At 39.1% G+C, this 72,089-nt stretch overlaps 1 protein-coding gene across 1 annotated transcript; it reads right to left on the bottom strand.

Annotated features, from left to right (window-relative positions):
* Positions 1–22,547: 22,547 nt before the first annotated feature.
* map7d1a (MAP7 domain containing 1a) lies at positions 22,548–70,677 on the bottom strand. The gene is made up of 19 exons (XM_047360837.1): positions 70,382–70,677; positions 52,343–52,540; positions 47,841–47,909; positions 47,234–47,254; positions 43,715–43,878; positions 43,356–43,467; positions 40,628–40,732; positions 39,768–39,890; positions 39,549–39,694; positions 37,866–37,996; positions 37,000–37,238; positions 35,259–35,547; positions 33,868–34,048; positions 32,187–32,291; positions 29,495–29,545; positions 29,358–29,409; positions 27,475–27,553; positions 26,890–27,116; positions 22,548–23,405 (listed from the first exon to the last, which is right to left on the bottom strand). The coding sequence occupies exons 1-19, from the start codon at positions 70,410–70,412 to the stop codon at positions 23,395–23,397; spliced, it is 2,334 nt and encodes a 777-aa protein (XP_047216793.1). The 5' UTR covers positions 70,413–70,677; the 3' UTR covers positions 22,548–23,394.
* Between the last annotated feature and the right edge of the window lie 1,412 nt (positions 70,678–72,089).

The following is a 72,089-nucleotide window of genomic DNA, read 5'->3' as shown; positions in this document are numbered from 1 at the left end:
AGCTTGAATTTTAATGCATCCATCTCAAATTTGAACTGAGCAGTTAAAACCTGACCAGCTTTCTTTTAACTGAAATAAAGTTGCCATCAATAAAACTTTACAGGCTGTAAATGCTCAGTGTGACTGAGGTTCGCCCCATTTTGGGGCAAACTTGCTCTACACAGGTACTCCTTTCAATTTGTGCCCTTTTGAAAATATTCAGTAATAAAATTAAAGTCAAGTTCTGTGCAACAACCCCAGCCTTTGACTGTTTCCTGTTTAACAGCTGTACCAGAGCAGGAGAGCTCCCTTCTTAAAGGCATGTCAGCACATGTCAACAGTAGCTGTTGCAGAAACGGAAAATCTTGCTCATTCCATTTCTTCCCAGACATCTACAGCCAGTTTGAAGAACCAGTACCCAGATGGTCATGAGCCCACATTCAGGGTCTAATGGGATGCAGGAAGATTTGCAGAAGTATGCAGGAGCACAAGTTGCAGCTGGAGTGAAAGTGACATTAGCTCTGGCTAACTCAATTAGTTAAATATGACACCGTCAAGCTACATATGTAAAATGTTCTATACACATCACATTAGTGCTGAAACTCCTTCATTACTATGTCATAGCCGTAACTTGCCAAACAGATTTCTTGGTTCATTGGAAGAATATAACCTATATAATATAATTGGTCATTAAAAGTAGCTATGTATGTTTGTAATTGTGTAGATAAAGATGTACTCTGAACACAGCATTTTACTTTGACTTACATTCCAGCAATAAGCAGAAGATGAAGACTGGCATGACGAAATAAATAAAATCATCAAATTTTTAGTCACCAAAGAAAACAAAATCTGTTCTAAATAAGCTCCTTGTTTGAGGTTTGCAAGAGTGGATCTTGTATGAAAAATAAACATTTAGTGTTGAATACTGATAAAAATCCTTTCCTAAATGGAGTAGTCTTCCAGTCCCATAAAAGAGTATTCAATAGTCTTTAGTGCCAGGAATTATTTACCTCCCTTCAGCTCACTCGTCCTGACCTCATATAACCCTGAGTTGGCTGCTGATGACTGAAATCACTGCAAGACTTCAGCTGCAGCTTGTAGGTGTACACGTACTTTAATTGTTGTCACATGGCTGCACGAAGCAAGCTTCACCCTCGGTAATGTAAGGTGCAATCTTGTCTGGACCATTATTTTGGTTAATTGCTTTACATTACACTGACTATGTAACTCTAAATTACATGGATACATATTTTTTTCCTCTGGTTTATATAAAGCCATCTGGAAATGATGATAATTCTTTAAATTTATCCCCGTCAGCTGTTTCTGTATAATGTTACTGGAAGGCTCTTTGCTTGTGGTCAACAAATGCCCCCACATAATGAAACACACAAAAAATTATTCTTGTTGTAACCAGCTTCTTGAAAATGTTACTTCCACAACAAACTAAAATCATCTCATTAAACACACAAATAATCCTGTTAATCCCCTATCACATGTGGTTTACTATATTGGTTCCTCTACTTTCTAGAATATAGAGAAGTCCATATGCTAATTTAGACCTTTGTATTTTGTTGTTACTTTGTGTTCTGCTAAACAAATACAAAGTTGGATGTTTGTTTCAAAACAGAATTTTCATAAAAAGAATTTCCATGATGAAAAGATGTCCCTTAGTGCTACTTTCAATTGCACTCCTTGAATATGACAATGGGGCCTTTATTTTGGCTATACCTTAAAAAGTGGAAACACTGCAAACAACCTAAATTTAATTTTAATCCATGAGAAGGAATTAGGTTTCAGAATCTCATAATGGCCCACGCCTATTAGAGATGATGCAGAAGATAAGATATTGGAGATACTGGTGTGGAACTAGATGCACGCTTCTCTGTACTATGTTAAATGTGATTAGGACCATATTGTGATAATATTCATTAAACCAAAACTACAAAAACAACTTGTCTTTAGGTCATATCACTCTTATTTTGAACGAGTGACAAAATTACGCTAGCTTTTAATACTTCCAGTTGTTCACAAACATCCGCTGTTTGGAAGTCATGATCATCAAATATACCGCTAGAACAAGAATAGGCTTGCAACACTGAGTAAAGTCCCTTGAGGAAAATGGCAGTGCTCACAGCTAACTTTTAATTAGTCTGCAGGGAAATCTTCTGTGAGTTTATCAAATTATTACTCACAAACACATTAAGTGCAAGTAACAGCAGGAAGGTTACATTAATTATTATGGACACTCAAAGTCTCAGTTGTTTTTGGAAAATTAATGTTTTGGTAAATAGGTTTTTTTCCAGTGTTGTTGTTCTGTCATAATGTGTCTGGCTTAATCAATCATGAGTATGAATGTCTTATCATTTTTGGACTTTTTATGATGCATTTAAATAACTTAGGTAATTTTATTTTTAGAGCAAGAGTTATTTGCACATTCTTTTTTGGTAGATATTCTCTAATACATCGTCAAAATTATACATACAGCATATGCTCAAATACATAAGTATACCAGCAATTATATTTTTCCTTCAACAAGCTGAGAAGAAAACAGCTTTTTGTAGTCATCAACAAGGTCTTGGCATAATTATTGTTGGATATTTGGATGGCTTTTCTGCCAGAGTCATTCCAGTAGATTAATATTACTTTGCTTTATCCATTCCAAAAACGCTTCTTGAGATCATTGTCCTGTTGGAACACTTAGTTTGATCCATGTTGTAACAGACTAGTTGTTCATTTAAAGTTGAAGAATTTGCAGGTAGTTCTCCTTTTTCATTACTCAAATTACTGTGTGGAATGCATTAGTACCATTGTCAGGAAAACAGCCCCACATCTTGATGCCACCACCATGCTTGACCATTGGTACAGTGTTTACATGTTTGGAAGCCTCATCTTGACTCCTACACACATTCTTCTTGTCGTCTAAGCTCAGTCTCTCTGATCTGACCAAAAAATATTTCAGCAGATGACATTTGAATTGTCTACGTGGGTAGTTGGGATTTAATGTGTTAGTTGTGGAGCAGCAGCTTCTTTCTTTTGTGCATTCTTTCTGTTGTACAGTTCGTTTCAATGGTTTTAGGATAGATACTGTTACTGCCATTGTCTTTTGGGGTTTTTGTTGTTGCTTTTTGAATAGAAAAGCAGAGACAGACTTATTTGACATTGCAAAATACTTTTCATTTGCAAGTTTCTCAAGTGCATTTATCAGTGTAGAATAATTTTGTCTAAAATAATCTGATAATGCCTTAAATACCCAAACATCAACATATGTTATATTTTGATTTAGAGTATTTAAAGATAACATGTTTTTTGGAGGCCTCTAGATTCTTTTTATGGTATGGTCAAATAAAGGCAGCTATTTGAATGTTAGAAAAGGAATAAAAAAGGAATGTTTTAAGAGCAGGGATGAAAAGTAAGAAGAGGTTATATGCCCTTGAGTCCAAACAGCCATAATAATAATCAGTCCTTCAACCTGGTAAACAGCATTAATGGAAGCTATTTCTAACTGGGAACAGGCTAAGTTTTTGAGAGTTGCAAACAAAGAAAAACTGTTTGGTGATCACTTTTTTTCCTGGATTTGCTCCCATCCACATTTAATGTGCCAGAAACCCATCTGGGTTTAATTCCCTCTGACACTGTGTTACTATGCTGAGAATAATAATTTCTGAGTCTGCCCTTCATGCAAAGTACATTCAAATAATGTTTTGCATACAATGAGATGGAATTCCAAAACCTGTTTTATGGAACATCTACGAAGGCAGCATTTGTGATCACTGGACAATTCAAGATTAATATTATTTTTAGACTTACTTGTACTCTGATTGAAAAATTGCAGCCGTTCTCTTTTGTTTATCCATTACTGTGAGACAGTATTTGAAATCTCACACTTATAAGTTTCTGTAACACGTTCCACCTCTACACCACACGCCGCGCCATCCTAAACCCCTAACTCATATTGACATGTGTAATCTGCATGTTTTAACCATGTAAAACGTATCTAGTCTATAGAAAGGTGATTTTTGTAGAACCACAATATAAAGCAGGAGGAGTCCAGATCTATGGTACCTGTAGGTCCACTTCTGTTCAAGACCTTCAGGCTTGTTTATTAGGGACCATTAGTGAGGGTTTCTTCTGAGCTTTCTTGGTCCGTGACTTTGAACATGAGGTTTTACTGAAGCAAAGATGACAAACAATTGTTTTATTGTAAAATGACTCACTGTAAGTCAGTCCATAGTTCTTTATCCAAACCACTGTGAGGAGGTTTTCTGTGTTTACCAAAATGAGACTCTTACTAGAACTATTATCAGACTCTGTAGTTCATCAAGTGTAGTTTCCCCTTCATCCACTCAGTTCGCTATTTACTGCAGGTATTTTGGGACTATTTGTTTGTTCTTCTGCTATGATTTCAAGAGCCATTCAAGCTCATTTTAATCAGTCAACTGTTTAAACTGTCAGTCCACAAGCAGGAAAGCAGAAGTGGCAGAAGAAAAATCGAGTTAAAAGGCTGCATTTATACTTTGACCCTCACTCAGGTGATGGAAAGTTTGCCAGTTTCCTCCAGGACCAAGACAAACCACTCTACTTGGAAAAACTGAGGCCCTGTCAGCTTTTATCCAAACAAACTTGTTTTTATTCATTATGGTAACACTATACTTTTTATAATATTGAAATATTAGACAAAAGAAGCCTCACTGTTTTTGTAAAAAAAGAAAAATATCTAAATATTCTCTTCTTTCACATTCCTGACAGCTTTTTGGTGCAATGAATATGGTCTCATTTTACACCCACTCAAGCCACTGCTAGTGAAAAAAGACTGGTGTGAAAGGAGCCACTGTTCTGGTCTGTCTTGTTTGGTCATCTATGCTGGTTTCAAAGCTCCTTTTGTGGCTTCTGGTGAAGCTCCAAGGTTTTGTTAAGCAGTATTTCCCCCTTCTCTCTTTCTGATCTGGGCTGCAGACACATGCACAGCCTGTCCCTACACATAATGCAATGAGCAGCCACGTTGTAAGACATTGTTCTGTCACTTTCTTACTTGAGTACTGACACACAAGCAGCATTCTCCAGTTCACAAAAACACAACAGAGCAATTCCTCTCAGCTACTGAGTGGAGTCCCTGTTGAGGGGCAGAGGAAGTGTGTAAGCGTCTTGTCAGCATTGCATCCAAGGCTGTGGGGTCCAGAAAGGTTCAGGAATAGCAATAACGACACACAACACCGTTGTAAACTTGTGAGGCACTCTGGGATTGTTCCTCTCATAAACATCTTCCAGCTCGGAATGATGAAATCAACAGGTTTGTTAGAAGGACACAAACTTAATTTCATGATCTCAGTCCTGCAACTACTTTGATATATAGTCAAATGTTGCTTGACTTCAAAATAAGCCATGTTTCCAAAAGTTTTTTAAGCTATTGCCAATAAGTTGTCATAGTTGGTGTAATTGCATTTGAGAAAGAGGAATCATAATGTGTAACATTCCCTCCTGTGAAACATTTAATGAATATGTTGCAATGAGACAGTGTAGACACTTCTGTTTTTCCATGGATGCAGATCAATATGATTCTGGTCCTCCTCCAGTTCTCAGGCTTGTGCATATCTCCCTTGGTCCTGATGAAACCTGAGACATTGCACAAGTTGGACATCCTGTCTGAGTCCAGTCAAGCAATATGCATCATTGTTCTCTGGGAAATCACTTTTTATGATCATTGTGTGCAAAAACGTTTGGAGACCTTGGTACTAAAGAAGCACCCTGGCACTAAACCTTCAGGTTTCCGTTTCCATCCTGCGGTTTACTCTTTTCATCCTCCCACTACTCCATTGCCTGTTGGGATCGTCTTTAGATGAAGACCACGTGTTAAGGGACTGTTGGTTCTTGATTTGATTTTTTTTTTTTTACTAAAAAAACTGAAATGAATGGGGGAGAATATAAATAAAAAACAAATATCAGAGGATTTTTTTCCAACTGCTTCCTATGTAGCAGTATACAATCAGGTATACAATGAAGTAGTTTTTGGCTCAGAATCATGTCCATGGAAAGTTTTTCAGTAGAAACATCCAAAAAATTCATGGCAAGGGATGATGAATCATTTGTCTGCTATTGTCCAGCCAGTCCACATGGTAAATCATGGTCTAAGCAAAGCCAGGCCAAAGAGAACAAAAACTTTTTGATTATAGTCCAGAACAGAACGTTATATTTTTAGCTCATAAATAAAAACTACTCCCTCGGTTTGTGTTAGGGTTTGTGAGATATAGGACCCCAGAATGCAGACGAGCAGGCATCGTGATGGTAAGTGCAAAAGATTTAATAACAAAAAACTCACTCACAGCAGGAGGCAGGAACAAAACAACAAACGGGCAGGCATGAGCAAAAAACAAGACATGAGCATGAGAACAAGACATGAGCATGAGAAATGTTTCCGCCACGACTAACTGAACAGGTGTGTATAAATGGAGCATGGTACAGGTGGAGCAAGGAGACAGATTAACTTGGACAGGTGAACCAAATAAACTTAATTGACAGAGAACACAACGTGACAGGAGCAAAACATGGCTTGAACAGAACGCAAATCCAAGGAAACAAACTAACAGAAATATAACTAGAAAAACATGAAACAAAAGCATAAGCAGGAAAATAATAACAAAAGAACAAGTCAAAACCTTAACTGTGAAAAACATAAGAAAAAAACCAGAAACCAAACAACCCCAAATCATAACAGTTTGCTGTTATGGTACATCAAGTTATGTTCAATAAAATTCTGCCTTGAACAGTGGTAACTTTTATTAATGACAACAAGATGGCTCGCTACCCAGGGCTACATATCCTAAGACGGCACCATGAATTGGAAGTGGGCACTCTTCCATGTTGTCCACAGTGTAAACACTGTGAGAACATAGTGCTGTATGTATAGGTGCCTGAACAATGGGCCAAGTGGAGCAATTGCTCACCTGTTTTCAAAAGTTAACAAAATCCTCAAAAATAGACATTGTAAATATCGTGCAGAAAATAAAAATAATGTGTAATTTAACTCCTATCCTCCTCACCCTGGAAGCAACTGTCTGATTTGATCCCCAGTTTCATCCACCGTTTCATAACATAAGTCATCCATAGCTGCCCATCATGGCTAATGATGCTGAAGGTGGTAAATGATTAGTTGATGAGTTAAAGCATTGCTCCTGACCATTTCTAATTTAAAATCTATATTGAATTAACTAAAAATCAGTATTTATTACTTAATTCTGACTGAACTGATGTTCTTTCAGCACCCCCAAAAAGACCAGATGCAATGATTCTCAATTTCAGCTCTTCATCATTCGATGGTGGTGCCAGAATTTGGTGGAAATGAAACATATACACATGGAGAATGCATGAATCAATGAATCCTGGTTATTATAATGTAACATTAGAGGATATGCCATTGTGTTAGGTACTTCGCAAAGTTTCTCTGACTCTCACATTGCAAGTATGGATGCAAATATGTCATAGTAGTGTCTTTTTGCAAATGCAAATAAGTTCTTCACACTCACTCTAAAGACTGGAGAAAAACTGCAACCTTACTTTCACTTTCCTTCACTGTCATTAATGATATATGGAGGCATATTGTACTTGTTCTTGTATTCTACTGTATTGTGCTCAATCAACATAAAAAGTGTTGACAGAGACTTTGTGCATCACATTGCTCCCATTTTTTTCTCTTTAACAAACCAATGAGAATTTACCTTGGATATGACTGTAGACTAGTTCCAAAAACCAAGACATGTGAATATGTTTGTTATATAAAGTGGGCAGAGGCAGCAGCAGCTCTCTGGCTCACAGCAGTCTGTCTTGGCTGCACGGTTGTTGTTTAGGATCCGAGTTATGCAAGTTTGCACAGTAATTCAAGACCAGCACCATTTTTCACTAACCAGGACCAGCTTACACTTCTCAATGCCAGCTCCACTGCCTTATTAAAGCCAACCATATTACCTTGTTTGGTAATATTGGGGCAAAGACAAATACATCTGGAGGACTCATAAAATTCAAGCAGGCTGGGAAACGTAAGTAGATTATGCAATATGCAACTTCACTTTACAGCATAAAAAGGGGGCTGAAGGCTTAAAGGGGATAGAGCAGGAAAGACTTGTCAAGACATCGGATCCGCTACGATACTGCTGAGTAAATGTCCTTAAAATGAGAATCTGCACAGGTCGAGGGGCTGACAGAGGCAGGGAGCAAATAGATGACCAGGTCAAAAGCCTGCTGTGAGGCTGAATGTGATGTGGATGTATCCATGAAGATATAATTATTTACCAAATTACACTGAAATGCAAAATGAGGTTGAAACCGATCTTGTGACCATATGGGTGTTCTATATGCAGCTGTAGTTTATTTTTAAAGTAGTGCTGGTCTGCAGCGACCAAGGGGAAAAGAAACTGTGAGTTTTGGTAAGAAGTGTATTTAACCCACCTGACATAATTTCTCACAGAGCCAGATGGTGAGCCTACATGACTGACTGTTTTAAGATCTGCCAAGTAATAACACGTTTACAATGACACTTTGTACACTTTATTATTTAATATAGTAACTACTGTCTTTCAAAAGTCAGTATTTAAGTAACAACCAAAAAGCACCTGGTCCCTAACAAGGCTAGCTAGCTTACTAACTAGCTAACTGAGAATGTTTCATTATCATATGCAATCCCATGTTTAGCAATGACTAAACACAACATACAAGCCCAAACATTTCATACCAACTGTAAGACATCACTATAATTATGATTTGGGCCTGTTTTGCAGCTACAGGTCCTATGAACTTTGAAGTCATTGAAAGGACCATGATGACCTCCTATTTTATAGTCAATTGTGAATCCACCAGTTGAACTTTGGCTAAAAGTAAGTAAAAAAAAAAAGGTAATTTAAAAGAAAAAGTACCTTAGGACCAGGATTTAATATAAAACAGAATAGCTGCAGTTCTCTTAATTTCTCAACCTCTTTTTGCATCTGTCTCGAATTCAGTTTCAACTTCAGTCTTCTATGCCTAATTTTTTCTGTTGCACTATTAAAATGAATGCTGTGAAAGCAAGGAAAAGAGTGCTTCAAAGGAAGAATAGCTATAATTCATTCAAACTAAGGAAGATTTGGCAGAACAAAATTAAGCCACATCACACCCAGCAGCAGCGCCAAACTCAAGACCAAGACAGCTGAGACTGCCTTCAAGCTACGTTTTCTCTGGGGAGGCAGAAACTAAAAAAAGATGAGCACAAAAAGGCTCAAAGAGTGAATTTCTATTTTCTCTGTGTGGGAACAAGCTTGACCCCATGCTTCCATCTACAACAGTGGGGATAAATAATATTATCTCAGATCAGTCAGGTAAAAAACAATCAAACACCAATTATTTTTTTATTAATGTTAGACAACTTTAACGCTGTATATTTTCAACAAGTCCTATGCATGAACCAAATTAATGTTCTTCTTTACAGAAATATGGATGTGTATTTTTCAGTTTAAGCTGAAGTTTACAAATTATCTTAATTAACACCACTAAAGGAATAAAACTGATGGTTTTGTACTGTGCACATGCTTCATTAATCTCTATTAATGTGATGTATGTCATCCTTGATCAGTATAACAATTCATCACATTTAACTTCCATCATTTTTAAGCAGAGCAGTACCTTAGTAACACTGTATTGTTCATTGGTGCTTTACCAGCTTTCATTACTGAAACACGGGTGTTTTCTATAAATATCTCAACATTTTCAGTCTCTGTTCCACTTAAAACCCCACGCTAGGTATGAGTGGGCTTGATCTTTTTACCCTGTGAAATGTATTAGACGTTTGTCTTTCCCGACACTACCTGGATGTTCTCTCTCTGACTGTGCTGACATCTCAGGGTCACTGTTGCATGGTGGGCCGTAGTTTCACACCCCCACTCCCTCACATACTTTTTTTTCTCAGTTTGCTCTCTGCCCCCCCGGTGTCCCAACAGCTTTTCTCGTGTATAACACAATAACACAAACACACCTGTCCTTTGCTTGCTTTTTTTTTCACGCTTAATAATGTTAAACGTCCCTAAAGTTCAACAAGTAGCTGTGCTGCCAGGAATGTAAATGTATTTTACTTGTGTCCTCTTCCTCCTTTTTCTGTTTTTGCAATCATCTCATATCAGGATAAAAACGGTTTGTATACTGTAAAAACGATCTTAAGCAGTATACAATAAACTTGATTGAACTTGTATAGCTGAGTTTTGATTTTTAAATCTGTTATGTTCTTTTTATGGTCATCATAAATTTGTAGACTGTGTGCTATAGGAAATCAGAGTTGCTGAGCTAATACTATACTGCATTAAACAGGAGAGGTTGAACATTCAGATGTACAGGGGTTGGACAATGAAACTGAAACACCTGTCATTTTAGTGTGGGAGGTTTCATGGCTAAATTGGACCAGCCTGGTAGCCAGTCTTCATTGATTGCACATTGCACCAGTAAGAGCAGAGTGTGAAGGTTCAATTAGCAGGGTAAAAGCACAGTTTGTTGATATCTGTGATTTGGTAGAACTGTTCCAGAAAAACAGCTTTTTTATTTCCTGGAATGTAGTCTTCTTCTCTGCATGATGCACAAGCATGTCCGTGACAATATGGAGACGTGTAAATAAACCACAGTCCACTCCTTTTAACATCAGTGGGTTATTCTGCATCAGCAGCCACATAAGACGTGGTTAATATGCCTAATTCTGTTAGGCATATTAAATAGCCTCTACTCTTACCTTTAACTGAAATGACTCTCCCCTTTTTTCTGTGCAGTGTGGTGGTCATTGTAGTGTTGTAACTGGAATTTAAGCTTGTGAATTGCCTTGCATTCCTTGGTTCTTTGAACGGGATGACCTCCAACCTTGATGACCAGCCTACCATGCAAGGCAGGAAGCAAAGTCCCTTCAATAACAACTCTGAAGTCACATTTGCCAGCAGGATGAATATCATCCGTGTTTGGCTAGCTCCTGGTGTTGATTTCCTACTCCAGCTGCTTGCCGCACATTCCTCAGTGCTCCAAAAGAGATGACCTCTAACCAAAGCTGGTCTTCCATGTCAGTTGCAATGAAGGAGATTAGGACTTCCTTCATGTATGCGGCCTCAGATATTGACAATCAGCACAGATTTAAGGGGTCTATAGCATACATGACTAACTTTGATTATTGTGCTTTGAACTTTCTCAGTGTGCGTAATGTTTGCCATGGTTATGGGATGCACAGTAGGGGAGGATTAAGACTGTTTTCTAGATGCATCATAAGTTACGTATCGCTTGCTGTGACCCTTTTGGTTTACCAGCATGACGTCACTTCACTACACTGTTTGCTGCTCGTAGTGAAAATGCTGGTTGTGCTGAAACAGTTGAGCTTCAACCATTTAATCTGCAGAGCAAGACCAAGGTTGGATCTGAATTTGTTGTATTAATCTATGAAAATCAGTTTTTATTTTTGTTCTAATAACATTTCAGCTTCACATGTGAATAATTTCTACTCATCAGGCCACATTTTATAAAAGGTTCCTTGGTTACCATAAGTGTCCCATAAGTGTACCATAATTTCTTTACTGAGCTACAATTTTGCTGTTTATACGCAATATTATTTTCAGCCATATTAATGTTCTAACGTGCAGGCTTTGTTGTGGAAATAACTTTTTTTTAGAAAATGGATGTTATAGTATTGTGCAGATGTCATGAGTTGCCCCTTAGTCATTAAATACTTCTTAGGGTTTCATAAAACATTTTTTCTATATCTTGGGAGATTTAGCCAGCTTTAGGGCCACCTTTGCAACCATGTTGTACAACATTTGGCAGATGACAGTGAACAAGTGTTGGTGGCTACCTATACTGTGTTTTATTAACCTTTGAAGTTGAAACGTGGATCTGGAAATTACATATAACCCAACTTAACCGTGTTCTAGTAGTAGGTTCCAAAACCAGTGACATTTGCTCATTTTTGTGTTCATTAACTATTAGCAAACCAAGCCAATAACTATGTATTTCTCAGCATTTTTCTTTTCCTGTCAAGCCCTGCAACTACAGGGGTTGGACAATGAAACTGAAACACCTGTCATTTTAGTGTGGGAGGTTTCATGGCTAAATTGGACCAGCCTGGTAGCCAGTCTTCATTGATTGCACATTGCACCAGTAAGAGCAGAGTGTGAAGGTTCAATTAGCAGGGTAAGAGCACAGTTTTGCTCAAAATATTGAAATACACACAACATTATGGGTGACATACCAGAGTTCAAAAGAGGACAAATTGTTGGTGCACGTCTTGCTGGCGCATCTGTGACCAAGACAGCAAGTCTTTGTGATGTATCAAGAGCCACGGTATCCAGGATAATGTCAGCATACCACCAAGAAGGACGAACCACATCCAACAGGATTAACTGTGGACACAAGAGGAAGCTGTCTGAAAGGGATGTTCGGGTGCTAACCCGGATTGTATCCAAAAAACATAAAACCACGGCTGCCGAAATCACAGCAGAATTAAATGTGCACCTTAACTCTCCTGTTTCCACCAGAACTGTCCGTCGGGAGCTCCACAGGGTCAATATACACGGCCGGGCTGCTATAGCCAAACCTTTGGTCACTCATGCCAATGCCAAAGGTCAGTTTCAATGGTGCAAGGAGCACAAATCTTGGGCTGTGGACAATGTGAAACATGTATTGTTCTCTGATGAGTCCACCTTTACTGTTTTCCCCACATCCGGGAGAGTTACGGTGTGGAGAAGCCCCAAAGAAGTGTACCACCCAGACTGTTGCATGCCCAAAGTGAAGCAGTTTCATTGTCCAACCCCTGTAAGTTCACTTGGTTTTTTTTTAACTAAAAACTAAAAGCCCCCATGTTTGGGTTTTCTTTGTAATGGAACAAGAAAAGTGTTAGTACTGTAGCAGCATGCATCCATTTGGGGGTTCATTTTCAGTTATCCCACCAACTAAAATAGCCAAGCTTGGAAGATGGAAAAAAAAATTAAGCTATGCATATCCTCCATTGATATTCATAGGTGTGTTGATGATGGCTGCATTCCTCTAGAAGGAAAGTATTTGTCTTGTGTGGCCTGCATCATTGTCGCAGTGTATGGTTGCACTAAAAGAACCGGCACTGATGTTGTTCAGCAGAAATCTGCTGTTCTGTGCCAAGTGAAACATTTCTTCAGTGAAAAGTGTCTTAGCTTCTTATAGCTTCATGTTATCTTTTACCAAAGGGCTTTAAAGGGGATATATCATGCAAAATCCCCTTGTTAGGCCATTAAATACATTTTGTTGTGTACTTGGGGTCTGTAGGAGTGCAGAAAAGTTGAATTTAGTCTCTCCAGGTCCTGCGTAGATATATTTATATTCCGTTTGGGTCTTATATTTCAATCTGTTCATTTTTTCTATTCTCTATTACGGTGTTTGAACTATTAGGTCAGATGTCATGGACTTCTGGTTGACCGGTTTCACGAATCCACCATTTTTATGTCTCACTGCAGTTTTGTAGCTCAAGTTCAAGTGCGCCAAAGCTGCATGAAAAATTCTAAATGTTTGGTTGTTGGGTGTATTAACCCACACAAATTATTACACCACTGCAGCATCAGAACCTCTTCAGAATGCCTGGTAAAAAATGTTTTTTTCATCAGTGGGGAAATTCCTTGTTGTTTGTGCAAATTCACTTCAAGGTCGGGTTCTTCAGCAAGTTCCCCTAGTATCAAGTATTTGCGGAAAGAGTTCATCTGATTAAGGGGTCAGTTCCTTCTGTCTAGGGAAACGACGGACGCAGCAAAACGGTAAGCTGCAAATAATGCTAAAATGACAACAAACTTTATTTTAGACATGAATTTATTGCGTGCTGATATGACGTCCTGGCTATTGAAACAATGGCCAGGACGTTACATTAACGCTCAGCTTGGACTCCTGCTTTACTTGCACTGCCATAATTGCACAATGATCACCTGCACTGTTGTACTGCTCTCACACCCAATACTGCTCTATATTTACTCTCACTCACTTAAAACTGTGCACATATATTTATATTATATTAGGGTGTAGTGGATCGCTCTTTGACCTGGATGGGGTCAGGGTGTGAAGGATGTGCCTCAACAGCATTTAAAAAGACCGCACTAAAACGAGTTGTTCTCAGACGCACCTCAGAACAAGGGTAAAAGAGCGGCCTGTGGAGCGACAATAACATGGAGTTTGGACCAAAGCATTGCAGTTCCACTTTATATGGACCACAACTGAATGATTTAAGTGTGAAAAGGAAGGCTGTAAAAGCATGATATGTCCCCTTTAATCACTTTTCTTTCATGTGGTCTAATGGAGTTTAAATGAAAATTCAGAATGAAAGACTCACCCTCGCCGTCTCCACCGTCCAATGACTTCCCCGTGCGTCTCCTGGCCTTCCAATCAGCATCCTGTCCGCCTGATTCATCATCCAATCACCTTCCGACACCTTGTTTTTAAAGGATCTTCAGCTGTGTTCCTCCTCGATTGTCAGCTGAGCTCATCCCTCCTCCACCATCTTCCTTCACATCTACTCCTGGCTTCCTCGCTCCCTGGCCGCCAATCCACAACCAGTGTCGGATCAGGGGGAAGACATCTCTAAATCTAAGCCTTACAAATGATCATCTTAGCTCATATCATTCACAGCATTCATGTCTTCCTCCCAGGTCCGAGCGCCAAAGATATAATAATGTAATTTCACATCATTAAAACTTTTCTAATTGCCAACCCTCTCTTTGTGAGTCTTTTCAGATTGATTTGGCATGCATGCACCAATTATGTATAAATTCTGCTTCTGTTCAGAAATGCAGTAACATGAAAAAGTGTTGAGTCATGCCCTTAATTCTATTTTTCCCTTAATTCCAGGGAAACAGGTTTTCTTTTAAAGTGGTTTTGAGTAATTTCTTTGGACTTTCTAAAAGATTTGCCAGAGGATCCTAAACACAGGGAATGTGCAAGTGCTATGCATACACATAACAGAAAACTTGGCAGAGAAAAAACTAAACCTATCGACTATAGCAGCCTGTCACAAATGCACAATTTGTTTCGAGATTCTTTAGTTGAATCTATGAAACATGCCACAGATAACACGATATAATGAACAAACAGTTGTATTATTGCTTGGTCAGATCTCAACTTGCTGCCTCTTCAGCAGCTGGCCAAGTAGCTTCCCTGCTATAAAAGAAGTTGTCTGTTATCTTCCATCAATCATCAGTTATACTAACCTCCACCGAAAATCTAAAAAAAGTATTGTACTGCAATACATGCTGCAAAAACATAAGAGTGACCACTGAAAACCTGCATGCCAACTTAATCAAACATTAAATGATCTGAAGGATGCATCTCACAGATCCTGTGTCTTTTCTTTAATATTTCCTAATAACTTGACTTTTACATAATGATCATGTGCTGTAGCTGGTTTCTTTTAGGACGACACTTCCTTTCTCCTACACTTGTCCACTTTTCTCATTTTTTGAGCGCCAACACAGACACTGTTCAAGATGATGTCATGGTCCAAAACAAGAAATGAACTCAAACTGAGTTACACCAAAAACAGAAAATGTCCAAAGGACAACTCAAAGACCTTTTAGAAAGCAAAACATAAGATTTCTCAAGACCTCTTTTATTTACATGTTACAACAAGTCTAGCTGGTTGTAGACAATATTTAAGATAAAGTTTTGCACAGGACTGCCCACTGATATTTGTACTTCTGTAAATCATTTACAACCACCTTGACCAAAGTTATACCCAGAATGTTGGAGTTTCCCCTTCAAAATAATGTTTGCTTCAACGTGAACGCTCCTTCCAGGCAGCTAACGCTGTACACATTTTCTTTGTACTTTGTATATGAACATACATTGCCCTTGAATTCTGAACTTCATCTTAATTCACGTTTTGCACCATTTTCCCCCAAATAGAAGATTGAACAAGGCACAGCTAGCTTGCAAGGTGTCACCATGGTTAGCAGCTAAAATGTCACATTTTTGTAGCAAAGCACAGGTCAAACTTTTAATGGATGATACCAGTTTCCAGTTTTAGGGTCTGACTTGAAGATTTTGGTTAAAATGATTTGTGTCAACTTTGTTCTAATTCAACAATTAAATGTAACAAATAATGAACATCAAATAAGTTTTCAAACCATGATGGAAGATAATTCCTAATGATTAATTAAAGAGAATACCCCCAACCTTTGACTGATTGTTACAAAACTCAACATAAAGTGCATCAACAAACATACCATGGCAGTTCTGTAACAAAAACATTTTTTGACCTACACATCATCAGCTGTAGCTGGTCAAAGAGAAACAAACTGATTTTAATCAATGGCTAATTGATTGGTGCATTGCTCATTTCTAACAAGCTTAACAGCATCAACGGTTGATTGTTAGCAGAGCAGATATTCAGACATGCACTTTATAAGCTGTTAACAAATGAGAGTCAAAAGCAAATGCGCTCATAAAATAGATTAACTGTCCAATAAATGTTTTTCCACTTTGTTCTTGCATTTATTTGCATTAAAGACATTCAGTTCGCAATGACATGAGTGCAGAAAGGGTCTGAGGTCACCAATTCCTTAAATACTTAAGGTTTAGTGAAACATAATACACACCAAGGAATAGCTTTATAGATGAGCAGCCGTATCCAGTAGATGGTATAAATAATCTAACCTGAGAGCTTCCTGGTCACTCTCTAATCAGGCCATCTCTTGTCACAATAGCTGAGAGGTTGCCTTGCTGGGATAGTGTACCAGGATTTGCAGTGAGTACAGTCTATTCTCTGGCCTTTCATTAACGTCCTGCCATCTGAGAGTATCTTTGACAAGAGCCTGTTGCTGAGCAGATAAAGCCAGGGGTGAGAATAAACACTGAGCAGAGGTCGGGCTTTGATGGCTGTGATAGAGGCTCGATTGTAGCAGTGGTGGTCTTATCTGGAGTGGGACACCATGGTTTGACCCCAATACGTTGGTCCCCTTCTTTATCTTGTTTTAAATGGTAGCTGAGTGGACACTGTCGCTGCTCTGAAACATTTGCCAGATTCCTCACAGTCCTTCTGTGTGGAGATTTATGACAGGAGCGGCACTGACTGTCCCAGAGGCTTGCTGGATTCTCTGCACAGAGAAACTATAACACAATGCAGTTTCTGATATGTAAAGAAGTAAAAGAGGTCTTTCATTTTTTTTGCGTCAGTTTATGTGAACCTCAACAGGAAGCTCCTCTCCTGGTGTGCAGTGAAGTAGAAAGAGTCAGAATGGTGACACCTTCTCGGCTCTCAGCATGCTTAGGAGATAATGCACACATCAATAAAAGCCGGGTGGACACAGCAGGCACTGTTAATGGGAGAGGGCCTGTATATCAGATCGGAAAATCTCACCATTCTTAACTAGCAGAAACCTCCTTTATTCAGGTAGCATTGGTCTGTTTTAGATCACCTTTCTGGTCTACATTTGATTTCATCTATTTTTTTGTGAGAACTTATTTTAAAATCTGGCACTACTTGACCTGTAATTGTGCACTGCCCTGAAACACTTCCCTAAAAATAGTGCCCACTAATCCCTAAACCCCCTCTGAGAAGTGCTACACATTACCAGGGATTGACGAGCAGTTCAGCTGCAGCAAAGAATCAGAGGGTTTGTTTGTGGGGGGGGTTTTCTTTTCGTTTTGAGGAATTATGAAATTCCGATGAAGGGCCAATTGAACAGTGTGCATTTATGGGATGCGAATAACTTTAAAGTTTTAAACGATAAAAACTCCTCACCTGCATCAGTGCAGAGCAGCACCCTCTTGTGGGGTGAATGTTTTCAGCTTTTAAGCGCAGGTACAGATGCAATATTGAATCTGAGAGATTACATAGTTGAGACTCTCCTGTCAGCATGAATTTATATCTTGCTCAAGGAAACCGCTTTCTATATTTAGACATCTTTTTATCTTTCAAACTGATGATCTACTATTTTAATCTATGGAAAAGACAAAATAAATCATATTTAAACAGAAACGTTTTATTTAATAAGATTTACCAGCACTTTTCTCAACCCATTTTCTTTAAATCTGTCCCTCCTTTGCAAAATATTTAAATATAAACTTATTTAGCTCTACAATAGGCTACTTGGCAAAGGTATTCCCATTCCTCAACTGTCTCCACATTTTGTTAATGTTATAACCACAAACTGCACTGTATTGTATTGAGACTTTGTGAAGGTCCAGCACAAAGTTATACTTTTATGAAGTGGAAGGAAAAAGATTTATGTTTTTCAAAGTTTTTTTACAAATAAAAATCTGAAAAGTGTGGGCAGGCATATTAATTCACCTCCTTTTAATCAAATACCCCTAACATCAGCACAACAAACTGCATTAATGAACATTACTGAATAAATAGCATTATGTAGACCAAAGAACATACTAGACAGTTTAGAGATAAAGTTAATGGAAAGTCTGAAGCAAGGTTAGATTCTAAAACATGCTAAACTTTAAACATCACACAGACCACTGTTCTAGCCAAAAATGGAAAACGAACAACTGCAAACCTACCAAGACATCGTGGTCCCTGTAAAGTAATGGGCTGGGTAGGGTAAGCATTAATGAAAGACCAACCCAGGATCTCCATGGTAACTCTGGAGGAGCTGTAGAGACTCACAGCTCAGGTAGGAGAATCTGTCAAGAAGACAGGGAAGAGCTGTGCACTCTGCGAATGTGGCCTTTATGGAGAAGTGGATGGAAAAAAGCTCATTTTGAAACACAAGAAGTTTAAAATCTGCCACATGCCATGAATGCAATACAGCAAACACAGAAAAACATTTGGATTATATTATGTTGGAACCAGAAAGGAAAATGAGCAAACCCCAGTGCAACCCGTCAATATATATATATTTTTGGTTTTGTTTCAACCCAAAATGGTTTCACATCACCACAAACACCCCATCTTTGTGGTTAAACATGACAGTGGCAGCAACATCCTTTGGGAATGTTTTTTTTTTTTATCCGTAGAGACAGGGAAGCATATAGAGTTGGATGGAGCTAAATACAAGGCCATTCTGGGAGAAAACCTGCTCCAAAAGATTCAGGGACTGGGGAGGAGTTTCACCTTCCAGGACGACAACAACCTATAACATTTAGCCACTGCTAAAGTTTGATGGGACCATTCGAACACAGGAATATTCTTAAACTGTTAAAATTCCAGCCTTAAATCCAACTGTGAATCTGTGGCATGACGAATATTGATGTTCACAGATGCTCTCCATCCAATCCAACTGAGCTTGAACTATTTTGCAAAGAAGAATGGGTACAAATTTTAGTTTGTAGATGTTCAAAGCTGGTAGAGACCTAAACAAAAGACTTGCAGCCAAAGCAGTGAAATGTGGACATACAAAGTATTCTCTTGGGGGTGCTAAATAAAAATTCAGGCCATACTTTTTATTTGAGAACAAAAAAAAAATTTAAACCATTATTTTCCTTACATTTTCATTTGTGCACTACTCCATGCATGTCTATCACATGAAATCCCGGTAACGTGAAATTTGGAGCTTGACAAAATGTGAAAATGCTGAAGGGGTGTGAATACTTTTACAGGCACTGAGCATGTCTTACTGCGAGTTAAGACCCCATCCTCACACAACAAACTGTGAACAAGCTATGGTCCACTGTTCAGCTGGCCTACACCATGGTGACATTTCACAGCCGCTTTGAGACATTTAAATCACGCCAGTTCTGCATGATTATCAGTGCAGTATGTCTTCGCGTTTGCATGAAGGGAATCATAAATTGTTTCTTCAGCTGCCTAGCGGGCCGAAAACATTGTGCCAGGCCTGCTAGTGACCACAAAAATAAAGCGCGATGGAAAGGGAGAGGCTGCAGCTGGAGTGGCATGTACCCCCTGTGGAGATTTTGTAAAAGGAGACCCAAACTGAAACGGACAGCTGAGCCAACTCACTTGTAATGTGCATGAAGTTTAACAGCATTGGTTTTGTGCGGTGAGTACGTTTCCTCAGTCATGAATCCAAGTGAAAACACTCAGCTTTTTTTTTTATTTTCTGAAGAGTCAGAAATAAATAAAACCAAAGTACAAAAATACTTATAAACTGTCAAACTGGTAAAAAAAAAAAATATATATATATATATATATATATAATTGATTTCAGCTTGCTTTTCAAATTCCTACAATTTAAGACTGAGAACATCAGTACCGTAAATTCCGGACTACAGAGCGCACCTGATTAAAAGCTGCATGCTCTAATTTTAGAAAGAAAACCAATTTTGTACTTCTACAAGCTGCACCGGATGTTAAGCCGAGGGTGTCCCACGTTGTAATATGATTTACACAGAAAGATATTACACGAACAACATTCCAGTTTCTCCTAACTGATATACACTGCAGCCTACCAGGTCAAAAGTCATTAATCGCCTTCTTCATCTTCTTCCTGCGCACTGAAACCATCAAAGTCCTGTTCTTCAGGGTCCGAATTGAACAGCCTCAGGATCTCGTCACTCACTTCAGCCTCTTCGTTGACGCTCTCACTTGACTAAACCCGGTCCCCTTAATCACGCAGCAGTCCCGGCTTTAGAAACCCGTTGGTGATTTTCCACGTTGATGAGGGTGAATATAAATGTCTGATTTACAATACCGGTAATTGAATGGTGAAAGTGCTTTTGATTTATCGCACACGTTCATTGGACCTCTTTGAACTACTCATCAATTTGATTGGTCTGCTGTTACCAGGCAAAATGTTTTTGGCGGCATAAAAAAAAAATCATGCATTAGCCGCACTGTTGTATAGGCCGCAGGGTTCAAAGTGTGTGAAAAAAGTAGCGGCTTATAATCCGGAGTTTACGGTAATTTAATTTCACACAATCCCTATAGCATTAAAAGCATTTATTTTGAGCAAAATGTTTTGGGCGCATCTCTCAAACATTCCAGACCACCAACCCAGGTGATGCGTTTCTTAGTTTACAGCTGTCAGCCTAAGGCTTAATCTTCCTTATTCATAACAAACTAGGTGGGGAAACTTCAACTTTTACTGCAAGAAAATCTCTACATGGGAAAAGACTTTATCATTAAATCTTGAGTGCTGCCTGAGATTTAGCTCGTAATTTTGGGTAGTCCATTAGGATTTTGTGCGCACCTTTCTTCCAATTTAAGGTCCTTCTGTCTAAACCCAGGTTAGCCAGGATCTCCCCTTATTTGGATCTTCAAAGTGATAGGTATGGCAGTGATGAGGCCAGTCCAATCCAATGTTTTGGGTCTCCATGCTAAGGCAAATGTTTGTAAGACCAATTGTATAAAAGCAGAAATGTTAGGTTATGCTCTGCCGAAGGGGAAGGTAAGCTGAAAAAGGCCATTGCTAAACATGGTGGCTGTTCAGAATACTGTATCCAAACATATCAATGGGAAGTTGAGTGGAGGGAAAAGTGGGATAGAAAAAGGTGTTTATTTATATTGCGCCTTTCAGCAACAAGGCATTTAAAGTGCTCTATATGAGGAAAAACAATACAATGATACAGAAAATCAAACACAGAAAAACAAATCAAATGACACTAATAATCCTTGGGAGTTTACTGGTAAGAGCTGGTTCTAATCCAATCTTTCTAATAGAGGTAACTAGCTCATTAAATCCTCTGTGGTAAGGAATTTATCCAGTGCTAGAAGAAAAATTATATTAGTCCTTGAGGTCACTGGTATGAGGCAGTTGTGGTCCCATCATTCAAATAAGCTGGGTCACTGGTATAAAAGTTTTAGTCCAAACTTTTTAAATACTAATAATGTTTGGCTGTCACTCATATGATATAATTGTAATACAATCCTTTTAAGAAATCTAAAATTCTCTGGTCATTGGTGTAAAAACAGCTTTAGACCAAATTTTCAAATATTAATATTTGGCTTTCGCTGGTAATCCTTCTGAGAAATCTGAAAATCTATGAAAAGTAATGAAATCACACATTTGGGTAGTACTGGATCATTTAATTTCATTGTGCGTGGTGTCAGTGACTGTCTGCTGAACAGCTGTCAACAGTCTTCCTCATGACAGCCATAAAATGGACAGAACATAATGATTCTATATAAGGATTCACTTAATGTATTGAATTATTGGCCATTTTTTCCATGATTTTACCTTTGTAAAATAACGAGTGTCCTCCTTTGGTTCTCTCCTGACCAGGCGTGCCATATTGTACAAATAGAACAATGTTGTCCTGCCTTACCTATATTTAATGGCCTTCAGACATCATGCCTTTTCAGTCTTGAAATTATTTACTCTTCTCAGCATCAGATTCTTCAAATCATCAGCTTTGTAACGTGATTTTTCATGTGGGGTTGGGTTATCCAGCTTCCTTCAGCCCAGGATTATGATGAAGAATCCTGCTTGGACACGATCAGTCGCCATCGAATGTTGTAACTTTGTGCATCAGTGTATCTTATTTTAATAACGTTCAAAATTATGAAAATACTATATTAAATTGCACCCAAAATTGCACCCAAAATATAACAAAAAAATGCTTATATATTATTTTCTCCAAAACGTAGATGGGGTGGGGTTCTGTGTATTTTTGTGATAAATAAAACATTTAAAATAATTCAGCCCAAAAATAGACGAAAAGCAACATGAAACTCCAGAGTAGACTGTCTTTATTAAGACTTAGGATACTCCCACTGACCTTACAACACAGCAAAATTTAATTTAGAGCATATACAGCTTTTCAAACACCTACAGGTTTGGTGGATCTCAATGCAAATGAGAGAAAACTGCCATGCCTAAACAAGTGTGGGAGGAGAAATAACTACAGCAGAAGTAAATCCTTTTGTAGAAGGTTGACTTTAACAGCAACAGAGATGAATATTTTATCAGTACATCCAGGTTTTGCATACCATCATTCAAAGATAGTAGACAGTGGCAAGCAGTTTCCCCTTCAGCTTGCATTTTTCTGTTTAACTTTACAAAAACTGTTACATGTAGATTTATACAAACCAGGCTGTAGAATAGCTGGGTTTTGATGAGATTCCCTTCTGTTGAGCTTTAAATCCACAGAGTGGTTTCCTTCTTCCTCCGACACAAAGTTCATTTACAGTATTCACAAAGACATGACCAGTCTCATATTCTTCTTTCAGTTAAATAACTAAAGAACAAATAAAACATTATTCATCTGTAATATTAGTCAGCTGGTAGGAAGAATGAAGCAGAGTGTTGTAGAGTCCTGAATCAGTGGCATGAAGATATATAAAAAGGTGAAACTGATGCACGTGTGCTACATATGCAACAGTATGTTCCATCCCGTGTCGTCTGGTTTTTCCCTAATGGGTTATCTTCAGTGGAAACTATCATCCTCAGAGAGGCATGTTTACTTTTCAGAGCATGGATGAAGATTTACAATTGGCACAGGTCACAGGGCACGCTGTGCGAGCGTTGGCAGGGCTCAGGACAATCTAAGGCGACAGGACCCCTCCAACAGCAGAAGCTCTCACAGAATCTCTGAAAGACGCACAGGAGGAAAGGTTAAAAGAGAAGGACAACAATTCTGTTAGCAAATTAGAATATTATAAAAGATCAACAAAACAATATTTTTAACTCAAATGTTGTATCATAGCCTTGCTAAGGCCTGCACACTTGTGGTGAGGACTGCTGACTTAAAAGTGGCTGTTCCAACTGCTGTTTGAAAGCACATTAAAAGAAAAGCTAAGTGGAAGGAAAATGAGGTAGAAACAAGATGTAGTAGTAACAGAGATAATCTCAGCCTCAAAAGGATTTTAAAAGCAAAGGTTATTTAAGTTTTTTGGGGAGATTCACAAGGTGTAGTCAGCAGCTGGAGTCTGTGCTTCACGTGCCAGCACAACTGTCTATTGAATATTTGTTTTATATATATTTGAATTAAATTAGTACAATGAATTAGCTTTTTAATAACATTTAAGTTAATTGGGATAAAACTGTATTATCACATTGACAGACTAAACAGTCCAGTTCATAGCCAAAATAAAGGGTTGTTATCACTGAACAGAGCAACGACAAAGTGTGTAAACCTCTGACCCGTTGACAATATTGAATGTCAAAGGATGTCAAACATGCTGCAGGGGCCAGGTTGCCAAGAAATCGTTACCGTCATGTTTACAGGGATCAAATAAAAAGGCAGAAAGAAACATTTCCAGTGAAAAGCAGCTAATATGTGAAACACAACACATTGTTTTACAGATGACCACGATGTGGGATCATCTGCTCATATTTAAGCATTCGAACAAACCTTGGATTCAGGCCTGTCCTCATGTAGAGTTACATTGTGTCAGTAAATCAGTGTGGTGTATTAGTACTGCCAGGTCAGGCATCTCATATATCCAGAATTATGAGTGAAGCAGAGAAGCCAACTATGTTTGTGTTTTATGACAGAGGTAACAGAAAGAAATATGTAGGACTGAGAATGAGACCACGTTCAGATAAAGGTATTAGGACTACAGGAAAAGAATTGAGGTGCAATCAAAGAAAGTCATGTTCCATTTTCCTGGCAAAGAAATTATTCTGGCTTCTCTTCAGCGTAACAGGTGAAAGTTAAAATCTAGCAGATATAAGGGGGGGTTGCTGCTGACGTTGCAGCATTGCCTGGTGCTTAATTGCTTCGGAGTCATGTTTCTAACTCCTGACAGTGAGGCACTTGTGGATAGGGGCTCCTCGGTGCCTCTGGAATTCCTCTCTGGGTCCAGGCCCGAGTCAGTCAAGCTGGTAAATAAAAGCTGTCAACAAGATAAAGATACCCCCACTTCTCATCGACTTCTCCTACAGCACTGCTTCCATATCCCATCTCCACCTTTTTTTAGTGTAAGTGAACTCTTCGTGCCGCACCTTCCTCTTCTCGAGGGGGTTCTCTCTTTCACTGGGGTGATGAATTGCACTTTTGATTGACAGAGGCTTAGATTCAAAGTTGCTTCACAGCAGGGACCAGTCACCTATATCTAAAGACAAAGCTTGCTTCGTCTCCTTACCAGTGCCTCCTAACACACATCAGCTAAGGAGCAATGGGTCTTCTGTAAATACTTAATTTTTTCCTAGTTTACATTATGGGAGGATCTTCCCATTTGTTGGCACCCCTGATGAGATGTGAAAAAAACCCTTAAAATTCATTTCTTATAGCAGTAGCAGAATCTGACTGAAAAGACACATGTAAAAGTATATTTAACTGGTGGAGGGGGAACTCGGGTAAAAAACAAATTCGTACAAAAACAATCAGCAGCCACATATTTCTATAAAATAAAAATGTAAACGTTTCAGTGAAACGTTCCTAGCTTCACTGGTAATATATGACTTTATGATTCCTTGTGGTATAAATATGATGGGACAGAGGCCCATTCCTTTAAACCACTCTTCAAAATTGGAAAGACAAGAGAACATGCAGTTTACATAAAGTTAAGTTTGTGCTGATCTTTATAAGGCTGGAAATGGCTACTCGCCTCAACTTGCCTCCTTAGCTACAGTCAGAGCAACAATAAAAACTGTTTAAACAAAGGAAACTGTGACAGACAAGGCTCCATGTGGACCCAAGTTTCTTTTAAACCCATGAACAGTGGGGAGGAGGGTAAGAGAACAAAAATAAAAGTAAATCTCCAAAGCTGACTATGAAAGCAAAAGATACTAATGGATGCTACAGTTCTTAAAGTAAAAAGTAAAATGTTTTAAGGCGTTAAGTCTTTACCATGGAGGTTGCTCCATATAGAGATGGATCAAGAAATCAACTAGTGACAAAAACTGGGCAGTTTGACCAACCTCAACCGGTGCTTGGACTATCATAACAACAAAATCCAATCTTTTGCCGAACAGTGAACACAACATACATACGTGCTACCAGGTCGCGCTGGCAACTCTTTTTGGTTTGGGAGCAGCTTCTGACTTCTGGCTATTTAAAAGAAAACCGTATTTAATACGACATGTTGAGACATGCCTGCGACCCATTTAGCAAAGTGGGAGAGACAGAATTGTTCAGTAGATAGCGGGAGTGCTGAACATAGCGCAGCAATGTTACTCTGTTTTTTTTGCTCCGTTTTGAGCTTTTAATCTGTTATGGGATGTGCTGCCATATAGAAATCTCAGTGTTAAGATAAGGGTGTGTTCTCTTTGTTATCGGAAGTCAGAGTTCTGATTTCCCGGTACCGACTACACTTAATAAAATAAGACAATGCTGTAATATTGCTCCTTGGTAATACATTTTTTTACAGATGAAAAGATTCTCTATTTCTCTTTAAATGGTCCCACATTTGCTTGAAAAATATATTTGGGTTCAGCATCAGAATTAGGTATGTAGGTTGTGCCCTTAAGGAATTTGCTTAATTCAGCCAATGTGCTTATGTTGGTCACTCTGGCATGAACAGCATGCATAACCTGATGCCACATGTTCCCAAGTGTAGAACTGGTTTAAGGTCAGAAATGCAGACAGGTCAATCTGCCCCCTCCGCCTCCAAAGCTAAAGCTAGTCGCTGCTACACCCTGCGCTGCGAGGGCGAGCATTTACATCTTGGAGATTGCGTCCACTGTTGACAAGCCTCCTTTTTCCAGTGAGGTAGATTATGTCGCACACCATCACACTGCCAAACCCACAAATACATTTTCCTTGCAGGTGTGGCACCAGTTAAAGCAAAATAAACCAACGGACCGCTATAAAACGTCATAGCTGCATAAGAATACCTGCAAAGAAGCATCGTTAGAACAAAGAAATAATCACCCAAACACTAATTTCTGTACTTCTTGTGACACATATATGATTCTGTTTTTATTAGGAACATAACATAATAATGTAAACCTTTATAAACACAGACATGCCAGCTGTTGAATGACTGTCAAAGTAAAGCCTTTTATAAGTCATTAACCTTTTATCCTGCCTCTAATTTTTTTTAATAAGATCACTGTTAATTTAAACCTACTTTCGGGTAAAGTTTTAATTCAGTTTGTGTTTGTTGTAAAATGTTTCCCAACTGTGTACCTGCAACATGCTGAGGCTTCATCGGGCCTGTTTTCTTCATGAAGGACTCCTCGCTTTCAAAAGCGAGGATGGGCTCAGATGTGCTGGTCTCAGAATTGTCCCGGGCACCGTTGGCGGTGTTGTCCTGGTTTGTGAGGTGGATGAAGTCTTCGAAGTGGGCAGCATCTCCTTTAGAAACGAGACCATTTTCATGCCTCAGGGGCTGGAGTCCATTAACCACAGAGAGGCTGCAGAGAGGGAAGCACAAGGCACAATACGGTTGGCCACCGTGACTCAGAACAACAGCAGTCATTTCAGTAGCTGCTGAATAGCAGACGTTTTGAAGCTCTACACAAAGGAGTGTGCTGAAATGTGAAGAGTGAATAGTTTAGGAAATCTGATCATTCTCCAAGTGTTAACACTGTTTACTGACAGCCTCATGCTTGTGGCTCTCAATGTTTGCCATTAAAACCTACAAAAAACAAAACACAAACTCCCTGCAAATGTGTTTTGTGGTACCGTTCCAGCTTTGTTCCCTGGGATCTAAACTTTACACTGTTCATGGTGGTCTTTCGTCAACACGATCATAAAAGAGCTGAGCTTTACCTTTCATTGACATTACTCTGTCCATTCTCCGTCTCGTTGGGCTGGCTCCCGCCCAGTTTCGGCTGACAGTCAGCAGATGCTAAAGCAAACACAGTAAACAACAGCGGTTAAAGTTGACCCACATCTGCTTCCAAGGTCCTCTGTGAAATGACACATTTCATTGAAGATCTTATGTTCATTTCAAGTTGGTTTTATTTTGGAGCCCTGACTTTGTGCTTTAATGCTAATTCTCCCTTTTCCTTAATGTTCCACTGAGACTGCAGATTGTTTTCCCCAAGTTACAGAGAAAAAAAAAAAAAGACAAATAATGGTTTAATAACTTGTAGTGTAAAGGTTGCAAATCACTTTATTGTAAATCGAATGTTTGTACAATGAAGGAGAATCTAAATAAATTAGAACACAATCAAAATGAAAGTTAATTTCAATGATTCCATTCAAAAGATTAAACAAAATTATACATTTCAAATGTTTGTTAAAATAAAGGATCAAGCTGTGGTTCTGCTGAGGTGTTAATCAAGCTCAGGTCACTTTAACAGTGGCCTTCAGTCTGCCTGGTAAAAACCTGCACAATAAAATAAAATCATGGCGTGGGGATATTCTTTGCTTATTACTTCGATGATATCAGTTAAAACGAATCAACTTTTCTTCTCACTCCTGTCCTCATGTTTGCTCCCAACACTCTTTGTGACATTTAGCATCTTGGACACTAATATGTTGTGGACATCGACTGCAGTGAGACTCCATCCAACAGGCTGAATATCTTCTTACAAATCACTTTTTTCTTTTAGTCTTCTGTAATATTCTAATCTGAAAAACCAAATATGGCTTTTTTTAATGGCTGTCAGCCATCCTCATCAAAATAAGCTGAAACTCTTAAGTGTAATAGGTTAATATGAATTAACAGTTTTAATTACAGAAATGAATTCAATTAAATTCTAATTTACTGAGATTCGTTTTTACATGCAATATAAACTTTCAAACATCTTCCATTACAACATTAGCAAATAAAAAGATAATGCAATAAAAAGCAGGAAAGGTATAATTCTTTTCAGGCATCGTTCCTAAAGAGTCCAGACCCCCTACTCTGAGCTTCCTGAAGTATTTGGTTGAGGCTGAGACGAAGCACCATACCCTGATTAAAACAGCTGCCTGCTTGCCAGACCTCCAACCACATCAGCTCCTGCCTAATTGTCTTTCTCAGTCAGAGAACACTGGAACCAGCAGGATTTCTCTGAGATCACATTGCATCTAACTCGCCAGAAGCTGCCAATACTTTTAGATTTTATTTAACAAGAATATAATTTTTCTGGTAAAACTGGTGTTAAACTGCAGCCATGTGCTGCCATTAGCCCACTCTTCCTCTCCCATGCCTCAGGCCGAGGGATTGAACAACCAGTGAAAACACATTGGTCCTATTGTGCAGAGTAGAACAACTGCAGCTGTACAGGATATGAGGCACAGATATAATCTAAAAACCCTTTAATACAACATGCTTCATGGTGAATCCAACTCAGATGGGAGCCAAAGCTGAAGATACAGCAGATATCGGTGCTGTTTATTGCCGCACATAAAAAAGGACCAGAACATTTAGGAACAAGTTGAAATCGGCTTGATAAACAGAGTCGGGTCGCATGCAACAAGAAGAGTCAGAGCACTGTAAAACTTACAATGTTTCTTTGAGCACTAAACATCTTTCAGTGAACTCTGAAAACCCACTGGTGACAAAATCTTCTCTTTTATTTTAAATCTTAAAGTTACATGAATTCGGATTATTTTTAACGACATGTTCAGATTAAAGGCTGGTAGTGCACACAATGTATACCTTTAATTGATCAACGACTGTCATTAAATGTCAGACAAATCCATTATGATGTTCTGCTTACCTTTGCTGCTCTCCGCCTGTCTGTCATTGACTGAAGTGGATTTAGCCTCTTTCTAGAAAAGTTGAGGATGGTTTCAGTCACTTACTGGACAGTAAACTTTGCTTCTTATCTTAGTAAAAAGTGGAGTTTACGTATACCTTTTCACACCCATCAGTCTTGCGTGTCCTCTTCATGATCTCCTCCAGACGCTGACAAGGAAACAAAGGAATAAACACTAATTTAATCTATGTTTTATTTTCTCAATGCAGTGTTTAACAGCAGTGGATCAAAGTACAGAAACAGTTGTCTATACACAGTTAGGATACCACGGTGTTCAATGAATAGTGTAATTTAGGCATGAGTCGGTTGTTAACCCTGGATTTAAAAAGTAAAAAACCGAAAATATTTCCATTCGTCTTTCTGGTCTAAAGTCATGCTATGGCTTCTATGGCTGGGTGATGGTTTCTCTGGAGCATACAGTGGCGTGGTGCTTCACCTCTCCCACATGTTGCTGTGCACTCCCAGTCAGCTGGGTTGGCTTACAAAAAAAGACAAGTTCAACTGTTTGGAAATATGTCTGGTAGTGAAACACACAGACAATCATGGCCTAGTAACCAAAAGAGCGCCACCTATCAACCTTATTACCCAGCTAATATCAGCTTTTTATTCTCATGTTATTCTCTGTAGCAACCAATAATATATCTGCAATTTTCAATTACTTGTCAATATAGAAATAAAGTTTTCGATCTAATAACATGTAAAGTACATGACCATGGTTCTCTCCTGACCTCTAGAACATTCAACTGATTCCACTACTAAATGCACTTCATTAATTAAACTTTATCCACACATGAAATGATGAATTACATACCATCCAAGATAATGAACAGTATTCTAAATCAAGAATGACAAATATACATTTTACTACACCTATTTATATTAGCAAGCTGCACAAAGACTACAGAAAAAGCTTTTCACAAGTGATGGAGCCCAATTATGCTACACCAATTATTACATTATTACATTATTGGTAAGTTGTTGCATTTTTGGGTTTTTCACATTTAAAAAACAGCCAAAATGATTACAACATTGGCTGCTACTCTCTGAACAGAGGAACATCCTTGAAACCTAAATTCAGTGCATGTTTAATTCTATATTTATAAGTATCAAAGTAACACTTTTTTTGATAATTATCTAATGGTCAATAACAAAACAAACAAACAAAAGGAGTTATTAAAGTTATGAATTCTTGTTTTACATTTTTGTGTAAATTCAGGAAAGTGTTTTTCTTAAGGTAATGCTGTCAGAATGTCATGCTGGCCTATGCCAGGTCTGATGCTAATAGTTGTTACTTTGGTTTCTTATGCTTGGTTGGAAATTGACAGGAATAGTTTGCTGAACTTGGCCAATCAGAGCTTCAGACTGTCTAATTTACCATTTAGATTTCAAAATTTCATTGTCTATTAATTCTCTCTGCTTTATAACATACTTTGCTATTTTTGAAACTTTGCTAAACTATGATTGTAATGATGAAGTGCAACTTATATATTTAGCTAAAAAAAAAGAACATGTAATGGCAGAATATTGCACAGCAGGAAAGTAAGAAGATAGTGCAGCTGTACTTCAATAAAAATTAAACCCCTCTCCCTGTCTCATTTACATGCACTAAGGTTAGTTTGAAGACCTGACCTTCATCTGACAAACTTAGACCATAACTGCAGCTGCCGCTCATAAAAGAGAGGCATTTTTAAGATCTGAGATTATGTCACACACAGCTGACACTCAGTTTTGTTTTTCATCTAGTTTAGCAGCAAAATGTGCTTCCATGCTGTTGGTTTTTGTTTGCCCAATAAGCTGCTGTGTTGACCCTCAGGATACTTTAAACCACTCTGCTTTATGGAGTTGGTCTAGACAGAGTGACTAAGAACTGAATCTTTGGAGTGGAGGACGTGATGTTCCTGTGGGCTCAATCCTGCATCTGTACTGGTTTAGGCAGGCCTAGCAAAAACTACATCTGAGCCATCCATACATGCCTGGAAGACGAGAAGAGGAAGACACTGCAGGCATACATAGCTCTTTAGAAATAAAAAGGGAGGAGGAGGAGGTTCTAACACCAAACAGAAAAAGTCCAATTTAATTCAATCAGAAAATGGGGTTGATTACAATATATAATTTCCTTTCACTTCACAAACACCCATCACTTGTTCAATATTTTCCTGTAAACTGTTCAGAACTGGAAGCAGGAAGAGGCAAACACAAATTCTCTTAAAGAAGAAGTTCAGTAACAATTTGTGGTTGTTCTCCCCAGGTCCTGCTCCTTTAGCTACCATTCACCTCCATGATCTTATGTTTGATCTAGGGATGCTAACCCTGAACATGAGGTCACAAGTATCATTATACATGTACAAAGATCTTCACAAATCCACTCAGATAAGTCCGGGGCAGCTAGCGTGCCAATATTAGAACCTATCAGACACACACAGGCACTCTCTAAAGCCCATTAGATCATGGCATTCAGACAGTCCTTCCAGGATCAGCCAAAAACATAATACGTATTGGTTTCAGGGACTCGGCTTTGTTGTGAAAAAGGCCTGACCTCAGAGTAAATGTAGCTCAGAATATAATCGCACCACTCACGCGGGAATGAGGATACATTTTTTCAACATATTTCTTTCTTAACGTCTGGTTTTATGTCGTAAGGAGCACATTTCTTTTGTTTATGTAGTTTAAATGAATGTGGGATTTGGATGCATGCTTCCTTTTATACCCATAATGGTGCTTTTCTTGTTTGAACTTGAGTCTCAAACCAGTTATGAGAACAGTTATGGGAGAACAGATGTACAGCCCTACCTTTTTCCTCTCCAGTCTCTCCTGCTCCTCCTTCTGAAAGTGTTTCTCCCTCTCCAGTCGCTGCTTCTCCGCCTCCTCCTGGGCTCTTGCCTCAGCCTCTTCCTTCTGAAACACAAACACATGAGAATCCAACCACAACTTCAGTGCAGGCAGAAGAAGGGGACAAAACTGCAGCCAAAAAAACATGCTTTTCTTTCCAACATGATGAGGGTGTGGTTGTTCCCTCCTGTTACTGTTTACAACCACAAACGGGATATTTTCCTGCACCAAAAAAAAGATCCTTTTTGGACTTCTCGTGTCCTCATGAGGACAATCAAAATAAAAAGGAAAACAAAAGTCATCAAAACAACAGGCTCTGTGTTTCAATGCTGGATCATGTTTGACCACAAAACACTTCCTTAACTGACCACAAGGGGTGAGTAAAGCATTAAGGCTCATGGCGGACCACAGTTTCATGAATCATGTGTGTCTACAAAATACAGGTCCTTCTCAAAATATTAGCATATTGTGATAAAGTTCATTATTTTCCATAATGTCATGATGAAAATTTAACATTCATATATTTTAGATTCATTGCACACTAACTGAAATATTTCAGGTCTTTTATTGTCTTAATACGGGTGATTTTGGCATACAGCTCATGAAAACCCAAAATTCCTATCTCACAAAATTAGCATATCATTAAAAGGGTCTCTAAACGAGCTATGAACCTAATCATCTGAATCAACGAGTTAACTCTAAACACCTGCAAAAGATTCCTGAGGCCTTTAAAACTCCCAGCCTGGTTCATCACTCAAAACCCCAATCATGGGTAAGACTGCCGACCTGACTGCTGTCCAGAAGGCCACTATTGACACCCTCAAGCAAGAGGGTAAGACACAGAAAGACATTTCTGAACGAATAGGCTGTTCCCAGAGTGCTGTATCAAGGCACCTCAGTGGGAAGTCTGTGGGAAGGAAAAAGTGTGGCAGAAAACGCTGCACAATGAGAAGAGGTGACCGGACCCTGAGGAAGATTGTGGAGAAGGGCCGATTCCAGACCTTGGGGGACCTGCGGAAGCAGTGGACTGAGTCTGGAGTAGAAACATCCAGAGCCACCGTGCACAGTCGTGTGCAGGAAATGGGTTACAGGTGCCGCATTCCCCAGATCAAACCACTTTTGAACCAGAAACAGCGGCAGAAGCGCCTGACCTGGGCTACAGAGAAGCAGCACTGGACTGTTGCTCAGTGGTCCAAAGTACTTTTTTCGGATGAAAGCAAATTCTGCCAAAGGATTCCCGACCAAGTATTGAGTGCATAACTGTACATGATTATTTGAAGGTTGACGTTTTTTGTATTAAAAACACTTTTCTTTTATTGGTCGGATGAAATATGCTAATTTTGTGAGATAGGAATTTTGGGTTTTCATGAGCTGTATGCCAAAATCATCCGTATTAAGACAATAAAAGACCTGAAATATTTCAGTTAGTGTGCAATGAATCTAAAATATATGAATGTTAAATTTTCATCATGACATTATGGAAAATAATGAACTTTATCACAATATGCTAATATTTTGAGAAGGACCTGTAGAGGATTCATCGAGAAGCACCTTTCTTGGCTGATTCTCCTCCAGTTTTATTCATCCACACAAACACCAGCAGGGCTGTTCTGACCCCCTCAGACAGGTTCTTCTGACAAACCTGTTTCTGTAAACGTAGGTTCTCCTCCTGCTCAGCTTTGGCTTTCTCCTCAGCCTCCTTCTCCTCCTGCAGCCGCTTCTCTTCGTCCCTCCTCCGCTGCTCCTCAGCCATGGCTCGGGCCTCCTCTTCCCTGCGTTGTCTCTCCTCTGCCTCTCTTGCAGTTCGCTCCTCTCTCAGGATCCTAGACCACATGAGCACAAGTTCATAATCATAACAAGACTTTTCCTCTATTTTTTTTTTAAATCACGTTTGAGGCTGCACGGTGGCGCAGTTGGTAGCACTGTTGCCTTGCAGCATGAAGGTCCTGGGTTCAATTCCCAGATCGGGGTCTTTCTGCATGGAGTTTGCATGTTCTCCCCGTGCATGCGTGGGTTCTCACCGGGTACTCCGGCTTCCTCCCACAGTCCAAAGACATGCCTGTTAGGTTAATTGGTCTCTCTAAATTGCCCAATTGTTCGAATAAGTGTGTGCATGGTTGTTTGTGTGTTGCCCTGCGATGGACTGGCGACCTGTCCAGGGTGTACCCCGCCTCTCACCCATAGACTGCTGGATATAGGCACCAGCTCCCCCGTGACCCGCTATGGAATAAGCGGTAGAAAATGACTGACTGAAATCACGTTTGATCAAAACTTAAACACAGATATCACATCAGTTTCTGATTACATCCAAGATTTAAATTTGGAATTTTGTCTGAATAAATAAAGTTACCACAGGTCTTAACTTTGACTGGGCCATTCTAACACAAACATGTTTTCATGCACTCTTTTGCTGCTTCTAACAGGTTTTCTTCCAGGATTGCCATAAACTCTGTTCATCTTTCCTGCTGAAATAAAAACATCCCCACGTCATGATGCTGCCACGATCATGTGTCACTTTGGGGATTGTGTGTTCAGAATAATTTTCAGTTTTGGTTTTCCATCATACACAAAGATTTGCATTTAGACCAAAAGGTTCTGTTTTTATGTCTTATTTGACCAGTGCACATTCTCCCACATGTTTGCAGTGTCCTCTGCACTGCTTGTGGCGTTCTTTTAGCAGTGTTTTTCTTCTTTTCACTCTACTCTAAAAAGGGCAGACTTGGGAAGTGCACAGCTAATAGGCTTCCCAGAGCAGATATATTTATACTGGCATTAAATACTATTAACCAACATGGGACTTCTAAAGGCAACTGGTTGCGATGCATTTTAAAATGGGATATCGGAAAAGAAAGGGCTGAACTTCCTGTCCCTGTGAATTATTACTTGCCTATCTGAGAGATGGATAAAATCTATTAAAAACAGTCAAAGGCTTTGGAATTAGTCATTCCAGACAATAATTTCCTTTATAGAAAAAACAGAAAGTCAAACACACAGCTTTCCATTCACAGATCAACTCTCCACAAACTGACTGACCTCTCCTTCTCCTCTTGTTCACGGCGCTCTTGATCCTCCCGCTCTCTCTGCTCTCGGGCCTGTCGGCGTTTCTCTGCCAGGATGCGAGCAGCCTCCTCTGGGTTGTTGGTGCCTGCCATGGGCTTGGCTGACGGAGAGGGTGAAGGTGACACAGCGCGGACTGACGGGGCTGAAGTCACTAGCTCGGGTTGGGAAGGAGTGTGAGCGGTGCTGGCGGCAACCGGCACGCTTGGGGTTTGAGGCGTGGAAGCAGCAGCAGAAACTGTGATGGCAGGAGCCACAGGGGAACCTAAAACAGAAAATAATACTTTAAAATAGGGACCATCAATTTTAGCTGTTAATTTTTTTATATTTTTATTTTTTCTGCTTTTAAGTAATACATTTTTTTTTAATTGGCAGCATAAAAACAGACTTAACAGCCTAGGAACTTATAAATTACATAACTCAAGTTAATTAACACAGTCTGTTTGTACTCAGACATTCCAGATGGTTATTAGTACTTTCTGCTTCTACAAATTATACAGGCCGTTTAGTTACTCTTGCTCCTTTACATTCATTCCATCATTCTGTCCAGATACCGGCAGAGTTCGAGCCCAAGAGAAGAGTTTAAACAGTTTAAGACAACGATTAAAAAGTAAGAAAAGATGCTGGGAAAGATGGGTGGTTGGGTGGAAGGAAACATGGGCAAAAGAATGGATTTGATGGAGAGATGGAAGGATATAAATTTTAGACAATATATCTGAAAATAAATTCTGAAAGAACTAAATAAATATAACTAAATAAATGCTTTGTGGGATGCCATTCCCAGATCCAAGTGCTGACTTCTGAGGTCAGGAATGCAACATCCCTGTCCTGCACCATCTCCATTAGATGATAAAATTAGCTTAGAGAATTCACAAACAACATTTCTAAGGAGAAACCTAAAGTAAAAAAAAAGACCTTAAATTAGATCACTTCTTTCTCCTATTAAATTAAAATGCCAAATGTGAATTTACTTCAGTTATTCGATTATAAAGTGAAACTCTGTTTCTTTACACACAGAGTGACATATTTCAAGTGATTATTTCTGTTAAGTTTGATGGTTATGTCATACAGCCAATAAAAATACAAAATCCAGTTACTTTGAAAATGTTATTAAATAAAATTCAATTCAATAAAAGAAAAAGGATTTTAATTACAGAAATCTTAAATCATATGGCCAAGACAATCATGGGGAAGACAGCTTACTTAAAATCAAAGCATCCTCCTAAAGAATGGGTTTACCGCACAATAGGTCATGGTCAAAGAAGCTGGCTGTAAAGCATACTAATGGAAGCTGAGTGGAAGGAAAAAGTTTGGCAGAAAAGGTGGACAGGGACAACTGCAGCTTATACAGCATTGTTAAGCCAAGTCCACTCTAGAGTTTGATGGAGATTTACAAAGTATGAACTGTGACTCGACAACTATTTTGAATTAAATTTGAAATAAATGTACTTTTTGATTATATTATTTATAAATACATTCTCATGTACACTGTATGGTGTACAGTCTCAACAACAAAAAACTAATCATCTGTATCCATGTCCATAATTACTACTACACTATATTACTCCAAGAAATAAATCCTTCAATTCATCCTCCCTATAAGGTCAAGTTAGGGAAGTGCAGGTACAAGCTGCAAGACTACCTTAGAGGAGAAAAAATGAAGTTATTTCTAAAATGTTGTTCATGAGAAATGCAGTATTTTCTCTGCTTTAGTTACTTTTTCGTCTTTCTGGAGTGGTAGGCCTGCGAGGCTCCTTCACTCTCTCCAGTGGGGCGGGGGAAGAGGTTCGGTGGTCTATTCTGGCTGGGGTGCTGGCTCTTTTGGGTCGGGCCTTAGAAGAAGCTGGGCTACCATGTGATGATGGGGGCTTTGGGGAGCCGGCGGGGCTAGGAGAGGCAGTTCTGCCCCTGGGTGTGGCTGGGGATCCTGGTCGTTGTCTTGATAACGGACTTGGACTGGAAGAGATGAAGAGACAGGGGGGGAAAAATAAGAGAAATGAACGAAATTATTGCAACATGGCTGATTAAAATATAAGAATTGCTTGTTTAGATAAAAAGGATTCTGAATAACTTAATCCGCTGCAGTTTCAATGCAAACTAAACAGCTACTGCCCTACAAACACTTGGAAGGGACCATTACATCCTCTGCCAATGTCTCTGTTGCATGAAAAGAACTGGATTTGTTTTCAGCCTTCATTCCATCCATCCATCATAGATGTGATTTATTGTGAGGTCTGGGGATCAGAGAGGAATTTCTAAATGTTTCCCCAACGTGTGGGACCATTAGTTATTAAAGCATGTTAATATAAGGTCAGAGCAGCACAAACCAACCCAGTTAGAAAGCATCGTAAAAGGCTTCATGGTTGACCTTCTCAACGTAAAGGTTTAATGGAAAAAACTGTTTTTAAAAATCATTGATAAAATACATAAACTTACCTCAATGTAAACTAAATGTTTTCTTGGTTAAGTTTATAAAAAATATATATTTTTATTATGAAAATCATACTAATGACCAAGGATCCTAAACTAAGATCTATTACAAACATCAAAACTTAGAAACAAATAAAAAGCACATTATTCTACCTTGGATCAGGTCTGTGTCTCATACTGGGCAGGGATTGCCTCTTCTTCAGCACCTTCTCCTTAGTGATGGCCTTTTTTTCCTTCTCATTCTCCCGTTCTTTGTCTCTCTTCTCCTTCTTGTTTTTATCAATCTGAAATAAACATTTCAACCAAAAATAGCATTCACTGTTGTTTAAAAAGCTTTTTAATGAGCAAGTAAAACTGAAAAAAATGTATAACTCGAATTCTAGATCCGGATACTTTTTCTTTTTAAATATGCGAGTCAAAAACTGTGAATATATTTAAGAAACCAGACCAAATCCCAGATATTAGAGCCCCAATCAAAGCTTTTTAAATTATACTGATCAGAGTCCCTGACTAATCGTTGTTCAACCTTCTGTGATTTTATGTTAGCTGCCTTCCCAAACATGCAACTGTTTCTACAGCCAACTTTAATGTCCACAACATGTAAAGTATTATAGGCAGTGCAAATGAATTTGTGTGTGTAAGAAATCTGGATTTTCCAACAATACATTAAGTTAATAATAAGTTAACAAAAAACTAATTTCAAGAAGAACTGCTTTTCAGGACGTTTTGTCAACATCCGATTAACTGAAGCTGCACTGAAATTTCTTATGAGGCAAATTATCAACAAGTCACATGTAAACAGAGGGTAAACATGCCAGCATTAGCAGAGCACTTCAGCAAAATATTCCACATGAAAGCATCATCAGCAAGAGAAAGACAGAAGTTTATTAAAGACTGTAACTAGATGTACTGAATCAGTGTCAAATATCTTTAGACAGATATGAAAAGCGATCTGCTGTCCGAACATTAGCGCAACTTTTATTCATGAAGTTATCACCATGCTAGAAAGTATAGTGAGCTGCCCTGCATGAACTTTGGTTGTATTGGTGTGTATGTAAAATATGTATCGTTTCAAGAAAATCAGATAGGGGAAACTGCCCTAATCAAGGTCATAGATAAGTGTAATACTGATGTAATATGGTGGTCCTTTTAACTGGACTTTAATCCAACTGGGATTGTGTGTGCTCAGGGCGAGTTGCAGTGTTGAAAGTACCACCCTCCCACAATGAAAAATATAAACATCTAGAGAGGTTTAATAAATGGGTATACCTGAATCCTAAACAAAATCCAAAAAAAGTGTCCATCTGCATCAAATCCATTTGCTGGAGGGCCTTTTTGTACCAATCTGGAACTGTACCATTCAGAGGGCGGCACAATAGACACCCGAGGTCTAAGACATAAAATCCCCCCAAAAACATAAAAGTTTTTGGTATAAATACTTCTGCAAAGTACTGTAGTAACTACATTTTTATATTGTGCAGCCAATACTTGCAGATCACAATAGGTGAAGTAAAAACCTTGTAAATAAGGCTAATAGAATGAATTGACTTCATCCACAAGTCAAATCCTGAACCTCCCGCCATGTAACTGATTATCACTTTTGGGTAAAAAGAATAACTTTATTAATTTATACTGACAAGATGATCATGCACTTTTTTCAGACTGTATTGCTGACTTGGCCGCAGCGAAAGGCCTATTCCTACATGACTCCTCATAAAAATAAAAATAAATCCTGATCAGGACACTTCCAATTGGATAAAGAGATCTTGATTTTCCTTTATTAAACCTGGTCTGCTTATCTGACACAGTAAAATGTGTTGACTGCTTTGAACATACAGGAGTGGAGCTTCGTCTGTGCTGCCGCTGAGTGATGTCTGGCGTGCTGGACGTCACCCTCCAGCGGTCGGAGCAGCGGTGGTGGGGCTGGTGGGCACAGAGGGTGAGGGGGCTGGCTGAGGCCGAGCGAGGGCATACAGCAGAGTCTGTGGATGATATTTAACTTATTAAATCTTGAAACCTGTATGCATCTGTATGGCCAAATGAAACCAGACTTACGTCCATCTTTTCCATTGTTCAGGACACTAGCGGCACTGCGGCTGCGAGCGAGGAACGACAGGGTGGGCGTCATGAGCCGGTCCACTATACTGCTCTCCCACGGACTCAGCGCAAGGGTGCGGGCTGCGGGTAAGAAAAAAACAAAAAAGGTAATTTTGATTCAAAATGAGCTTCAGAACCATGTCTTTTCTAAGTTCAACACAGAAGAGCTCTATTACAGAAAGTGTTGCCAAAAGCGCAAAATAAAGAGTCTGCAGGAAAAAGCTTTGAAGACGTAAAATAGCACAAATCAGTGTCATCACCTTATATAAGCACAATAAATCCCCTTAAAAAATCCTGAATACCTGTGCTTATAGTTTTTCTTCATGCTTTGCTGACCTATTAAATGTTGATACAAAGAATTGTCCTTTTTTAATTCCACTATTTTCATGTCATTAGTGAATTACATATCCAAGACATGCCTCATCCAGTGATTTATGATGAGAAGGAACATAAAAAGGACCAGTGAGGACAGTGCAAAAGCCACCAGGAATGCAATGATCATCACCAGACAATGAAAAAACCAAATTAACAGTAAAAAGATCCCATCATAAAATATAGACATGCAGGCCATTTGAAAAAATAAAATAAAAACAAGTCTGTAGATAAAAAAACACCCAAAACATAAGACTTGTGGTTTTGAAGGATGAAAATGGGTCAACTGTCAAACATCAAGGTCAGGAGAGGTGCTGAAAATAGACAGTGGAAGGGAGCAACTGCGGGAAAAGAAAAAAGGACGATGGAAGGAATCGTGGGTGTCAGCAGTGGCTGAATGATGGACAGGTTTAAACAGGCGCAGGCCGTTCCAGATGTTGTCTTACTTCTGCTGGGGGAGTTCCAGAGTGTGGCTGAGGACTTGGAGAGCCGCTTGTTTATAACAGAGTCCACATGTTTGGGCAGGTTGACCGCCGAGACAGAACATCTGCCTAAGAAGCCAAGAGAGCGCCACACAGTTGTTCACAAAGGTCACATGAAGAAGAAGAACAGAGGGGAGCAACTGTGGCTTCATGAGGTACATTAGGACACTTTACTCTTTGAAAAGAAGCAGCTGCTTAATTTTATTGTAGTCATTTCCTCTATTTATACAGGTAAATCTTATGGGGACGTCAGATCCCATTATCAAGAGCGACCTGTTTTGAATACATACACGAAACAACAGTATGTCAAAACAGACAATAGTACAATTAATTCAACACACTGACCCAACTATTCAACTGAAAATGAAGATAACAGCCACTCAACATTACCAGCATTTCAGTGGTGCTTTCTCTGTTGTCCTTTAAACATATCCCTGAGTTAGATAAAGACTCAGAAATTCATCAACTTTTTCCGATCGGTGACCAAGTGCTAAAATGTCACAGTAATAAAGCCACACTCAAATTGAGCCATTTTCAGCATCAATGAGATGCTTAAAGACAAAGCCAGAGGGGCACAAAAGTTGCACGGAGCCATTTAAAAAGGAAACTTTTCTACGAAGGTGTGTCAGCCATTTTTTTTTACCTTTTGTTTCAACCTCTTCCAGCCAAGAAGCATGCTGGATTTGGAAACGGTGGCAGCCTTTTGGAAATGTCCCAAGTAAGGTAAATTTTTACATCCTTTAAAGAACACATACAGATTGCTCTAGAACATTTACTAATGCTAATGAGCAGGGCTTGACATTAACTTTTTTCACCAGCCACTGTGGCTAGTAGTTTTCCAAAGTTACTAGCCACTCTGCAATTTCACTAGCCACAATTTTGTTGTTGAGAATTTGTTTAATGTGATTAAAGCTGACTATAGCATGCTAAAGTTTACTTTAACTAGATTTACAACGTTTTTAAATGTAAATGACCCTTTTACACATATCAAGACTACATAAAATGTTTACCACTTCGGGTCATTATCAAGTATTCAGCTCAGACAAGGTTCTGTGTAAAGCTCCTTTTATATGAAAATGTGCAGTGATCAATGGTGCCAGGTCTCGTGAGAGAGACAAGCAACCAGCTCTATCAAAACAAGCCCAAAAGAAGCACAACTGGCTTTACACCACTGTGTAAAACAGAGGCCACTTGTAAACAGCATAAATGTATACATTTATTATGGCATTATACAAAAGCAACAGCAAAATTATTATTAACACTTTTACCATTAACATTTTGAATAACAACTGATCAAAAGAAAAGTGCATTTTGCATACCTAACAGCAAAATGACAATAAACATAGTCAAGAAAAAACATTCTTTAGTTTGTTTAAAAGAAAAGTCATGGTGAGCACATATTTCACACAGCGGGATCAGAAGGGAGGCTCCCATCTCAGGTCAGATCCTGTCTTGCAGTGCGCTCTTTTTTTCCCACTCTGTATTAAAATTTCTCCCATATTTTCCCCATTTACTGCATCTCATTCTGACGCTGTCTCATCACTCGTTCCCCTGTCACTCTGGGCTCTAGCGTGAGTGTGTTCGGGGTGTGCCGTCAACCCTGGTGGGAGCTATAACCAGGAAACAGCGACGTGGAAAGGACAAACTATCTACCATTTGTGTTTTGCTTTATGGTGGGAGCTGGGAGATAACCAAGGGGTTTCACTCGGAAGGAATGCCAAGCCCAAACTTCACGTTCAAAAACAAGGCCACAAAACCGCAACCCAGGAGATTTCCAAGCGACTTTAGAGAAAAACAAGCCCAAAGTCGCTTATAATAAGCGGACTTGGCAACACTGGCGGTGTGCAAAGTAGAAACATTACCTCCACATTACCGCCCCCACCGCTTCACAACTGTGTTCTCCACAGGGACCGTCTGTCTAAAGCGACGTAGGTCATGAACGGACCAGAGAGCAAACACTGTACGCAGGCAGTGCTCATGGGAGTTGTAGTGTCGTAGTGTCGCATTTCAACTTGCTTATTATTTTGGATCCCATTTGAGAAAACTACAATTAAAAACTGTATATATAATTCAACCCGCCAAAGTGGCTAGTCGGAGTGGCTGTGTTACCCGCCACTGCCAAAATTCACCCGCATTTGGCAGGTTGGTGGGTGTTAATGTCAAGCCCTGCTAATGAGGCATTTTTTTCCTATGTTTTAATAGTAAAACAATACAAAACGAGTAGATTAATGCTTCTTTTACTTTAACAATGAACAAAAGACAATTTGATTTTATCAATAGGTTTTAGCATTTTTGCAACTGTGGCAAAAAAACTGACTACAGTGTATTAATATTCCCTTTCTTAAAAGGTTGCTATTTGTGAGATAATGAAAGTTATTTTTAGGTTATCTTAAAAATGTTTTAAACATTAGAGAAGTTTTAAACTTTTTGTGGGCTACAGATTAGCATTTTTGAGCTAAACTGTTTTATGAAGATGCTGGATGTGAATAAGGACGCAGATTGCAGATCACAGCCCTGAAAGCAGTAATGAGGGAAAACAAAAACAAAAAAAACATCAGCACTGCCAGTATAACTAACTAAACATTTGTCTTGATGTTGGATCAACAGTCTTGTAGGAAGCTGTTCGGATAATTGATTTTACCTCATCAAATGTGAATTGTAATGTTGATCCAGATGTGCTGCATGTACTCACTCTCTTTCTGGCTGGAGTTCGGGGATACCGTGCCGACCCATGAGCATCTCTGCTGGCGGATTTCCGCCCACGTCTTCTTGGTCGACCTGTGGATTGCTGCCTCGTAGCGTTCCTGGGAAACATGCATGGAAAGATGCAAGCTGTTAGAAGTTATTTCATCTGATGTCAGTCAGCTGACTAGCCTGGATTCAAGCACTGTGTCTGACTCACGTGGGCCTGAGTACAACTAAATCCCTCCATCTGCAGCTGACCCGCTTCATGCACCAATACAGCAAAGAATGGCACTGACCTCTGACCCCTTAGTGAACTACTGTTTCAACTGTAAACATGTGGCAGCCTATGCTTCCATCTACACATACTTTATTCTTCTCCAGTTTCTGTTTCTGCCTCTCTTCCAAGGTAGCTCGCCGTTTCTCTGCCTTGATCCGCTGCTCCTCAAGCTTCCTGCGACGTTCTTCCAGCTGTTGCTCCCTCAGCTGCCGTGCCTTCTCCTCCTTCTCCAGCCACTGGTTCTTTTTGGCAGCTATAGTCAGACAAAGGACATGTTCAGGAGAGGGGTTTTATTCCCCTTTCCAGGAATAAAACTGTTCAATCTGTCACAGATGAAACTTTTGTTTTAATAAATCTTAAAAATTCTATCAAGCAGAAAATATCAAGACATATTGAAGAGTTTTTCGTCTGAAGTAGAAAATAAATTCCTAAACGTTGAGCTTTGTTTTCTTCACATCTGCAGCTTGACTCGGTAAAGCTTTAAACCTGTGTGACTCACTCCATTTTGAGTTCGGTCAAATAAATTAAATCTTTAAACTTTTCTGCAGAGTGCCGCATAATGGCAAGTTAGGCCAGCGCTATACTTCTGAGGTGACATTTTTATAGCTTGGCAATTCCTTCAAGCATCACTGAAGCCACACTTTCAAATGGAAATCATCTCTGTGTTGCTTAGCATTTTAAAAAGGGCACTAAGAAGCCTTTCACTGATCAGCATTTTCTATTTAACCACTAAAAGGAAACCTTCATGAAGAATCAGCTGCTGCTTATTCCTCCAAATACAACAAAAAGCAACTGGTTGTGGTTTTCGGAAGACTGTGATGGATAACTGCAGATGCTGGAGGCTAGCAGGCGTAAAATTTAATGGAAAGCACACAATTCATCTTTCATGTGTGAATGGAACAAAAAGCTGAGTTATATCCAGGTCCTGCTTGCCAGCACTGCGCAGCAAAGAAAATGACTGCTGCAGTGCAGATCTGTTTATTGGAGCTAGATTTTAGAGACATCAGGTCTTCTTCTCAATGGCCCTATACATGCCTCCAAAATATTCAAGACATGCTCATATAAATCACAGTTTAAACCTTAGTGCTGTATCACCCACACTCTGATCTGTATGGACACTTTTAAATTAAAAATGTAATTTGACAAAACTTGTTGCAAGTGGTTTAAAGTTAATCTAGTTAATAAAAAATCTGAGTGAATTTTGATTTGAACCTTTGAATTAGAATTCCTTCTGTAATCCAAATTACAGGTCCTGGTTGCAAGCAGAGAAGAGCTGAAGTCTTTAGCCATACACACTATCCAAAGTTAGTCTGATAGCAGCTAAGTGATATTGATATTTAGCCATTTAGATATAGGTGCTTTAAACTTTAAACAGATGTCCAAATCTGGAAATGCAAGCTGGTGCATCCTGAACAACAATGATTTAGGCTACAGTAAGGTCATTAAAAAGTAATCGGAGAGGAGCTTTGACCTGGAGCATGAAATATTTATATCTTCCCACAAAAGACAGGTCAATATGCAAGATCAAGTCTGTAAAACATATTTTAAAAAGTCAATATTTTCCACCTTTATTGGATCTCAGTTGCTCGACACAACTGATCATAGCATAATGACTAACTGGCCCAGACTCTGTTTGCCAACTGTGTTAAGGAAGACTTAGAAGGGGAGGATTTTATCCTTGACCGGTAAGTGGAAACTTTTATATACAGCAATAGTTTGACATGTTGTTTGGCTGAGGAAAAAGCTAATAAATCCGTCTGAGCGCTTGGTGAGGTTTTGTGTTTACTTATTCATGTGCATTGGAGATGGAACGGTGCTTTGCTTACACCTTTTGGTTTTCTGTGAGACTGCACGTTACAGGATGCAGGAACTACAGCCTTTTGAAGATCATATATAGACGTATTTTCTTTAGTGGCCATTTAGAGACTTCGAATGGCCACTTTGGAAATGGCAAGGAAATAACTACAGAGAAATCTCCCCAGAATAGTCAGTTTTTTTGCTAATGTTATCAAATTTGAACTTGTAGTTAGGACTTGTTTCTAATGCCTCATTTGATTTCTGGTCTCATCTCTAGGCCTCCATATACAGTTACATAAAACAAAATAAAATCCAACTACAGGTTGTTAAGAGGACTGAAAACATTGTTTACTGAAGTTTTCCCATAAAGGCCAAAATGTATTTGTTCGGTTTCCATTTGATCATGCCCCAGCTGTTTTTCCCATTTTGACGTTTATTTTCATGCATTGCTAAAATTTCATTATTCTTTAATGCATTCCTTATCCTAAAAGTATATATTTTTTTAAATCACTGGTAACTTACCTTGTGTATAAACAACTCCATACTAGTAAACTTGCCTGGTGTTGGCATTTTGTAACTAGAAACACCATCAATTGTGCGGAGGAACAGAAACCTCTTCCTAAGCCGACATTGTAAACACGGCCTTTGGCTGGAGGTCTTCTGTTATCCCAGTCTAACAGTGAATTAGATAAGACCCACACCATCTGGCATGCCCTTGTGATCACCCAAATTAGACCGATCCGCAGCATCAACTGTGTCACACACATTTTACAGCATTCAAACAACGTATTACTGCCGGTAAAATGATAACCTGCTGGGAGGAAATCTATATTGCGAAAGAACACAAATCCGCGTAATAAATTTGTTTTGCACAGTCGCTATAAGCAATTCAGGTATGCAGCTAAAAGATGTTTACTCTAAATACTACTACCGGTACTTTAAAAAAAATTTTAATTACATCTTTCCAATTTGGCAGCACTACCATATTTTACATAATTTTACAGCCAAGCTAAAACAAGCTGCAAGTGTCTTAAAAAACCTTCAGTTTCTCCAGAATGATGGTAATCAGTGGTTCTGTGGTTCTAACATGTTATCTTCTATAATTGGAACAGGACAATGAACAAAGTTCACACACAGGACAGGTTATCTGTTTGCCTCTGTGCACCACATTATTTGCATTTCATGTACATTGAAGAAGATGGTTAAATGATCAATCTGTGGCTGTTTGATTGCTTTAAAAGAGGATGAGGATGTTCACAGAGACAAGAGGCTTATGTTTAGTTGGGTTTAACATGTCAAAAATGAAAAATGACAAAAATGTTTCCAAAAAGAAACCATGAGATTAAAAATGGAAGAAAAAGCCCTAGGGCTGGGCAAGAACACCAAAATATACAACAGAGTTTGTTATATTTAATCATACATCCTGCGCTGTTTGAAGATCACTTAAACCCTCAGATGAACCTTCACTCTCTTCTATGCCCACTCATGATAATAGTTATTTGTGACCAAGATGCTAAAGCTCAAGGAAAATGGTGGGATCATTGTGATAAAGGCTGAGGAAAATGTGGGCTAGTCGAATAGATAATTGATATTATCCTCAGAATTTTCAACAATAAAAATGAAATTTTAGGTTTTAATATCACGCAGCTCTTGTATTAATTATATTTCTTGGTGAGTTACCCAGCTCTAGTTTATACAACAGAAAAGATGAAGACTTTCAGAAAAAACTGAATGATTTCAAAAAAAAAAAAAGAAGAAGAAGAGGAAGGAGGCCATCACCACCACCACATAAACGCAGGTGAGTGGCTTACCTTGCAACTTGCTGAGCTCTTCTGCAGGAGGGAATAAGAGAATAGAGCAGCAACTGTCAATCATGCAAAGCAGTGCACGGCCAGAGTGGAGCCAGGTGATAAAATGCATCAGCAGTGTGTTCAACAACCTAAATTAAAAATTCTAGCTAAATAAACAGCATAGCTGTGCCTTTCCACCAAACTGTGAAACTTCCAGTTGTAATGAATAATAATAATAATCCATGTGCTTTTATTGCCATTTTTTTTCCATCATGCATGTGAATATGAAGAAGATTTTTATATAACTTAAGTGCGTGACACAGACAGTCAGGAGGACTGTCTGTGTCACGCACTTAAGCAACAATCTCAGCAAAAGCTGCTTGCAGAAACATGCAGAAAATGGATGCCTACGTGTACAATGGTTGCCTGGCTTCAACCAATTTTGATCTTTTCCGTTTCTGCAGAAGCCCAACCTGCTCTAATCTTCTCAAAGTGTCTGTGAATCTTGTGCATGTCATCTACAGCCAGCTAAGTGCCCAAAAAAACAACTGCAACATGTTCCAGCCCAACACTAGGGGGAGCTCTCATCACATATAATGTGCTCCAGTGCTCACTCGTTTCAACTTACCGAGATACCTGGCCTTTTCCTCCCGGCGTTCTTTTGCAAGCTTCTGTCTCTCCTCTGACTTCGTACCATCTGAGATAAGAATGGTTCAGGAGAAAGAGAAGGGAATGTGAGTTTTTAATTTTTTATATACTTTGCCTTGCAGTGATATTCATACTCCTTAAATCTTTATCTGTTTATCACAACCACCAACTTTAATATATTATGGAGATTTTATGTGATAGACCAACTCAAAGTTGTATGTAAAGAGGAAGGAAATTCATATACAGCCTCATCTCCACCTTTTAAATTAATACTTTATAGAACAACCTTTTGTTGGAATTCCAGCTGCAAGTATTATGGGGTATGTCTCTACCAGCTATGCATATCTAGAGGCTGAAACGTTTTACCAGTTATTTGCAAAATATCTTAAACCTAATCAGATTTCATGGCAAGCTCTGCCTGTATGTTAAGGGTCGTTGTCTTGCTAGAAGGTGAACCCCTGCTTTAATCTTAAGTGTTTTGCTGCATCTAACAAGTTTGATTCCTCAAGATTGCCCATTAATTAACTCCATTACTTTTCCCATCCAGTCTGACCAGCTCCCTTGTCCCAGATGAACATTATCATCCTCTGCAGCAGGAGGTAGCAACAGCAAATCTATATCACCTTGACGTGGGTGGATGTTTGAATTGAATATTTAATGCATGAAGGAGGACACTCAGATCTCCGACGTGTCCTCACAGAAAACTCCAAATACCTCAGGGGAAGCACTCAGTTGAAGACGACAGGGGATAAGAGCAACACAAGATGTTGAACTATTTAAAGAATTTAAACCACAAACACGAGTCTTCCAGAGACAAACTGCTGCCAGTCACAACCACATCTGCACCCAATGCAGAACCTATGGCAATTTCAGTTTATTTTATCAGAAATTTAAAACCATCAGAAGATAAAGCAACAATAGCTTTGCAAACTATTACTGGCTGGACAAATGCTACTCAACCAGATGTCACACTTTTCCAGTCTCAAATTTCCAGAGTTTTCAGTCCATTTCAATGCCATCCTTCAAACAGAAAAATTCCCAGTGGATTTCCAACAGATATTTCTAATAAAGTCAGGCATTAAATATGCAATGTGTAAAAACTAGAAGCAAGGAAGAATGTAGAAACATAAGAATACACGGAGGGACAAATTGTCAAATAAATGGAAAAACAGAAATATTTGGATCGGTTCATGAACAAACAGAAGGACATATGGGTGGATGGATAGATGGATGGGAAGCCAACTGATTGGCAAAAAGACGAACAAACAGAACAATATTTAGATATTACTCCACTCTAGGAATCCTGGAAACCTTCGTCTCTGCTGCTTTTACACGCCATCAGTCAACTGCAGCTTGTAATTTTGTCAGAATTTGAGAGTTCACTCTAAAATCTCTGCTTTTATAATTAAATCTCCACATAAAAAATATAGGTCACCTATTTTCTACCTCAGTGAGGTCATCTGAAATCGCCACTTCTTAAAACAGCAATGCAAAACCAGAGACCAGATTACAGTATAGGGTAATGAGACGACTGCAAATAACATGGCCCTCCGGGAAACAGTGGCACAGAAAGCTTTCTTGACCTGCATCAAGTCTGGATGCTGCATCATCCCCGTCAGTCTCCATAGCACAGATCTTCAGCATCATCGAGGTGGGAACTCCTCTTATAGCACGGGGCATGAATCTTGAATCATGCAATACAGAATCTATCTGCTTTGCAGTACCTCAACAGAACAACCGCTGACCCACTTTGATATTTATAGCGAGATGGAAAGTCCATGAACACAGCCTTAGTAAAAGCAATGTGACGCTGTTTGCACCTCACAGCCACTTTAATCATAACAATCTTAAGCACAAAGCTTCAGAGACAAAAACAGACCGACCTACAAAATACAGCTTGGTGTGTATGTGGGTTTTAAATTGCACACACATGCTCAGTTAAACTCAGTTATTTTCACCTCCGACTTGGGGGGAATAACACTGTTATGCTGTCATAAAATTAGACTTCCAATGTTAAAGAGTTTTAATTTTGCCAATAAAAGGAAAACAGCTGCTTTAACATATATGCAGACATTCAATAGGCAGCAGCTACCAGCTGAACCACAAGTCTTATCCTTTTATTTCACTAATTATCGGGTCAGAAAGAGCTTTCCTCTCCAAACAGTGCAAGGTCCAAACCTTCAAAGAAATGAGCTTTAGAGATGTGGGAAAAGGAACTTGAAGGATCAAAAGGATCAAAAGGAAGCCTAGTGGGTCATTTTCAGAATCTGAAGACTAAAGGCTCTCAGATTTTATTAAATTAGGCCAAACTTGAGCTAAAATAAAACAAATCAAGTCGTCTGCATGAAAGAATCTCAAGTAAATTAATTGATAAATAGAGCAATAAATCAAGCAGTGTTACTTAAAATTTTAAAGCACTGAAAGCTACATTTTGGTGGATGAAGAGGAAGAACAAAAGACTATAATGAATAATTACTAAGGAGGAGATTAAAGAGGCTTACACTCAAAAACCCAGACACTTGTTCCTAAGGGTTTGAATTCAAGTTGTGACATTAAGGAAATGACTCAGGTGCAGCTGCCAGTTTAAACTAAACTCTTGGCATTACTGACTGAAAATGGACTCCTCATCCTACATGATTATAGCTCAAGTACTTGGCATCTACCCGTATTAACCATCCACTTCCCAGCAAAGCATATTTGTTCATATTAAAGAGATATTTTCTTTACTAACCCTGACTAAACCTGAAAATGTTGAGCCACTTGATTCTCTGATAACATTACGTTGAAGTTCTATCCACCACCTTGACAGAAGATGCAGACATTTTATTGGATTCTGTCATTTGTCTGAAAGGCTGTAGTCACTTTTAATCTGAGACTGCCTCAAGAGAGCTGACCTAACTCCAGCTGAGTGCAAATGTAAGAGCACTGTTATCAGAACACAGCCTCAAGTCAAAGCAAACTCAACTTACAGAACAGATTTTAACGTAAACCAACAGAACTCGAACCAGATATATGGCAAACTGATAGCAGAGATGTCTCATTTTTACAGTTCAGTGCACTGCCACACCCACATCTTTTCATTGCTCCTTTACCACAACAGTAAGCCATCTTTAAGCCTCTTCGATCAATTTGCCTTTTTTTTTTTATATACATTTTCCATAACCTTTGTTGAGTTCATGAAATGTTTTACCTGCTAAGGAAACAGGTATTTTGAGGTATTTTGGAGTGTTTACATCACCCTGATTTTACACAGTTTTTTTTGTTCCTTGTAAATAGTTGTGTTGTTCTTTTATGCACAAATACTAATGCACATTTTAGATATTTTTTTTAATCTCCCTTCCAAGTTGCACATTGCTTTTAATCCCAGGGTGCTTGTTTTAGTAAATGTCTAGTCCTATTTTTAAAAAGGTTGTAAATTTGCCTTTACTCTCTTATCATTATTATTTTTTACCTTTGTGTGAATCTTCCATTTTCCTTTCACTTTCTGAATTTCCCTGGTGCAGGACAATAAAGTTACCCAAGGTGAGCCCACCACCAATTCAGTTCAATTCAGTTTTATTTATATAACGCCAATTCACAACACATGTCGTCTCAAGGCACTTCACAAAAGTCAGGTACATACATTCCAATTAATCCTAACCATTGAACAGTGCAGTCAGATTCAGTTATTTATTCAAATTGGATAAAAAGTTTTTCTAACTAAGGAATCCCAGCAGATTGCATTGAGTCAGAGATTTGTAGCATTCACTCCTCCCGGATGAGCATGTAGAGACAGTGGACAGTGACTGGCGTTGACTTTGCAGCAATCCCTCATATTGTATATTGCATGTAGCGACAGTGGAGAGGAAAAACTCCCTTTTAACAGGAAGAAACCTCCAGCAGAACCAGGCTCAGTGTGAGCGGCCATCTGCCACCACCAGTCACCCAGGAACCAGAGATCGACTGGACCAGTCAGGACTGCAGGCAGGACAGCCTCCAGACACCCACTGTTCACTAGAACATAAACCAAATCCCTCAACCCCCCCGCCCAACCCTAGACCCTATTCAGTACCAACCATGTCACTACAACCCCAGCCCACTATGCCCCAGCCACCCCGACCTCTGGCCCAACCACAAGGCCAGGATTGCCGGGCAGGACCAGATTGACGCCTGTGACAAAATACAAGCGGTTGGACTGCTTAGGCAAAAAGGCTCGGTATCAATATTTTTCTCAACCCTGGACTATGCTGCAACTAGTCCAATAATCTGACAAGCTGGTACCAGCAAACAAATCAGGCCAGTCCGAAGACTGCACACATCGCATTAAAAGGTAACAGACAGAAAAACATCCATGACTTTGAATGCCAAAAAAAAGAAAACATGAAATTTTCAGCGCACCAGTGCAACAAAAGAAACAGAGCAGAATTTTAGTCACATTTTGTCACAGAGATGCAATGAAAAGAAACAATCAAAGGGGGGGGGGGGGGGCTCCTACTCCTTTACCTCTTTTTGACCTGGGCACTGGAGATGCCGGAGAGCGTGGTGATCGAGAGATGTCAGGTTTCATGGGTGTCGCTGGTCTTCGATCGGTGTCCTTTTTATCCGGAGACTCCATCCGCTGGGCGTTGTCCATCTTCAGGGGGCTGCTTTCTCCCTCTGGGCCAGGTCTCAAAAAAGTTGTTTCTAGGGCTGAGCAGGGAGCTGGTCAAAAGAAAGACAATAGCAGATGAATGACTGAGAACGACGAAGGCAACACATGTAACAGATCTCAACTAGTTTCTCTTCATTCTTATCGCAGCTGAGTCCATGAGGCAGATCGGCTTGGTTGACGTCATCCATGCAGGTATTAGGTGGAGTTCATGGCTCAGAGCAGAAAAACCCTCTCTTTTCTAAAATCTGTAATTTAATCAGTCTAATTGTAACACTTTCAACAAAAACAATCAGAATAATATAGTTAAGTAAAGATCAACCTATTATTCCAAATCTTTTTGAATAGATTAACTAGAAAAAGAAACTGACAGAACAAAAACACAGCCTTTTCAATCTTTTCTAGTGACAAACATCTAAAACATTTTTTTTTTAGATAAAGAGCAGCAGGGCTGGTTGTTCAGGACTGAAGCTAATGCATGACTCACATTTGGCAGTCTGCTGAACTTTTATCTCTGTCTCAAATAGTTGTTTCTCTCGGCTTAGACTGCCAAAGAAAGATGCTCGCAGCAGGGATACTTGGCTTTGCCCCTACTGTATTCCCTGCACTCCTTGTGGAACCAGTTTGGGGCACTTTTACCTCTGCATAATCTGAGGGTCAAGACTGGGGCAACATGCTCTATATTATTTAGACCTTAGCTTAAACAACCCTGACAGTAGGGGGCTGTCACATTGGAACACTAAAGATTTACTATGTAGATGTAACTGCTGTTCAAAAGCTTGTGTAGAAAAACACAAATGAGCAACATGGCCAACTCAGTGCAACTTCAAAGAGGGCAGATTTTTCTTCTCTTGTTTCTTGTGTTCGTCTGGACAGCTTGGATCTAGCATCTATACGTGCTCAGTGTAGTTTCAGATGAGTTTCTGCCTTGTAGCAGAGATAATATTTGGCCTCTAGCCATGTATGGAAAGGGTAGATAATCAGCATGGGATGTGGAAATGTTGCTGATGACTGAGCTTCAGCAAACCCTCACGGGGTCTATAGAAGGTTTCAGGTGGGAGATGAGACATTATGTTTCCATTGTCTGAGTTTGCTACGATTAAATAAGCATTCCCAGGCAGAGAGGGGCCATTGTTCAGGTCTCTGCATGGCAACGGGACTGCAGCCAAAACACTGCAGTGACAGCAAGACTGGAGAGGAAGCAGAGGGGGATGGTAATGAGATAAACTGCAAGCAGAAGATGAACAGTGGAATCAGTTCAAAACAACAAAAAGGAGATCTGGAAAAACAGAAGCTAATAATTTAAAGAGCTTACTGCAGGGGTGCCAAAGCCATAAAGCAAAGCATGCCAACAGTTTTCTACCTGCCTTTGCATTTGTCAGAGAACTCTCATGCGTTAAAGACCCACATCCCTGAGATGTTTGTGCAAATGCAACAGGACTGCAGCCATTTACCTACTGCGACGACTCAGGTGATGAATCATGCAAGCTTTGTCCTGGAATTTACAACAATTTCCTCACAGTTCCCCAAGGGCAATTCAGACATCTAGGGTAACAAGAGTTGTGGGAAAAAGAGCGGATGTCACAAACATTTATTTTTTTTAATGCATCTCGGAACTGGACTCAAAGTTACAGGTCATTCTATATTGTCAAGGTTGACAAGAATGAAAATGCAACACAAACAAAAGAATGAAAATGCAACACACCTGCCACTGACAACAAATACCGCTGTCAAAAAGAAATCTGAAGCGCTCTTGGATTAAGATGCAATGGGATCAGAGGGAGGGCTGCTGCTGAGCTCAAGACTAAAACAAGGCGAGATTAATGTATCATCAAGTCAGAGAAACGGCAACTACAGGAGGAACACAGCCAAAAACCAATAGTCCACTCCCCTCTGACAACATTTTACATTATTTATCTATAAATCAATGCACATCTACTTCAAAGATGCTGAAAACTACAGTCTTTCCAAAAGCCATTTAATGCAGATTATTAAAAAACGGTGGAAATGGTTTTCCACCGTTTTTTAATAATTTGCATGATTATTGAAAAACGGTAGAAAACCATTTCGGTCAAACAATATTTCACAAGGTTTCAGAGGTTCTGTAGACTATATTTTAATTAACGTCCTGTCTACAGCAAGAACTTCACATGTGCAGTAAAAATTTCCTCACAGCTTTCTCAAAAGAATAAAAGGCTTAAAAATGCATTTTTCCTCAAGTTGCATTTAAAAACACATTTAATAGCAAAGCTGCACAAAAGGACTTATACACACATGATCTGTATAAGACAACAAAAAGATTAGAGCAGATTTAGGAAACTGCTTTACAGGACATCAAACAATCAACCATTTCAGCAGTTCAGATCTTCCCTGCCAGTTTAGTTACTGACCTGCAGGTACCAAAGACGCATACAAATTAGAGTCCATTAGAATGTTAAAGTGATATCCAAGTCAAATACAACAGAACAGGAACCCGTGCAGAGTTGCGTGGATGCATGCACGTCTGAGCACCATATGCCAGCAACATGACATGTTGGGAATCAGCAGGTAGTTAGCTCAAGTAACAGCCATTTTCATTCTGTAAAATGGATAAGTGGAAAATCATAGAATAATTCCTGGGCAACTGCAAATTTTACTTCATTGTTTTAATTAATAATGGTTGTTGATCAAAGTTTAAAAGTGCAGCACATTGGCAAAACTATGCAAAACTTCACAGGTCAGCTGATGACATGTTGGGTAAAAAGGCTAAATCAAATCTGGGGCAACTAGTAATTATACCACACAAAAGGGGCTTTGGCTAAAATCCAATTTACCACATCAATAATTCTTTGAGCAGTTTTATAAATACCCACCTATGAGAGCGTTTTTCATTCAGCATCCCATGCCGATTATAGCTTTCATAAGTCCAGTCGATAAGCGCCCTTCAAGTTTATTTTTTTGTAACAAAGGGGTATGGATGTGTTTCTTCAGGTAAAAAGAATCTCATGTTAAAGAGCACAGCACTGAAAACTCAACTTTATATAGTTTTGCTGGAACATGTTGTTTTTGGATCAAACATTAAGAAACTAAAAGGTCTTTTTTACAACACAATGAGATAATCTAACAATCTTTAAATATTTCAGAAGAAAACTCCCCATCTTGAACTGTTTCAGAGAACTGCATTTATACAATCAAGGTTTAGACCACTCTGATGCTGTTTTGCAGAACAGGCTAAATGATCACCAAGGAACTATCCATCTTATTTTTTTATGTTCCTGTTCAAATGTTGTTTTAAACTATTAGATTTATGATTTATTCATATGCATGTGTGTTTTTTATGACCTGTATAGATGTGGATGCCTGTCTATGTTTATTGTGTATTAATGAGAACACACAACTGTCTTGATTTCTCTCACCCATTCCTAAGAAGGCATGGGTTACCATGAGATTCTCACGGTATGACAACTTAAAAAAATAAAAATATAACAGTAACATTATTTATTTGAAACTTTTCATAAAAACATAACTTGATCTAATTGTTTTCATTTAAAACAAAAAAGCAACAATTACTGCTCCTCAATACATAGGATTAAACACTGAGAAGAAACACCGACTAAAGTTAGTAGCAGATTTCAAATAATTGAGCAGATCATCATCTTATTGGGCTGTTCTGATCTTTATAGAGTGTAATACAAAGAGCTAATAGTGGTTGGTTTAATAACTGGACTATCAGACCAGAAATATTTCCAAACTGCTAAATTTGTCTTTCAGCAAAGCAAGGGAAAACTGTAGTAGGCTTCTTTCACTCAACTAACCAGCAGTGCAGGGTCAGCAAAGGTGTCAGAGGGGTAGCAATGCATTACTCTCCGCTTTATAAACACAAACAAAATCCCTGGTCACTTGTGCACTTCAGCATCTTGAAAAAATTGACTTTAAACCATAAAAATGGTAAGATGGACATTTTTAGAAATTGAGAAACAGTAACTGTTTAAGCCCTTGTTATACCTTGATACAGATAACGAGCTAATGCGATGCCTAATCCGATTCGGTGTTTGAAGGACCTACTGTTGTGCTGCAGCAGAGTGGCCGCAACTGATGTTCATTTAACATCCGGCATTCTGCCCCTGCAGTCCAAGGATACAGGGCAGAGTAAAAGTATAGGCCAGGGCCTGCAATATTTATGGAGCCAGGAGTATGTCTCTGAAGCACAGCTCTATTCTAGCCAAGAATCCCATAGTATAAAATGAGTGAAAGCAGAGGCAAAACCACTAATAAATTGACTACAGCTTTTTATTACCAGGATACGGAAGAACTGGATTCTACAAAATACCAATGGAGTGTAATGCAACATAATTCACAGAGGACATGTTAATAGAAATAGAAATAATTGAAAATTGATTCTAGTTTAAATACTGCAAAAGAAAGAGGAAACTAGAAAAAACAACTGATCAAAAAAGGAAAGAAAATAGGAACCAATGGAAAAACCCACATAATGGATCTGCAACTCTTTTAGGAAGAAACAGGGGACAAATGAGCTACCTCATTGCTGTCTCCCAGCCCATCACCCCTCTCACCCTGTTGTTTCTATTAGTTTCAAATAGGATGATGTAATAGAGCAAGGGGCCCAGACACACATAGGAAGCACAGTGTAAACAACAAGCAGCAGCTCTGTGCCACACTGAACTCTGAGCAAGTGTGTTTTCAGACCAAAGGTTTAAGTAGAAGTGAAAACAGCATTTAAAAAAAGGTGGAAAATTAAAAGACCTATTGACCAAAGAAAGATAATATGAACTGATATTAGGGAAGCAGCTAACTTGCATTTTGAATTGAAGATTTTTAAAAAATGTTTTTGAACAACAAAAAGCATAATATTATCCAAATAAAAGAGAACATTTGTTGTGTACTTAAGTGCCAAGATACACTCTTATTGTTTTTTTGGTGCGAAAACAAAAAGATAATTACATATTTACCCATCAAAAAGAAAAACAGCATATTTAAAGTCATATTAAAACACTGTTTCCTTGCGCACACAAGTGATCTCGTTCTGTAGAAATCTGCTGTTCATGGAGACGTTCCCGACAGTAAAATATGTTTTTCTGTTGTGTTGGCGAAGCACGAGTTGATAATAAACGAGTGGGGGTGTCTGTCGCTGCAGTGGATGTTTCCTCAGGTGTTGCAGCAGAGGATGTGCTATTAAATAATGCTGATTCAGTTTTTCTGTTAAGTTTAAAGTGGTTTGACACCGTCTCACTCCATAACTTATAACCACACTTGGCATCCACGTATCAGCAGCGTAGGCTATCATTAGTGGAAGTGGGAGCATTGTGCAATACAATTAACCACCCAGCCAGAACACAGTGCGCTGAATTTGACAAAGACTCGAGGCAGATCATTTCGGTTCAAGGTACTCAAATCATTCGAGGAATCTTTTCAGCCCAACTAATGTGGTTAATAAAGGGGTCCTCATCTAGCCATGCTCCTCGGGGCCCGTTGTCACACACCTCATTTAAATGGTTGCATTACCTCCTCTGAATGCCATCAAGTTCTGTTAATGAAGCAATCATTTTTAGAATGTAAATAAGTAATGACTTGTAATGGTTTTAATGAACTGCTTTGGTCAGTGTAAGACCAACGATAAACCACAAGTTTAAGATTTACAATTTACTACCAAGGTAAGATCAATCAAACACAGAAAAAGATCACAACTGTAAGGTAGTAACCTATTCATTTTTTAACTGATCAGATGCTGATTGATCCATTCAGCCTTTAGCTCATGTCTGGCTAGTAAAGACAGACAGAAGCAGTTGTGTACACTGACTAGCAAGACCAGCATTTCTTCACGGTCATCCAATGAACTGGTGAATACTAATGTCTCTGTCCCTGGTTGCAGCAGCTTTCTTCTCATCACCTGGCCTAGACTCATAACAATGCCAGGCATTTAGCCGCTGCTCTCCTCTGAGCCAATGTGTGTGCCAAAGCCACCGTGCTGATGAAAGGAGCCGCTTATCTGAACGCGCAGCGGCTCCCTACGGACCCTGCATCTGCTGCTGCCAGGGAACATGCCCCAACAAACACTGAGACCTAACCCAGATAGCGTAACCAGAGGTAGGAGAGGGAAAGACAGGCAAGCTGCAGAAAATACAAGCTGTGCTCAATGACATCAGAAGACAAGGAGGGACTTCTGGGTACCTAATGCTGCCGTGTTAACTGGAAACGGTGTAAACACCAGTTTTTAGGAGGCTGGGAAGTTTCTCTGGTCTGCTTTTTTATTGAGTTTTTACTGAGCTGCAGTTTGGGACAACTCAAGAGTTAGATTCATCCTGCTTGACCTTTATGCACTTTACATATGACAGATGAGAAAATGCCTTCACTGTGCACTTGTGTCAGTGCAACACCTACATTTACTTAACAAATGAACCAACGATTAGAAATGGTAATCCCCTCTGCCATTTAATTCATGTTTTTAACAGCTGAGCTTGTGGATTAGTTTATTTGAACCTCTGTCTAAGGTCCTTAATGTACATTTACTTTAGTGTCGAACGATCAGCGTATTCAAGACTTCTAATAGTTCAGTTCTGCTAAGTCCAATACAAAACGATAGTGTTTCCTAGGGATGCTCCGATTAGGCTTTTTGCTGCCGATTCCGATCACCCATGAGTTCCGATCATTGCCGATCACCGATCACATGGATTGGCAGTAAATTTTTCAATTTAGCTATAAGGGCTACTGGCTACATGATGTGGAAAAAAGGAACCATAGAATCACCTTAATTTAGATGAAAAACGTGTTTTTACTTACTTTTTCAAAATAAAAAATGCAAAAAACTTGTAGGCACAATGCAGCAAATATTTAGCAAAAAGGACAACTGAAAACCTGCTATCAGTAATGCAATCTTTAACAGAGTTAAGTCATTAAGCCTCTTGGTGAATAATGCAGTAAAAATAAATCTCACATTGCCTTAATCAAATTATGTCAAATAAAAAAGGAATTGTTCAAAGGCAAGTGCAGGTTGCACTCAAATAACTGTCATAAGTGCATGAGCAAACTGTTGTGGATTGTCTGAAAAAAAACTACATGTTTACCTTTCTTATAATTTACTAAACAAATCAATACTATGGGTCTGTTGCTTCATATATAAATAAAATAGCCCATTTGCTTCTCAAACAACATTAACATGGTCTTAAAGATCTTGAAACAGAAAAACAGCACAAGTGAAATTAAAGTGCATTTGCTTTGAACAGGCAAAATGTTGAACAGCATTTTTACATGCTAAATGCCTATTACTTATTGGTAAGCATTGTGGGAAGGTTCTTTTTAATAAAGAGAAGCATCTCAGCTTTTTCAGTCATGAGTCTATTCCTGTGTTCGTCCACAATGTTGGATGCAGCACTGAATAAGCGCTCACTCTCCACACTTGTGCATGGTGCAGACAGGTAAGCTCTTGCTACTTTAGCAAGGTCTGGAAAACGTTCCTTATTAGTTTTCCAGTATTCCAATGATGATGCACTCTGAGAGATGGGTGGCTCTGAGAGGTAGATTATCATCTCTGATGGCGTTGGACTGTCGGTGTGAGCCTGCTGCGGGGTTTCTTCTGCCAGGATCTCACCGAATATTGAAGACAAAGATCCTGGTCGTGGCACTTTCTCTGCTGGCTCCCCTGTGCTGTTAGCTTCATGTTCTTGGTTTGGATCCCTCTGAGCGGCTTCTGTCATCAGACCAAGTAGCAGTCTGTGTGTTTTGGTCTTAAGTCCTTCAGAATAAAATCTGTCTTTGTACCTTTAGGGGAGGGGGTCACATTAATTTTCAGGCCAGTTGAGAATAAAAAATTTAACTATGTTGCTTTTATAATTTCTATAATGCTTTTTTTAATCCATCATTATTTTGATGATGATTAGCTCACCTTGGGTCTATGACTGTTGCCAAACTTTAGAGGGGCTCTTCTTCAATGTCAGCAAATCTTTTGGTGACAGCTTCCAGCAACGTGTCCTTAGTTGTCTTCACACCATGATCTGCTGCAGTCTCTTTGGTCAGAATACGGTTTAAAACCATCACAGAGGGTATGACATCAGCAGCAGATGCAGTTGATGAGCATATTTCCTTAGTCAGCTCTTCAAAACGTTCCAGCAGTGTTGTCATGTTGTCAATCAATTCCCACTGAGAAGATGTAAAGGTTGCAGGTAGCTCAAAGTGAGCATCGTAAATGCCCAATACTCGCTCAAGGAGACTGTGAAGCATATAATAAGTGCTATTCCACCTAGTGCTGACATCTTGTTGCAGTCTTTTGGTGGGCTGGCCAAGTTGTTTCTGTACACTCTGAAGTCTTGCATACGCTAATGGGGAGTGCCTGAAGTGCCCCACAATGCGTCTCCCTTTGGCAATAATGTCACTTACACTGCGCTGTGACAGCACTGCCTCATGGATGGCCAGCTGCAGGGTGTGTGCCATACACCCCAAACTTGGTAAACCAGCATCTGTCATAGCTTTCACCATATTTCTGGCATTATCTCTCAGTATCACGTGTATCTTGTCTTTTGGAATATGCCATGTTTGAAACATTTTCTCAAATGTGGTGGCTAAAGCTACGGCAGTATGAGAACCAAAAAACTCCTGGGCATGCAGAACAGCTTTAGGAAGTTGAAAATCCGAATCAATCCAGTGAGCTGTTAAACTTAGCATCGACACAAGACTGACGTCCGAGCTCCATATATCACTCGCGAAACTTAAAGAGGATGAGACGCCTTCTTTAAGGAGATGTTGGACGTGAGAGTACACTGTCTGGTGGAGCTCGGGCAGGGCTACATCTGTAAAGTACTTACGTCCCGGTGACACCTAGCGGGGCTCCAAGTGTGAGAGCAGTCGGCGGAACCCAGCGTCTTCCACCACTGAGAAAGGCTGGTCATCTAGTCCGATGAATTCAATTATTTTTCGAGTTATTTCCTTAGTCTTCTGACTGCAACGCTCATACGAGCGAGTGTTGGCAATGGTGGGCTGCGTTAACTGCCGTCTGACAGCTTCAGTTGTCTTCTTTTCATTCTCTGCAGTGAGCCTCAAAAACTCACCATACTCCGCCAAGTGCTTGTTCTTTAAATGTCGTATTAAATTTGTTGTGTTGAAGCATTTTGACGTGCTTCCCCCTCTATGTATTTTACCATTGCATGTGTTGCAGGACGCAAACTTTACATCACTCTCACAGACCGTATAAAAGCTCCAAACAGCAGACATATTTGTTCAGGATTTGCCGCCGCGCGCTTGCGCAGTTTGTAGGACATTGGGAGCTACACTACACTGCAAAGTATGAGGTACATGTGATCGGGTTCTGTAATCGGCAATGAAAGACACTGATCGGCACACGTCGATTACATACTTTTTAACGGAAATCGGCAGATAATGATTGGTGGCCGATCGATCGGAACACCACTGTTTCCTCATCTTTAAACATATTTTATTATCTTGGATGAATGGATGCTTGGGTAGTTTGTTGTCTTTTCCTGTTTGCATGAACAAGTGTGTATTGTCTGATTATATTTCTCCTGTCCAATTATAAAAGTCTAATAATCTGATGAGCAGCTTTACAAGCTTTTCTGAGTCACGCAGATCTCAAAATGAAGTGATCCAAATTGTTTTCATACAAGTCGAAGACTAATAGCAACTTATCGTACCTAATCAAAGTTGCGTAATGCTGCAGAATACTGTTGTTCTCAATGTACCTACAAACATACAGAGCTATGTTTAATTTTCCGTACTTACCGTTTGCCTCCAAGTTATTGATCTGGTAGGATGTGGATTTAAAGATATTACAGAGCAGACAGAGCGCAGCATAGTTAACACTAAAACAATTAGATTTAAGCTGTAGCTCATTTCTCCTTTTAAAGTTTATATGGGCTGCAGGATATTGGAAAAACTTGTACATCAGGTGCGGGCATCAAAAGCAGTAAAAGTCCATCTAGCTAGCCAAATATTACTGGCATGCAGAGAATGAATACATAGTACTTCAATAATAATATACTTCTAAATATTGCATCCAAGTAGTCCTTTGCGGTGGCCATATTGCCTTCATTGATAATCCAAATAGACGCAGCTCCTTTATATAGAAATTAGGTTTTTTTCATGAGGCCTTTATACATTCAACACGATGGAATGTGAGGGTACAGAACTGAACATGTGTTACACTTTCCAGGTATCAGAGCTGCCGAATGATCTGTGCATCACGTGTCCTTGTGGGGTAGAAACAAGCTGCATAAGCGCACAGAAGGCAACTTCATCACCTGCTCTGTACACTCATGGGCAATGTGGATATTTTCACAACATTACCTCAACTTTCAACCATTCTAAGCAGCAATCATACGACTGTTCAACATACAATTACAACCAAAGGCCATCATTTGAAGGACTTTGTCTCCCCACATAAAAACCCAGAGCCTATTTGCAGGCAGCAGTATTACCTCATATGTTTCTTTACATCAGCTAAAAACAGAGTTATGCACTCATGTTGCAATGTTTTAAAGCATTCATTTTTCAGAAGAGGTGAAACATGTTGTAACACAGCATGTAACATGTAACATGTAACATGTTTCTTGGCTGAAGAGGAAGTGGTCTAATATTAACAGATGGATCTGGTGACCAGAGCTTTCAGGTCTTTTTTTTTTTTTTTCCATGTCTTAGATATTATTAATCTCAATGGAGGGGACAGAAACAAGCAACACAATCCAAATCGAGACTTCCCTCCACTTGTACTTCCTCCATGTTCCAGGGAAACAGCAAGGCAGCTGACTGATTTAGGTAAATTTAGGTTTTAGTACAGTTGTATCAGCAACAACATAAAAGATACAAGGGGTGACCAAAAAGTACTACATGTGCATGTTATGTTGCATGGCCCTCTTTTCGGGTTTACAGCAAGATCTATCACCCAACAGGTGTAACTGAATAATTTATCTCATATCAAACTGCATGGTTTATGTTTTATTGGCATATCTGATGCATTATTAGTAGCTTTTGACCAGCCAATTGTTAGTAAGCTTCAAATGTGCGAGTAAAACGACAGGCTTTATTGCTTTTCCTCAGCCCTTTGTGGTGTTTGTCTTTGAGATTATATTATGCTCAGGTGCACTGAGTAAATACTGGCGGGATATGACTACAGTCTGTTGGCTTCTGAGATCATTGAAAGAATCTGACATTTGGCAACATAGGCTTATTTGCTTCAGAGCTTGCCAGGAGTAAAATAAGAAATGTATTTCTCATAATAAGTGTAATAAGAAACATAATCACACATAGGCCAACACTGTTACCTTTATATTTCAGAGGGAATAACCACAGCATATGGGCTATTAGGGTGTTTATTTGCAGACTCCTTGTTGTATTTAAGCTGCCAGGGTTAAATTTCAAACATGGGCCTGCCATGCTCTAAACTTATGTTTCTACCATGAAGAACATTTATCTATATCTCTTTTTTAGACCAAGGTCCGAACCTCTCCATCTTCTTCAGCAGGTATGCCAATAAGCCCACTTTAAGTTTTAATGGAAACCATTTGCTACATTATTTGCCTTTCCAAAGGGCTGGGACCCACCTTTTATTCCCCCATGACAGATCATCAGCAGGGTGGTGTGATTTACACCAGCTGGGTGTTACAGAATGGACTAGAACTGAATGGAGGACCATCTATGTGGGGAGTTGAACTTCAGAGATAGCCTGCTCCTCAAAACATTTTTTAATTCTCTAGAAAAATAATTTGAGTTTTTGTGCAACAGTCTCAAATCTTGCATCACATTGACATGGATCTTTGTTCCAAATTTCCACGAAGCAGTTTATATTTTAGAAAGAGGCAATCACGTAAAAGAAAAGTTTGGGAAAACCTTATTTAGTTGAACGTTTTTACACGACAGACTAAGAGACATGTTGATATAATGGACAAAAATCTGCATTTAACATTCTTGGATTCTGGGCTTACATTCAAAGCTTTAATATTTAGAAACTATAGGTTTTTTGCTCTGAAAATGAAGGTGCTGACATTTTCTTTCACTTGTTTGAGCTATCAATCTTTGTTAAGGAAGATGATGATTTTGAAATGTTGCAGACTTTCTGAAAACGTAACTTAAAAAAGTAAAGAGCCATATTCTCTAGAATATAAACAAGAAGGCCGTTTGGGTAAAAAAACAAAAACATGGTAGCTGTGTTACTCGAGACTATGATGTTACAGCCGATTAAAAATGTCAACCTCTAACCATTTTGTCCTAGTTTTAATATACATTAGAAAAATCCTGTTTTACAGCGACTGCTCTCTCACACCGTGTGACATCGCCTCTGCTTCTAACACAATGTCCACTCACAACAGCACAGAAAAAAAAAGGTACTTAAATCTTATGTAACAGCTCTTTAAGAGAAACTGGAATTGTATAGCAGGTCAAAGCTTTCAAAAGAAAGAGACTAAATTTGACCGTAAAATTCTTGAACAGCTTATTTAAAAATTGTTCTTGTGAACATATTCAACTGAGTGTGACAAAGCACAATGAAGCATAAGCAACTACTAGAACGTCACCGTCTACAAGCTTCACTGTAGATTCAAGCATAGGCGTCAATGCTACAGAGTTGGAGCAACTTCAATCAGCTTCTTTGTGACTGATGTTTCTGATCTTTCCACGTCTGTCTCTGTTCAGCTAATACAGCTGAGCCCCACTTTGAAATGTGCTGAATATGGGCTTTGCATCCATCTGCACAGCTGGGAACTGGAAAGCCTTTTCGTAGATGAACGACACACTTTAGCTGTACAGTAACAACGAGTACTTTGTGAGCAACAGCGATTAACTAAATTTTAATCTAATCACCTATAGACACATTGGTGTAAAAACCCATTTGACTGTGAATTACATTTCTGACTGCAGCAGCATATGGGAAATCAAACTGATTGCACAGGGTGTATGTTCTACAAATAGAAGAAGAAACTTATTCTCCACTCTTGCCTTCTGTTCATTTTCATCCAGAGCTTCACAGTAGCAATAATATATGCCCAGTGACTTAAACCACACAATTCATACACACTGATAAAGCAACATACAGACTGAACCTGGCATTTATCAAACAATTTTCTTTAGCTCATATTTCAAGCCCCACTGCTAAACAAAGACTCCTCTCTATTTTGATAAGGATTTATAATTAGACTGTAAAAGTAGGAGGGGCTGAGGGATCCTGTCTATTATTTCTACTACTACTCCAAAAAAATGTGGGACAATGTTATATGCCTCCCTCTCAAAAATTACATAACCTCTGTGGCTGAGAAAGTATAGCTTATTGATCCTGTTTACAGCAGTTCTGACAACTAAAGCTGGTGTATTCTCCCTCATTACAAAACAGAGAAGGATTACACCATATTCTGCACGGTTTCTTTACTCTTCACCATAAGTGTGGTGAGGTAGGCTCAAAATCTAGTCTGAATAATGATCACCAACTCATCACCTACTTTTATCCTGATATCTGGCACCAACAGTAGGAATGTGTGAGATTTTTCGTGTTACATCCGACAAACCTTTAAAAGGTTTACAAGACAAGAAATCGTCAAAGTATAAATCACTGTAGGACAGATCTAACACTGCATACTTAGTGCTTTCAAAACATATTTCTGTCTCTTAAACCTTTTTCACATTTAGTCACATTAGAACCACAAACTTTAATGTTTATTTTGATTTTATAAGATAGACCATCAGAAAACAGTGCATAATGGTAAAGTGGATAAAAGGGATAAATGGTCAATTTTCAAGTTTTACCACAAAATCTTACTTAAATATAGGTCTGGGTTTTGACTAGGCCATTCTAAAAGGGATCTATGTTTGGGGTTAGGATGAACCTCTACCTCAAGTCTCAAATCTATTGCACCCTTCAATAGTTTCCTCCAGGACTGATCTGTATTCAGCTCATTCCATCTTCCCACCAACTCGAACCAGCTAGCATGTCTGAAGAAATGAAGGAAAACATCATCAGGTGGATCATGTGTTTGTGGCCAGATTTGAGAAGTGCAAAACTCATAACTGTCCTGTCAACAGATTGTCCCTTTGCAGCTCCCCTAGATTATTATATATCTCATGCCTGCTTTTCGAATTCATGCTGTTCTTAGTTAACCTATCGGTTAAGTTGGAGGGCCAACTATTGGTGGCTTTGCAGCTGAGATATACTGTATTTCTGGATAAAGTTGAAAGCGCACTGTGAAATGTTTAAAGCATGGAAATAGGGTTGAAACAATTAATCACATTAATCGTGATTATTCGATTATTGAACTAGTTGTCAACTATTTCAGTAATCGAATAACCATTAACCGGAGTTTACAGACTCTAAAACATGCTATTTGTTGGAAGAACAACCCACTCAGAGCAGTAATTAGGCCAAAATTGTACAAAAATATATACATTTTGTATTTAATATGAAAAACCTTCTTTGTCTGTAAATATGCTCTATCAAGAACTCCTCAATTGGCATAGCTTTGGCTTCACCTGGTTCAAATTCTTTAACTCCTATTGAGCACCTTTTACTACAGGATTATTAATTGATTAATTGAAGAATTAGTTAACAAATTAATCGATTAGCAAAATAATCATTAGTTGCAGCCCTACATGGAATCTTGTTTTATAACCTAATGAATTTACATAACTATACAAAGCTAGACAGGATTTTCCAAGTAGGTGACTTCTGAAGGCAACTGGTTGCAATGGATTTTATTTAGGGTTTTCAGAATCAATGGAACCAATAGGGAAGGCTACAGAATTTGGTCATTTATAGGTACTGACTGAATTCCATCAGTACTACCAAGTACCTGTTCACGTAAAATCAAACAGTACCATGTTTCGGTACCTAAACACATCATTGTGACATTCAGGAAGTGGAAGAGTGGGTGATTTTCCATGCCGTACATGAACACAGCATTGAATGCACAAGAGGTTAATGACGTCAGTAGCCACTGGTACCATCAATAAAGCAAGCATGACAATAGAAAGCGCTCGAAAATATGGCTCCACTTTTTCAATGTGATGCAGATTACGCTCGCTGCAATATTTGTGACGTGAAGTGCAAGGCCAGCAGCAGGAATACTTTTAATCTGAGGAAGCACCTGGTTAAAGACAAGATTTCTCTAAAGGCTGAAGAGTACACAGATTTTGCTTGACCTCAGATCTACGGCTACAACTCCTGCATTCAGCACCGTTAGCAAGCCTGCATCCGTTAGCGACTCGTCGTCTGCAACCAGCAACATGGGAAAAGAAATGCTTGAAACAACTGAGATACAAACAGCTGGATGTTTTTTTGATACATTTATTAAATGTTTATATATTGAGAAATAAATATGTTAAAATGAAAAATGTTAAGATTATTCAATGATTTGACATTTATTACCACATTAACATACGCAAAAGTACCGAAAACTGGTACTATTGAGTCCGATATGGATTCCCAGGTACTGGGTATCAGTACCGTATCGGTTCAAATGTGAAAGGAAGCCATCCATAGGGACTGATTACAAATGCACTTTTTAGCTGCAATTTTTAAAGTTTGTAACAATACATAATTTCTTTTCACTTTTTTTTTCTTTAAAATTTTTTACAATTTATGTTGTTCTATCACATTCGATTTCAGATAAACATAGAAATTTGGGTCTGTAATCTGACTAAATATGACAAAGTTCAATGGGTAACAACGTTTTTTTTTTTTTTATGTACACTATGCCTCAAACCTTTCAGAAAGGGCTGGAAAAAAACACCCTTTGAGCATAAAGAGCCTGGGGCAGACTAAACATCACACAAAACGTACGAGTTGGTGTATCCATCTCTCTGCTGTGAATCAAAAAACAAGTTGTCACGTCTATTATGTTGCTCAGAACATTTCTGACTGTTACTCTGCAGGTTCCCGATCAGAATTCCCACAAAACAGGGTGGAAAACATCTTTCCTCCCGCTTGATGCGAAGCCAAAACAAGCTAACCACCCTTCACGAAGCACCCCCCCAGTCAGCAGGAAGGAAGTTTTCTTGTTGTCTGAAGGAGGAGGTCGCATTGTGCATTGCCCCCTCTATTTCCACAAACAGGCAGCATCTCAATGTTCAACTGCTTCAATGTGGAGATCCAAACATCAGATGCCACCAAAAGAGCGGTGGTACTAGAAAGAAAGGCTTCAAATTGGCGAGTATCCAGGGATTTTGAAACAGCTGAATGAGGAGCATGACACTGGCCTTGACTGATGAAGTAATCAGAGTTCAGTAATGCATGAAATCCCACAGTAAGTCCAGGCTTGGCTCTGAAAATGATTTCATTAAAGTATTTAAGAGTTTGCTGATACTTCTAGGGTGTCAAATGATAAATTAAGTGAGTTACTGATTAATTTAGATGGGAAACAAATACAAAGGTAATTTATAATTACGGATTTCATGTAAAGACTGCAGTTTATGTAGGAACATGACAAGGAATATTAATCTAACAAGAGAAGAGATCAGGTTTAGCTACTGGATAATTTCCAGTAGTAAATGTAATAAAATACGAATACAAAATAAACCTATAAAACGTAAAAGCAATGTTAGAAACAACTCTTAAACCACACAGTTCATTTCCTCATATAATTTTGCTTTTTGAACACTCAATTTACAGGCCAGCCATTTTTTAATGCAGAATGTTCAGTCAATAGTATACCAATATCTGTCAATTAATGTTAACATTGTTTGCCAATGAGTAGTTCATTGACATTTAAAGCCAATCAGAGACTTCACATCCTTACTATGTGTGTACATGTCTGTATCACCTGGTATACATTTTACTTTCAATTACCTCAAACACCAGTGGAAGGTCATAATATAGAAACAAAATGACAATGGTCCTGATATCAATCCCTGTGGCACTCCCAGAGTAGAGACAATAATGACCACATTATGCCATTAATCTTCACACATAACAGGATTAGACAGATAGGATCTTATCCACTGCAATGCACGTTTGATTAGAGTTCAACAGTTTTGACAGATTAACAGTATGGAAAGCCTTGCACAGATCTGGAAGCACAGCTCATAATACACCTCATTTATCTCATTTAAGCTTTTTCTATAAAATAACTACTTCACCATTTAATTTTATGGTTGTGCGATGCAACTGATTAATTTACCTCATCAGTCAACCTTATGCATCAAAATCAAAGAGCACAGCCATCACTGCTTTAGTAGAAATAACTGGTCTCAACTTTACTTGATGTAGACCAGTTAAAAGTTGGGGTCTATCTGGCACGCCACAGTGACTAATAAATCATTGAACAGAAAGGACTTTAATATGCAGTTCAGTTCATGAATTTCACATTCCCTGTATGCGTTTCAAATTTTAATTTAAACAACACATGCAACATAATTCATGGTGGCACCTTTTGCACTCCACAGTTCTCTCCACCTGTGCTCTACTGAATTGGGAAAACATAATCTGCAGAGATGGAGCCCAGTCTAGCACTGCGTCGTGTTAGTGGGGATGTAATCCTAACATAAGGAGGGGGATGGGATGGGATTGGTGAGATTACCTCATCTACAGCAAATTGTGTTATAATAACCTTCATGGCTTTCTGCGCACTGAAAGGAAACCGACACAAGGCGGTTAAAGGGATGAACCGTATGTCGTCGTGCTTTGAGTAAAATGCGGGTTTTATTTAAAAAAAAAAAACTAAAAAAACTAGACATGTTTGCCCAAAAATCTGGGTCTAAATGTGCTAGCATGACACCCCAATGAGTTAGCATTCATAATTCATATTCAGTGGTTTATTTTGGACCAAAGCGTCCTCTTGTTTGCTTTCTGAACCTCTGAAAAGGACAGAACAACTCCGTTAAATGTCTTCTCAACGTGGAAATTTGGGTGAATGACAAAGCAGTCGCTGGATCGTTCAAACTGACCAAATTCCAGGCTGTGAGTAAAGACTTACGTGTTGCTCCAGGGAAAGTCTTTTCCTCCATTTTCGGCAGCAGTTCCCTCCGTTTCTGTCCTTTTGTTCGCTCAGACCCGAGAGTTTCGGCTCTTCCTCCCCGGCAATCCTCTCATTCCTCAGGCAGAAACCGGGAGGAGGGAGAAACTTGGTCGAGTTTCTCCAGTTGTTAAAACAAAAAGGCCAGGAAATCCTCTCCCAGTGAGTCCAGAAAGGTGATAAGTACCCTGTTAATAGGAACACATGTAGTTGAGAATACTGCTGGGAATTAAAATAATGCTCCGGGGGGGGGGGGAAATTTGGGGGAATAAAGAGGAGGAGAGGGAAGTTTCTCACTCACGACAACCGCACAGCTGATGCGCCGCTCAGGATGATCCCTGGCTCTCCACGTCGGACGTTACCATTATGCAACAGTGGGGACTCTGCTGCTTTTGGGTCACATTTAGTAAACGTATACCACGTTTTCTTTTGTTCAAAAGTAAACATACACATGCACATGAGTTATAGTTATCCACAACATTGGACAAAAGCAAACATAACTGAGGAAGAATGCCTTCCTCGCTAATTTAAGAAAACAATATACCCCCCTAGCCTTCAGGTTGGTCCTTTCGCCTCCAAAACTTCGGGGGCCTCATTTACTGAAAACTTGCGTGGATTATATACTAAACTTCTGCGTGCACAGAAATCAAAGCATTTTACACAAAAACAGCTGAAACTGCGCTATGCATGGAAACAAGCACATTTCCTTTGTTCCACCCCAATTATTGAGAACACATGAGGGATTACCAGACTACTCCCTTCAATTACCCGTAAATGCAAATGATGTCCACCACTACTTATATCTTCATACAATTGTACTGTAAATTAATACAGAGATGAGTCTGAGGGTGAGGATGCAGCATTTGAAATGTTAGGCATGTATTAATTTACATAACTTCTGTCAACAAATAGGCACTAAAGTGTTAAGTAGAACACTAAAACTCGACTTCAAAGAACATAAAGCCACTCCCTTTTACAATGTATAATTCATTATTTAAACTTTAAAGACGTGATTTCTCATGGCACTCCATAACGCAAACTGAGCTTTCGCCCCTCAAAAGGTGCATAGGCTCAAGGGGCATCAGAGGAATTAGCCCTTTTTTAAAAATGTGCTTACCAATTTACCACAGATCCCACATTGTGCCAGCTGGTAATCTGTTTCCAACCATACTGATCATTAGAATGAATGAATCATCCCAATGTTGGGAAAATACATCATAAAATAAGTTGTAGACAAATAAGAGGAAGATGCTTTCTGTTCACATTGACATCTTCTTTCTGTGATGGTGCTTTTATATAGCATTACATGTGCAGGTGGTTCATTATCAGGTAAACCACTTATTGCTGCAAACTTTGCCTTGATGTAGTGGTCAATAGCCAAATAGATATGGGCTGTACAAAGCTCCTCACTGTTCTAAGCTCCAGTTGCAGCTCCAAGCACCCTTTTGATGATGATGATGTCTTCATCTTGAGCAAGAAATGCTCTCAGTCTCTAAATACACACCCTTTTCACTACTTCTATGGCAGCCATTGTTGTTAAATGTATTTTCTGTAATTATAAACACATGGGTAAATTATTTGTTTATAACATCACTGGAGTGCACAATATTTTGTTTTTACATCATCTACAGGTTTGCAGCATGCCCTCTAAGTGTCACCAAATAACTGT

The sequence above is a fragment of the Girardinichthys multiradiatus genome, chromosome 3, assembly GCF_021462225.1.
Source record: "Girardinichthys multiradiatus isolate DD_20200921_A chromosome 3, DD_fGirMul_XY1, whole genome shotgun sequence".
NCBI classification, from domain to species: domain Eukaryota; kingdom Metazoa; phylum Chordata; class Actinopteri; order Cyprinodontiformes; family Goodeidae; genus Girardinichthys; species Girardinichthys multiradiatus.
Note: the sequence above shows the minus strand (reverse complement) of the source record. Positions and strands in the feature narration are given on the sequence as shown.

Excerpts from the sequence above, each read along its gene's own strand:
- map7d1a (XM_047360837.1), bottom strand. The coding sequence starts at position 70,412 with ATGGAGGAAAAGACTTTCCCTGGAGCAACAC. Across the intron at positions 52,541-70,381 it reads GACTTTCCCTGGAGCAACAC|CTCCCTGCTCAGCCCTAGAA; the intron begins GTAAGTCTTTAC and ends TCTTTTGACCAG. Across the intron at positions 43,468-43,714 it reads AGAAACTGGAGAAGAATAAA|GAACGCTACGAGGCAGCAAT; the intron begins GTATGTGTAGAT and ends CATGTTTCCCAG.